The following is a 72,089-nucleotide window of genomic DNA, read 5'->3' as shown; positions in this document are numbered from 1 at the left end:
TAATCTTTTCCTTTTTCAACTCTATGGAACTACTGTTTATTTATTTGATAAATATGTCATGACTATAAAATGAATAAGAGAGTCTATCCTCAAGAGCTAACAGTCTAGAAGAAAAATAAGACATGAGGAGAAATTACTGTAATTCAAAAAAAAGTGTGCCCTGAAAAGGTTTTGTAGGCACTCTGCATGCATGAATTTAATGTTCATTATTTCAACAATTCAAAAGTTATTGCAATGGCCCATGGCATGGTAGACTCCAAGGTGATTGACTGCGCTGTGGGGGAAGACTGGTGTGTGGGAATGAATCGCATCGCTGGTAAATGAACCAGACTGACTTCCCTCCACCTCAGCACGCCTTTGTTGCTTTCAATTCATGCCATCTATGTAGCAACTATCAATAAGCATCTAAAGTGCTGAAAAGTATTTTAATTTTAAATGACTTTTAAGTGGAAAGCGATATGATGATATTCTTGAAAATGTCATGGTCTCTTTCAAATGTTAAGGATTTATTTTAGTGATAAAGGGTATGAGAAATTTAAGAAAGGAAGATGTTCATTTGGTAAAGAAGGTAGGTGTTTTAAGAGGTGCATTCTGGAGTAAGTGGCATTGAAGTTGGCTTGGAAGGATTTGAACGTAGGACATGGTAAGGGAAGGAGTTTTCCTATTGTGAGGAAGGGCAGAAAATGTAAGGAGATTCAATCAACAATGAAATAACCACTATACACCTATCAAAATGGCTAGCCCCCCCTCCCCCATAGCAACACCAAATGCTGACAAGGATGTGGAACAATAGAAACTCACTTATTACTTGTGGGAATGCAAAATGCCACTGCCACTGGGAAGGACAGTTTGTCATTTTCTGCCATAGCTAAATATAGTCACAGTTCCAGGTATTAGATGTCCAAAGCAGCTTTATTCATAGTCGCCAAAAAATGTAAGCCAAGCCATCAATGATGTCCTTTAATAAGTGAATGTGTAAACAAATTGTGGTACATTCATACAGTGGAATATTATTTAATAATAAAAAGATGAGCTATTAAACCCCCAAAAGATAAGGCATAACCTTAAATCGACTTAAATTGTTGAGTACAATAAGCCATATGAAAGGCTATATACTGTATAATTTTAATTAAATGACATTCTGGAAAAGGCAGAACTATAGACATAGTGAATGGTCAGTGGTCTCCCGGGTTTTAAGAGAGAGAGGACAGAGTCAAATAGGTGAAACACGGGATATTTCAGGGCAATGATATGGTACCATAATTGTAGAAACATGTTATTAGCATTTGTCAAAACCTATAGAAATTTACAACATAAAAGAGTGAACCATAATCTATGTAAATTAAAAACAAAATCATTTAGGAGGTTGAATGATCCCAGAAAGGAATAAAGACGTTTACAGGAGAACCTAACTATATCATAGATGCACAAGACGACCTCACTGAAGAGGGTATACATAACTTAGAAATTAGCAGGATTTTGTTTTATATATATTAATAATATTATTAATTATATATTAATATAATAATATTATAATAATATATTAATATATATATTACTGATTGATTATTGGAGAGAGAGGAGAGAGAAAGAAGGAGAGTGAGAAAGAGGTGGGAGACAGGGGACGCATCTACTCATAATAGTTGCTCCCTGTATGTGCCTTTGCCGGGCAAGCCCAGGGATTCAAGCCAGCAGCCTTAGTGTTTCAAGTCGATGCTTTATCCACTGTGCAAAAAAAAAAAAGAAAGAAAGAAAGAAAAAAGTAAGATCTGTCAGTTTAAAGACATAAGGAACCATCACAATGATATGGTGCAAGTGAAAATTTATTTCTGGTCTTCTTCCCAAAAAACTTCAGTCTAACTATGAGAAAAATACCAGGCAAATTCCAAAAGAGGGATCTTATACAAAATCTGGCCAGTTCTCAGAACTGTCAAGGTCATCACAAACAAGGAAAGTCTGAGAAATTGTCACAGCCAAGAGGGACCTAAGGAACATGACACCTAATTGTAATGTGATATCCTGGATGGGTTCCCAGATTGAGAAGGGACATTAGGTAAAGACCAAAGAAATGGGAATAGCATATGGACATTAATTAATAATGATGTAGCAATATTGGTTCATTAGTTGAAACAAATGTACCATATTAATGTCGGATGTTAATGGGAAACTGTGAGAACTCCCTGTACTATCTTCTCAATTTTTCTGTAAATATAAAATTGTTCTTAAAAATTGCCTTATTTTTTTTTTAAATGGTAGGGGATAGAGTGTCTGGGGAATGGGAAATACTTAAGTTGTGCTGGAAGAGGGACAATGTGTATAGTACAATTGTGGGAAAAGAGACAAGGGTCGTTTCACGGATGGCATTAAGTGACAGTCAGTAGAGGTTGGCAACACCAAAACCATTCACAATCCATTGTGTCCTTTGCCCACTTTTACCATGGAGACTGGAAAAATGGGAACCGCTCCTGCATTAAGAAATGAATACAAGACACCGTTATAATGAAAAGTTTCCCAGGCAAAGCTCTCTGTGAAAGCTCCTATTTCCCTAAAACATAGGTTAAATGTCACTATTACTGCCACTTCTACCTTGCCTGCCTTAAATATATGCATACTGTCTAGCTGTACAGTCTTATAACCACCTTATAACTGTGAGGCCATCAAGCAACATGGTAAGGATAGTGAGGATACAGAGAGGAAGAGGTTCCATCTTTGATACATCTTTGAGCACCTGCTCAGTCAAGCCTGCTTCTGTCCAGGCTTCTTATTGTATAACTTGAGTGTCTTTATTACTAAGACCACTGCTGATTAAGTATGTTGTTAGTTGAATCTGGAAGTATCCCTAGTAGAATGACTTTGAAGGCCAGAATATAGAGAGAGGACCTCATTTGGTAGGCAGCGAGGCATTTGATTCATTCATTCACCCATGGATTCATCCTCTTCCTCCACTGAGGCATTTAGGTTTTCTGGTTCAGCCATTGTATTAGCAGTCGGCCGTGTGGTAGGCATAGTCCCAGGTTGTATGGATATACTAGGGAACTGTGCAAATTTCCTATTGTCATCAAGCTTCCCTGGTTTGGGGAGACAGATAAACTCATCAGTTGAGTAGTTCCAAAGGCTAAGAAGAGAAATAAAGCAGGAGAGAAGACAGAGACAGGCATGTTTTAGATAGCTTGGTCAGGGACGTCCTCAATGATAAGTTCACATTTGACTAGCAAACTGAATAAAATGAAGGCAGACACCATGTGTGCTTAGAGAAAAAAAAAACATTCCAGGCAGAGGAAACAGTGAGGGCAAAGGCCTTAAAGTGCTTGAATCCTGATTGTCCGAGGAACAGCAAAGGGGCACAGGGGTCAGATCAGAGTGAGGTGAGAGGACAGGTTGCAGAACTTCATGCCAGACAGAAAACGGGCCAGCTCATTGAGGGCTTCATGTAGGGCCACGGTGAGGACTTGCACTTGTACTCTGAGCGAGACACAAAGTCATTGGAGATTTTTAAGAAGAAATTAATAGGATGTAATTTTTTGTTTTAACAGAAAGGCAAAGAAAGGGGTGTCAGGACTTGCTGTTGCCATCATCCAGGTAAAAACAGGGAATGGTAATTGCAACAAGAAGCAGTCAGATTCTAGAAAAAAATGCCAGTGTGTGTATTTTCATCTTGTAAGCTAAATTGCAAGGTCAGAATGAACAAGAAACCTATATTAGACTCCTCTCACATCTTCCCCAGTCCTGACACATTATGTCTGATCATTAAATACGGGTTGAATAAAGCAGTAATATCTTGAAAAGAGCAGTTTCTTGAGGGGATAAAGAGGGGAGGAAGAGACAATGGAGGTTGGCTCGAAGGACAGCAAAGCTAGTAAACATAAGCTTTGCTGAGCCTTATTCTGCCTTTGAGGCCATCTGGTCAACCATTCAGATCTAGCCCCTCTGCTCTGAGCCTAGCGCAGCCAGAACTGACTCTCTGCATGTCCCTTAAAATGGCCTATGAGAAGTGGCTGCCATCTCTAAGGCAAAGTGGCAGCAGCATGGAAAAATCTTGGAGGAGTGTCAGCAGCTACAATCGCAGCACTTAGTGATTCACAATTGCTTGAAAATGCAGTTTGAGAAAACGTATGATCAATTTCCTGTAAGTGTGATTCGCAAGGGTTATTTGGGGCAATCAACAAGTTATTCTGCAAGGCTTGTTCTCAGGCACAACTCCAATTTTGTTTAATGAGAGTTTTTCTGAAGACCCTTGGAACATGATCTTTTATTATGTAGATAATCAGCAGAACCTGCTCATCCCTTAATGCAAGCAACTGAGACAGAGAGGGCTTTAACAGCAGAGATAAAATCATAGTTTTATTGTGTTGCCCATTAACTGGGTAGAAACTGCATCCTGAGGTCATAAATACTTATTAGCCAGTTTAATGGCAACCGGAGTCGAATCATTCTATTTACAACTGATGAATACGGATGAAGCCTTCTTTAGCTTTTCAGCACTCAGACTATGTATTTACTATAGTGTTTTAATATCCTGGGCAGGAGAATTTCCAAAAATTGAAAAGACCCATTATTTGCCCTACCTTGAAGAAACATACTAAATGAATGTTAGTGAAGAAATTATGCAAGCATTTAGAGACTCTTCTGCCTTACATTAATATCCATCACCTGTGTCTTCCTAAAGTGCTTCTGTCTCATTGGAGATGGGATTAAAACTAGAAGCAATCTGTTGAATATGCCATCATGTGACCCTGAGTGAGTCATTTAACATTTCCAAGGCTTAGTTTTCTCACCTGTTACATGGGACTGGAATAGTTCACCACCTAGCCCCGTGATGGCGAACCTTTTTATAAAAACCGCCCACTTTTGCTGTGCTGGTCAACCTGGTCCCTCTTGCCCCCTAGTGGGTGTAACAGCTTTCATGGTGGGCCAATTGCGGTGCCCTTTGGTTGCTTCGCTACCACCCACCATGAAAGCTGGAACGCCCACTAGTGGGCGGGAAGGATCAGGTTGACCAGCACTGGGTGGTTTTTATACAAAGGTTCGCCATCAGGAACCTAGCCCTTTTTCCTATGCTAGGGCACCAAGACTTGATATTCTGAATGACAATAACAAATTAACAGCCTTGGTATGTTCTATCCTGTGCTATGTTTTAAAACAAACACTTCATGCATTGTTCTTTTTTCCTAAATGGTCCCTGGAATTGAGAAACATAAAATACTTGTTAAATCCAGCAATAACACTTTTCCTTCAGTTGTAGACACAAGATAATCCACAATATATTGTTTTTGGTTGATTTCACACCCAAACCTCAAGTATTTTGAGCTTGTTTTCCAGTTTGTTTAAATAAGGGCTTCTGCTTTAATTAAAACTTATTTGGACTAGGTCATAATATTTGCTCAGGCAGGCTTTCTGATCAGTATAGAAAACAAAATGTGATCCATAAATATTATGGAAAGAGATAGGCATTCAGAAATCTTAGGTTCAGAAAGAAATTAGGCCTGAAAACATTAGCATTAGGAGTTGAAAGTTAAGCATTGTATTAATAGTGAACTTGCCCATTCTTTTCCCTCATCAGTAGTTGAACATGTGAACTTGTGTTTGTGGGCTGTGTGCTTGGCTACATACGAGATGTATGACTGTGGGATTAAGTTTTGCATTGATAGTACAGCTAACAGGCATTTGTTAAACTTCATGTATCACTGTGTGTCCAGGTCCCAGTAAGTTACACATGGCACAAAACACAATAGGAAGAGGATGGCCACGTGATCACTGACCTCTGAGTTCAATGGAGGTTTAGTGGAGACTACAAGACAAGATGATTACTTAGGGAAGAATGGAAGTACATATAGCTCGTACTTGTTTGTTGAGTTCTGACAGTAAATGCTCGTGGAGTTACGTGAACAGGTGGAAGAGTTAGAAGGCTTCCTTGGTCTCAGGGGACCTTAATGGAGGCATGAGACTGGGAATAGTGTTGAAGAAAGAAAAGGAAGGACATCATCCTCAAATGCAAACTTTATCTTTAAAGAAATGTCTTCTTACAGAACAGTTACAATGGCAATCATTTCTCCAATTTACTTGCTGTTCCACTGTCTAAAATAACAAAGCACAGGATTAGGCTGAGGGTGACGGTTCTCACGGCCTGCTCAGTCCATGCCACCACAGTGGTAAGGTGTCCGTCCCTTCTTCCAGGGGCCCAGCTCACTCACACTGCCCACAGGGACAGCACTAGAAGCACTGAGCATTGACCTTCCCCCGGTCCTCTTTCTAGATTGCCCCTCTGTCTCTTCCTACCTCACCTTCTCCCACCTTATATTCCAACATGTCAGGTAGTGGACACAACGAAGGACTTACCTGTGTGTCACCCAAACCAAACGGACACACAAACACAATAATCCCTGTGCTCTCTCTTCCTAATCAAGGTGGTGACCTTGCCACCTACGTAGACCATGGGGCCTGGGAGAGTGGAAGGAGGAATAAGATGAGAAGAACAGTATTCTTCTTTAATGTAGAAAGATTTCTGACTTATTACTAACATTTATTGACTGGTTAACTGAAGTGGAATCCTAACCATCGTTCCTTGGTTATGGACCCTTTGCCATCTATCTCTCTCCAGCCTTCAAATGAGCTACCCCTTTAGGGGCTGCTGAGAGTATGGTATGTGAGACACTCACACTGTTAGGTAATGTTTAGGGGCAGACATGTGAAATCACATGTGTGAGTCAGACTAATTTCCCAGTGGTTAAGGACGTTTTAGTTGTATAGGTAAGGAGAGCTTAGCATCATAGTGTAAAACTGCTGTTAGCTTGGAGACGGAGACATTCAGATATGTTATGTTGCAATCTCTCTGAGCTTCTCTGTGATAAACAAGGACCTGTCTGTACGCATGTCACAGCGCGGGTGTCTGTGATGACAGTGCAGGAAAAGCATTGTGCGGAGTGCCTGGCACAAAGCACTTCACTGAGCGTTAGCTGCTGCGTTCGCGATGGTGGTGGGTGTCAGCCTCGTGCAGGAAAATGCCTACAACGTGGGATTTGGGATCGCATAATCCTCGCTTTGGCTTGCAGCCTTGTCAGTTACTGCAAGGAATTGGGTTAGCGACTCGCCACGTGAACGTAATTATTTTTAAACTAAAAAATGGATTTCAGAAGAATATTCCCTTTTGTGTTGCCTCATTGGTCTGCTTAGAACCTGAAATGAAATGGTGAGCATGAGTGTGCTTGGTAAACTGGAAAGAACTCTGAACTTCACTTGCTTTGTCCTCAAGCGTACATCCCCTAAGCCTGGGCCCAAACAGCCGTGGCTGCTACTCCACGAGCATTTCCTACGCCTCCTTCCTGGAAGGCTGCCACTGTCCAGGGCCCCCCAGAACTTTGCCATGAAAAGTGGGTTAAAAGTGACCAGTGATTTGCCTGGTAGACCACATGCAGTATTGTATTTGAAGGCGTGGAAATATAATCAGATTTTCGGACTCGCAAGACTGAGCAGCTCCAAATGTGATTTTTCTGAGCATCTCTCTGGAGCAGCTGATAGGCCAGTGGCGAGATAATGTCAGCCTGGCAGCAAGAGCAGGTGGAGGTGGTCAGGTGGGGCAGTGGGGAGAGCAATCAGTGGGAAACCCAGGGAGCGAGGCTTCGCGTGGCCTGCTGACTGCTTTTCCAGTTTTCTGGGCTGTGTGATGCTCATCCCTGCAAAGGGACTCATTCTGGAAGAAGGGTCAGCAGCTGACCCTGTTAGTAAGATAGAATGAAATTTAAATCTTTTACTACGGTGACGATGGGGGAGCTAAAGTGTAATATACATTTCAGCAGGCAATCTAATTCATTGCAAAACCTGGTGCTTCTTGCCACCTTTCTGAGTGGAGAGCCAGCCCATTATCTGCTCCCAGAAGAAGAAAAGGGGTTGACAAATGTAAATTGCTTTGTTGGTGTCTGATTTGCACGATCCACTGCTCCAGAGAGATAGCGGTTTCCTTTTCATACTAGTTTATGTGTGGAAATAAATGTCCTAAGCTTGGCCTGAACCCCACGGTACGTTCAAATCAGCGGCCGGCATAGGTTCAAATTTATGTCACAAGAAAGAGTACCTCTTAAGCCCAAAGTTTTCTGTTTCTGAACTTTCTGGTTTTTAAGACTAGGAGTTGCTGTCAAGGGCAGTGCTGCATTGTGGGTTGAAATAATGAGATCGCTCATTTTATGACTAACCCACTTATAACCCAGGAGGGGCTGTGTCATTCTGAGTTTTGGTACATTCCTTCTTAGTCAGTCATGTCACGTAGAGGCCAAGAGTCCTACTGAGGTACTCAGGGGCCACTGTACAGCAGGAAGAGAAGAAAGAGAAAGGTCAGGTAGGATGGGCAGTCTCTCCAGCTAGCCCCACCCCCACTGTAATCATAGCAGCTCAACCTTTATTGTTTGCTGTATTGCGGCTCCTCACAGATGTCCTGTTAAAAAAGGATTCTACTCAAGGGGCATGGATGGAGAAAAAAAAACTATTAAACTTATTAGGGTGACATTGATTAATACATTTATATAGGTTTCAAGTGTAAAATTCATCTATATGTTACATTGTGTGTTTCTCACCCAAAGTCAAGTCTTCTTCTATCACCATATTTTTTACCTCCTTTACCCGTTAATACCCTCCTTCCCTCTGGTGAGCATCATACTGGTGTCTGTATTTATGACTTTTTATTTGTTTGCTTTTCTTTTTTGTTCAGGTGTTGCTTTCAGTTTTATACCCTGCATATGAGTGAAATCATATGGTTCTGATCTTTCCTGCCCTATTTCGCTTAGTAGGATGTCCTCAAGCTCCATCCACGCTGTCCCAAGTGGCAGTTATTTCATCTTTTCTTTTGACTGAGGAGTGTTCCATTATAGAAATGGACCACCTCTTTTATATCTTAGGGAAAAAATTATGTCAATGCTAATGGTCTTTGATTCTTTGATAGTTCTTTCTCCATATTATCTACTGTGTTTTCTGTGTCTTGTCTTGATCTAGCTCATGGCATAGTTAGGGAACACTGCAGAAGGAGTCAAGAGACCCAACCATGGGCTCTATTCTTGTCCCCATTATCACATGACCTTGAAGAATTCCCTTTCTCCACTTGAGCCCCCCCCCCCCCAGTGGTCTCTAGGCATCATTATTCTGTGGCTATTTCAGGTGTACGACTAGGGCATAGATAAGAGTGGCTCTGGTTTATGTACAGTTCTTAGTACCTACTGTGAAACCATTCATCTCTGAAAAGTTATAAATTGCTGGTGTTTCCCATCACTCTGGGTGTGAGCTTGGGTAATAGTATCAATGATTTTTTAAACACTTTTAGTTTATTCTTCAGCAGCATTTTTTTAATGGAATATTGCGTGCAAGTCTTGACTGCTAGCACAAGCAGGTGAAACCACTGTGTTCGGGAGGAGGGTCAGAGGAACCACGGTCCCGACTGCTCTTTCTTCCCTTCTGGTTCCCAGAGTGGCCCAGGAGGTGTCCTTGTAGGGAACCTGGAGCATGTCTGAGAAGTGACTGGTCGGCGGTTTCCAGGCTCATTTCTGGTTATAGTGCTTTGTGAATCTATCAGGCAGTTCCCTGAAATTAGTAGAGCATAACGCCCTCCCTAAGAATGTCTCCATTAATTAAGCTCCTATGAAAGGTCTGTCCTATGTTACTTTTTTCCAGATGATACTTTAATAAGAGGGAAAGAATGAGGGAAGGTATTGGGAAAAAAAATAAATGAGTAAATCAAAGAGTGAGGCATCCTAGAAGAGAGATGAGGATAAATTAGAAAAGGTAAAAAGGAATTTTTGAAGTTGTACCTTCACTGTGAGGTCAGAGCAGCTGGTGGCCAAGTTACAAGACACACGAACACATCGGCCTGGGTTTTTCCATATACAGCCCAAGCGTAGGGAAGGGTGGCAGGAGAGGCGGTCCTGGCTGTGTGTTCTGAAAGTTCCATGCAGGAAGAGTGGGGGCTGGGATGAAAGGTGAGGAATAGAGGAAAGAGTGACTCCTAGATCCTTGTCTTAGTCTCAATAAAGGAATAACAGAAAGGATGCTCAAGGGGACTCTCTCTGATCCTCTTTGGAGATGAGCCCCAGGACTTCAAATCCTCTTCCAAAAGTCATTTAGGAGATAATGAATTAATAAAAGTTATGTGTGGGGGGGGGACTACTTCTTGAAGATGGGTGTTGGGGAGAGAGACAAAGAGTGGTTAAAGGGATGGGTGAATTCGAGTAGGAAAGTACTCACAAGTATCACTTTGCCTAAAAGCAGAAGGACGGACTCAGTGACATCAGAGTTTCCTTCAGGATTTACTATTCCAAAGAATGGTTGTGAATGTGAGAGCTGAGCATAAAGATATACGTCAAATCCAGGTATTCATTTGCAGATGGAAAGATAAGCTAAAACAAACAAAACTCCCATATACCCTGGGTTCCAGATTTCTCCTACCATTGTCTATCTCTTTCAATGGATATCAGCAAACACCGAACTTCCAGGCAGCCAGTGGAGCTACAGGCTCTTATTATAGGGGGAAAAAAAAAAAAAAAAAAAAACACAGAAAGAAAAAGAAAAAGAAAACAATACTTTAGTTCTCAAAACTGTAAACCAAGCATAATCATTAATTAGACTTGGGTCTACTCTGGGGAAATAGGCTCTTCTGTAAGTTGCGGGCTTCCAGTGTCAGGGAGTGTGCCTTAGATTTATCACTGGAGTTGCCTAATTGCAGCTCTGGAAAGCTGTTTTGAAGTATGAAGCACAGCCCTAACCTCATCATTACATAGGACAAAAGAAGAGGTTCTATGGTTTTGGGACAAATCTGGATTTCGATTCCTTTACTTCTCTAGCCTGGAAAACTCACAATGGGGCAACACTCAAGGTACAGAGTAAAGAGTAATGAAAGCAGAATTAGAGGTCACTATGGAGCATGCTTTATGTAGAATTAGAGGTCAGCATGAAGCACGCCTTATGTGTGGTATAATTTCATTTAGCCGGGGTCATGGAGAGTTGAGTTGCGCCATACATGGATATTCAGCGTTGTTTTTCTCCAACCCAGGCGCAACAAATCACTCTACTAGTCTCATTCCCCCATACAGTATTACCTTGCAGCCCAAGAGAGAAGCATTAATTTCTGATTCATGCTTCATGTTTTCCTGACTCTGCTGTCTCATCCTAAACCCCAACCAATGTTTCACTATTTGCAGAGCACTCATGACCTCGCTCGGGGGGTGCAAATGTATCCTAGTCATGAAGCCTTTCATAATTTTCCCAATCAGGATTCATATTTCCACTTCTGTCCTACTCTTTTACTTTTATAGAGTTGACATTCTATAAAATTTACCCTTTTAAAATGTACCATTTAGTGGTTTTTAGACTATCCACAAAGTTGTGCATCTAACACGACTAATTCCAGAATATTTTTATCACCCCCCAAAAGAACATTTATACCTGTTAGCAGCCACCCACTATTTCACCTATTCCCCAGCAGCTGAAAGTCACTAATCTACTTTCTGTTCCTATGGATTTGCTTATTTGGTAGATTTAATAAAAATGAAATCCTAAAAGGAAACTAGACTTTGGATGGTGAACACACAATACAATATACAGATGATATATTATGTAATAGAATTATACACTTAAAACCTATGTAATTTTATTAACCAGTGTCACCCCAATAAATAAAAACAAATAAAAGGAAGCCTTTTATCTCTGGCTTCCTTCACTTAGCATAATGTTTTTAAGAGTCACCCATGTTGTAGGATGAACCAGGACCTCATCCTTTCTATGGCTAATATTCCATGATATCAATATACCATATTTTAGGGATCCATTTATTAGTTGATAATAAATTTGCGTTGGACCTCTGAGTCATTCCCACTTTTTGGCCACCGGGACCAACATTGCTGTGAACATACATATTCTGATGTTTGGGTGGACACTTGTTTTCATTTGTCACGGAAACACCTACAGAGGCCCTTCCCAACTGTTCTTCAAAGTAGGTGGATCATTTTATTGTCTCAACAGCAATGGATGAGCACCCCAATTTCTCCGAACACAGTCTGGAGTATTACCATCTTTTTAAATTTTTATTTTTTAATGGAACTTGATTGCAGTGACACTGGTTAACATCATTGTATGGGTTCCAGGTGCCCAACTCATGCAGCACATCTCTGCATGACATACGAGGTGTTCACGCTTGCCCCAAGTCAAGTCTTGTCCATCACCATTTGTCATACATTCTCCTAGGCGCAAAGTGATGTCCCATCGCGGTTTTGATTTGCATTTCCCTAAAGACCGAGGATGATGAGCATCTTTTCATGGTTTATTGGCCATCTGTATATCTTCAGAGAAACATCTTTCTTTAATCGAGGCATTTACAGCTCTAAATTTCCCTGTAAGCGCGACGCTACTTGCATCCATAAGTTGTGTATGTTATTTTTTTTTTTTTTACATTTATCTTGAAGTGTTTTCTAATTTCCCTGGTGATTTCTCCCTTGCTCATGGTTATTTAGGAGTACATTATTTCATTTATGCATATTGGTAGGTTTCCCCGATTCCCTCCTCTTATTGATGACTAATTTCATTGTGTTATGCTTAGAAAACACACTTTCCCTGTGGTTTCAATCATTTCAAACTTACTGAAACATGGTTTGTGGCCTAACATAGGGTTTATTCTGGAGAATGTTACAGTTGTATTTGAGGAGCATAAACTTATTCTAACTGTTGTTGGCTGGAATGTTCTAAAGATGTCTTGTATGTCTAGTTGGTTTATATTGTTCAAGTTTTCTATTGTTGACCTTCTGTCTAGTTTTATCTTGCTTAAGTAGGGACATTAATGTCTATAACTATTGATTTTTGTAGTCCTCTATCAATCAATACATTTTTCTTCATGTTGGGTCCCTGTTGTTCAGGTGCTGTATATTGATAAATTTTCTGATACCTTTATAAAACATTGTTCTTTATCTCTAGTTACACTTTCTATCTTGAAGTCAATCTTGTCTGATATTGGAATAATCACTCTAGCTCTCTAGTTACTGTTCTCATAGTGGGGTTGTTGTTTTTTTACGTCCTTTCACTTGTAGTCTATATGTTTTTCAAGGTAAAGTATATGTATGATAAACAGCATTTACTTGGATCATGGTTCCATTCAGTCCATTTTGCTAACCTCTGCCTCTTGAAAATGTAAGAAATTCAAATTGAATAGGATGACAGATAAGGTAGAATTTACAGATACCATTTTTCTCTTTTATGTTTATGTAGATCACCTCTCTCGTGTGTCCCTCCTCCTCCATTACTACCTTTCACTGTTAGGTACTTCTGTGAACCATCTTCATACCCTTATTGTTTCTTTTACTATGTTTCTGAGTTATTTTCTTTGTGGTTGCCTTAGAGATTATAATGAGCACATCACTCTAAAATAATCTAGTTCATATTCATCAAATTTAATTTCAATAGTATACAAAATTTTTTCTCGTATGCAGCTTCGCTCCGTTCTTTGTACTCCTGTTGCCGTACAGAGTATTGCTGTACACATTACAGGCCCATCAACCTGGATTCATAATTACCGCTTTTTGGTGTTTTAAGTCAGATAAGGGATTCCTTCGTGTGTAAAGTACAGCCAAGATAGTACCTGCCTCTGAAAGTCACTTCGAGGGTTGGACTGAATGAGAAAAGCATAGGCAGTTAGTTCTTAGCACAGTGCCAGCCCCCAGACATGCTTTAATAATGGTTAGTTACTATTAGATACATTGGCACTAAAACTCCTACATGTTCTGCAGGTGCTCCTGCTAAGCCACTGTTAAGTCATCAGATCAGCTGAGGTTGCCCTTTCTAAGCAACTCCCATTTAACCAATTGTTGCTAACTACACAGAAGAAATGTATGAGAAGAATGCGCTCAACACTAAGCACAGGAATTGGGCCAGGTCCAGGGATCTCAGCTGGAACCTCCCAAGTGCTGTCCTGGGAATGATTCAGTCCCAATAGCTTCCACACGGCTTAGGGTTCAAATATCCAAGCCAAAGTCTAACCTGGCTCAGCCTGGGTCATTTGCCCCCTTTGTGCAGTGGTAAGGGACCCTGTGAATAATACCACCAACAGGACTGCTAGAAGGAAGTTAATTCCCTGAAGAAACCAGAGACTACCACCTAAAAGAAGGTGGAGACATCCACCTCCACCCAGTTGTACTTGAACCCAAAGGCAGGAATATGCATTTATTCTTATTTTTTAGTGAAAGTTATTGCTTCTTTGAGTGTTTCTAATGACAGCTTTATTGAGATATAATGCACATACCAATAAAATTCACCTTTTTAAAATATTTATTTAGAAAATTAAATTTAACAGGATGACACTGATCCATAAGAATACATAGGTTTCAGGTAAACATTTCTATATAGCATTTTAAAGTAAAAAAGAACTCAGAAAAAAAAGTTGCAATCAAATATATATGTATACTCCCCTTTTATTTATCTGTGCAGTTACCAGTGACTTTACTTATGTGAATTAGAGTTACATTTTAGTGTGCCTTCAATTCAGCCTGAAAGATCCCTGTAGTGTTTCTTGCAGGGCAGGTCAAGTTGGTGACGAATTCTCTCCGTTTGGGGCATGTCTGTAGTTCTCCTTATTCTTGAAGGATGGTTTCACTGGATGTGGAATCCGTTTCCTTTGAGCACTTCAGAAATGTCATCCCACTGCCTTCTCTATGGTTCCTAGTGACAAATCAGCTGTAATTGTTATTGAAGATCCTTTGTACACGGCCAGTTTTTTCTCTTCTGCTGCTTGGAAGAGTCTCTCTTTGATTTTTGATAATTTGCTTATTATGTGTCTGAGCTTGCATCTCTTGGGTTTATCCCTCTTAGAATTTATTAAACTTGTTAGATTCACTTTTAGGCATCATTTCTTCAAATATATCCAACGTCTGGGCTTCCTCAAGGAAGGCCTTTGTTGAATACTGTCATCAACACAGTACACAGGCTACATAGTCTTTTGTGTCCCTGTATGTCTCCTGCTTTTATGTTTTCTTCTTAAGTTGGACATTTAAAATAAATGTAGCAACTCTGGAAATCAGATCCTCCCCCATACCTAGGGCTTGTTACTTCTTTGTTTAGTGGCTTTTCTGAGTTAGTCTTTGTTGTGTGGGCACTGCAGCCTCTGATCACCTAATTAGTTGTCAGCTAATGATTGGCTAGAGAGCCCCTTACATTCTTGGAGCTCGGTGCACATGTCAGAGCACGCCTTTAACGCTCTGCCTAGGCGTAAATAACCCTGACTCAGCCCTCGGCTTCTCCTGCTTCTGCTGAAGCTCCATGTTGGCCAGAGGCGAGAGCGCAGGGCTCTCCCTGGTGTTTCTTGAGTATTCACATAGCCCTGAGCGTATGCACAGCTCTATGCGCAGGTGCATGACTTTCTGGATTCGGCAGAATGTGTGAGCACTTTTCAGAGCCCCCTTTGGACATCTCATTCCCTAGATTTCCTTTTCAGTGTTTAGGTGAGCCTGTTTCTTTGCCCCCAATTCTTCTCCACTGCCTCAAATGTTGAGCTCCATTTATATCAAATAAAGATAGCTTTGTTAGTGGGCTTTTCCAGGAAATCACCAAACAGGTCAAATAATGATAAATTCTCTAATCATGGGGTTTCGAAAGAGCTCCAATCTCATCCTCTTCCCTCTCATGGTTGCCAGGCTACCGACTTCCACCGCATTGGTGGGCTGTGGGTTCTCAAGGCTCCTGTGGCGGTGGGGAGGGTATGCAAACAGGGCAAGAGCACATGCCACAACCCTCCGTGTTCTTACCTAGATTCCGCTGTTGTTCTGAAGTAAACATCCCTAGGGTTTCTATACGACTTGAATTTCCGGAGTTCTGGAAAAGTGGGTTCTGACTATTGATGCTAGTGTTCTGTTGCTGCTGTATAGGAGAGGATGTGCAGACATCCTTCCTCTGCCACTTCTGCTGAGGCCCTCCGTCTCACTTTCAATGCACTTCCTCTGTGGCACCGGGGAAGTTAGGTGATACTACAGAATGGAGTCTCCTTTACTAAGAGCAGGGACGGGAGGCCACGTGGGAGCAACGGAAGGATGAAGTCAGCCTACAAAATGAAATGAGCTGGAGAGAGAGGAGGTGGTGGGTTGGTGAATGACATGTCGGAAAGTGAGATTCTGGAGTTGTGGTGTAGGCTCCTTATAAGGAATGAATAGGAGGAAAAGATTGGGGGAAGAAAACTTAGGAAATAGAAAGCCCAGGGTGGTGAAAATTCCCCTCTTGCAAATTTTTACTCTACTCAAAATGAATCCAGGAGAGAGGTTAAATAGGAAAAGACAGGGAAGCCAAATCTTTAAGAAATGTGGACTAACCTGGTCTTTGAACACAATGATATGAGACTCGAGGAGTTTTAAGGAGAAAAACAGAGATCTGGAAGTAGCAATACCAAACCAGGAGGGTACTTTCCTGACCCCAGGCCTCTGGTGGGAGAGACGGGGGAGAGAAGGCCAGCCATGAGAAGTCTCCAGAGGGACCCGTCATGGGATTAAATCCAGGTTTTAATTAAAGAAGGTGATGAGCACAGTCTTTCTTTCTCTTTATTTTTTCAGAGTTGACATACAGTTTTAGTTTCTGGTGTACAACATAGTGATTAAATGTGTATAGAACTTATGAAGTCTTGACAGGCCTGCTGCTTTATATCTGCAGCCATGGGACTTGCATTCAGGTAGACTTCAGGGGGCTCTCAGTGATGGCTGTTCTGTAATTTAGTAGCATGTTTGATGTGTCTCTGGGAAGTGGTGAGCACGGTGCTTACTTACTCTGCCATCTTCACTTTGAAGATGTGGGGAACCTGTGGAAGAAGCCCAAAGATTGTAGTTAGATGGTGGCAGGATATGAGGAGCCGGGGTAACCAACAGTGATAAACACAGTCATGTGGATATTAGGGGCCGAAGGAAAATGGTTCCCAAGAACTCCTGGGATTCCCTTTGCCCCTGTATTTCTATTCCTGTGTCTGCATTTAGCAAAAGACCCAAAGACAATGTCTTCACTGCCCACCACCCTGCTATGACCTCTCCTTTGTCTGAACTGTCCTTACAATGAGCACTTCTCTTTGTGTATTCTTTGATTCTGAGACCAGGGTTCTTCAACTAAACACCAAAGTTCTGGGGTGCAGAGGGCAGCCTTAGCTATGCAATTTCAGGGACAATGTCCTATGGGTACCCTAGGTGTTAATGAAGCCTCAAAAATGAATATTACTCTCTGATCACACCTTGTAAGGGCCCTGGTAATCATTCACCACCCAAGGTGGTTATAGCGTAGATGCTATCCATTAGGGGTGATTCTCAGCATCCTAGTTGTAATCCTTTTCTTTCCTGTCCTGTTTAGAAAGCATATCATAGTGAGAGGCATGATTTCAGTGACAACCTTGCATCCACACGAATGTTGAAATCACTTGCTTAAATCACTTTCAAATTTCAATACTTTGCTGTGAGGAAAAATTATTCAAGAGCCCATCTCACAATTGTTTGAAACATCAGTATCATAACCACACATCACGAGCTCCTGCAGTGGGAAGGTTGATGGGATAGATCAGAGTGCCTACGGATGATGGTTTGCATTTGCTACCTGTCCTGATTGTTATCAGTAACCTGAAGTTTTGGAGCAGTGAATTGAATACATTTCTTTATACTGGGAAGATTTTTCTTCTATTATAGTCGCTAGGCAAATTCATCAGGTTTGTAATCTGGCTTCACCTCTTAACAGTTTTATGATAGTTTGGCAAATTAACTTCACTGTCCTCAATTTCCACCTCTTTAAAATGAGCCTAATAATTTATATACATCATGGGCTCAGTGCAAGGATTGAGTTAATACATGTCAAGTGCTTAGAACAGTGCCTAGTAGTGGGTAAGTGTGCAATAAATCTCATTGCTGGTATAAATATTATACTCATAGGTGTTTTTATGATTACAGCTTTCTCCACATAATGTCACTAAGATGTTATTTCATATGTATAGCATACATTTTTAAAGTTGCTTTACACTGTTTGGGAATGGAAGGGTTTTCACAGAATCATCCATAGTCTTTGATCTCAGCATTGAGATATATGACATATAACACTGTGTGAGTTTAATATTTGCAATGGGATGACTTGATCATGTATGTATTGTGAAATGTCTACCACAATAAGGTTAGTGAACACATCCTATACTTCAAAATAATTACCATTTGTTGTTCGGGTGAGAAAATGAATGCTCTGCTCTCATAGCAACTTTCAGTGTACAGTGCGGTATTGGTAACTGAAGACACTGTGGTGTCCATTAGCGTCCCAGAACTTATTTATCTTACAACCAAAAGCTCTCACTCTTTGTCCAACATCTTTGATCTCTTCATGAACAGAAGTGTGATTGTTATGATTAATATCACTTATCTGGTGTTAGTCTAAACCCTGTGACAGGCACTGGTCTAAGCACTTTGTGCATATTAACTTGTTGAAATACCCTCTCAGATAGTAATTTTATTGCTTTCAATGTACAGCTGAGAAGAAGAAAACGAGGCACAACATATTTTAGACACTTAATCAAAGGGCCAGTAAGTGCCAGCGGTAGATGCCATACCCAACTCTTCCGGCTTCAGCATTGCATGACCTCTGTACTCCAGAGCATCTCACAAGTAAACAGCAACATTGTAACTAAGGGGGTCACACCTACAGTACCTAACACTGACCCAGGCAGCGCACAACCCTCTTCGAAGATGAATCTGCCACAGTGATGTCATCTCTGGGGAACAGCTACTAAGACTCCGTTATTCGTTGATTTATCCATTCATTCAACAAATAGTCACTTAGTACTGTTTCTGGCACTGGTCTGGGCTCTGGGATAGAACAGTGAAGGAAACAAAGCCTCTGCTTTCAAGGAATTTGCATCTTATCCTAGTTGAAGGGAGCAGACAGAGCACCAAAGGCATAAATAAATGATGTGTTATATACTAAAGGACAATCAGTGGTATGGAGAAAATAATGCAGGGAAAGGGAACACATTTTGTATGTATATGCCGGGTGGGGGTCAATTTTAAATATGATACTTAAAGAAGGCATCACTCTCGGGAAGGAGCCGTGTGAACAAATGCCTAAAGAAGGGAATGGGAGCCAACCGGGGGAATGGGGCCTCCGGAGGAAGAGGCTCGCATGCAGAGAGAATGGCAAGGAGGCCATTACATCTCAATCAGGGTGATTCTGAGACGAGGCCAGACCATGCCATGTAGGGTCCTGTAGACCTGTGAAGGATTTCGTGTTTTCTGAGTTACACAGGGAGCCAGTGAAGGGTTATAAGCAGAGGAGAGACAGGATCTGACTGGCAAATTTTCCAGTGTCCTATGATGGATATATTGTGACTGGGATACAGGGAGGCATCTGGGAGGCAACTGCAGTATTTTAGGTAAAATTTGACGCTGACGTGGCTAACAGCAGGATTGGCATCAATGATGAGTATTGGTAAGAGTGTAGGTATATACTGAAGATGGAGCCAATAGGACTCCACAAAGAGTCGATGTGGAGTCTGGGAGAAGCAAAGGCATAAAGATAACGTCATGGTTTTGTCTTGAGTGATGGGAAGAGAATGGAGTTGCCGTCAACTGGGATGTGGATAATTACAGATGGATCAAATCTGGCAACGAATAGGGGAGAAGGGGAGATGTTACAGGATAAGTTTGAGACAAGCTGCATTTGGGGTGGCTCTTGGGCACTCAAAGGAAGATACATGTTGGGAGGTTGCATGCTGTAGAAAACAAATCCTACCATCATCTACAGAAGGGAGTGAGTATAGACAGAGAAGACAAACTAGGAATAAGTTCTCCATTACTCCATAAAAGTTTCAGGGAGATGAAGAGAAAGCAGTGGTCATGTGGAGGAATGGGCAGTGACTAAGGAAGAACATGAGGAGAGTATGTATTTTTGGCAGCCAAACATAGAAAAGTGGCGCAGGAAAGAAGGAGTAATTGGTGATGGATGCTGCAGTGGACAGGTGTCCACTGGAGGAGCAGTGTCCGGAGTGGTGGGATAACAGCCTTGTGAGAATGAGGTCAGGACAGAATGAGAGAAGAGGAACTGAAGACAAGAGGCATAAACAAGTTTCTTGAGTAGTTTCGCCATACAGAAGAGCAAAACCTGCGAGGGAAATGACAGCAGCAGAGGTTTGTTAAGAGGAGGGAAACGGAAATGCCTGATTCAGGAGAGAGTGGAGGACTGGGAAGAGTGTGCGCCAGGGGCATGCGTAAAGGTGTAGGTTTCTGGTGGAAGTACAGAAGTCTCGTTTCAGGGACAGAGATCAGGCTCTGGAGCGGACTTTCCGGGGTGTGATCTTAGCCCAGAGGTGCCCTCGCTGGATATCTTGAAATAATTTAACCTCTCTGAACCCCTGTGGTACTTAAAAAATACTCAGCACAGGGCTCCATTCGCTGTTGTTATGAGACAAAATGAAGCTTAGCAAAAGGGAAACTTTCAGCTGACTCCCCAGCTTCATTGACTACACTACGTTTTCTCTGAAACTTGAGCTAACACGCGCCTCCCTCTGCTGGATTCCTCCAACGGCACACTCAGATCCGTGCACTTCGCGCACACTCCGCCTCGGACGTGACATGGGCTGCTTAGGAAAGTAATTATCCCAGCAAACCAAGCTGCATGGAAAGATAAACTGCTTATTAAAATTGCATATTTTCTGTAACCCGACGGCACACATGTCCCATCTGGCTGGTTGCTTGTCTCATCAATCTCCCCAGGACATCGCCCGTCACTGCTCTCCTATCAGCACCTTCTCGGCGTGGTGGTGGGAGGCAGACCCCGAGACCATCTCTGCACCACTGTCGTCCGTCTCTAAGGGATGAGCTACAGGGGACACCGCCACACAGAGGCACAGGGGTCGTGTCAATTTAATAGACTGGAAAAATTCTTTCCCTCTGGGGAGAAAGGAGGGGGTTTCATTAAGGGCTCTAACACTTAGGAGCAGTTGGCCATTGTGGCCGTCTCACTGGCAACCTTTTCTGGACCAATATTGATGAAAGAGGGAGTAGCCTCGGGAACTAAGTCAGCCTTTTGTGTGGGAGTGGTCATTCTAGCTTCGCAGAAACTGTCACGTTGCTGCCGTTCTCCCGGCCCTGGCTGCAGGGGACAGAAACGTGTGCTGGTTGGGTCATCTGTCTGGTTGTCAGACAAAATAGGAGAAAGAGGACTGAAGTGAGGTAGCAGAGGTTGAAGTCAGAAAGGAGGAAGGAGGGAAGAAATCATGAAGTCAGCCACAGATCCTTATTAAGACCGAATGCATTCCTCAGTCCCAGATGGAGCAGATGTCCCCCTTCCTGACGGCTGGGAGTGGACAGGACACACGACCGTATGTTCCCTTCAGGTCTAGGATTCTCTGCACCACAGCTCTGCCAGTCGAGGCATTCCCTCCCTCCGAGACCATGCCTCCCCCACCTCCCGTGTAAGCCCGAGCATCACCTGAAAGATGGGTCTCACGACCTCACACCTTCATCCTATTGACTTGAGTTTGTTCTGTTTCCTCCTGGTTTCTTATTTCAGCACAGATGATGACAGGCACATAGAGGTACTCGATGAGCTCTGGTTGCATGCTAATACTCTGACACACACTCAGTAATTTTGTGACAAGATCAATACCTGCAAAAGCCCCCAACTCCAGTCAGTGTTCCCATGTGCACTCCCTGCTCCCTAGGCTAGAACTGTCCATGGTGCTACTCTCCATGAGGACGGTGTCTGTACCCTGTCCGCAGAACACAGCCTCGAACATCAAGTGAGTACTGACTGAGCAGGTGAGACAAAAGTGTACACACATGAAGGGACCCAGCCCAGTCTCACTGGATGGAAGCATGTCCTCAGACTGTGCAATGTGCTTGCACTGCAACGTCTTTGTGTCTGCAAAGCACCCCCTCACAGGCACCAGCTTTGACCCACACACACAACACGTCCACATCTTCATCACTGAGCTTCAGAAAACAAACCTGCAGACTTGCATGTCATGGAGGAGGGGGCACCCAGGGTCATCCCAGATTTGAAAGTTGAGAGGAAGAACAACGGTATGGGGCCCAGGGATACAGCACTAGAAGTTCTGTCCCTTGGGCTGCCAGGTAAGCTATGGGATAGGAAATTTATAGGAACACAAATCGTATTCTTATTACATCATCAAGGAAGTATTCAAAGAAGGTCTAGGGAATGGTCAAGAATGTCAGAGAAAGGATTTCTGAGTTGGGGGAAATGATCAGTTAAGATCTTTAAAATGCCTTTCATTTGGAAAAGGCAGTGTTCAGAAAATAGATAAAGAGAGCCACGATAGTAAATTAAGATGGAAAAGGCAGTGTTCAGAAAATAGATAAAGAGAGCCATGATAGTAAATCAAGAATATTATAATAATAGTTATTGCCTGACCAGGTGGTGGTGCAATGCCTAGAGCATCAATCTGTGCAGGGTCACCAGCTTGACTGTGGGAACATAGACATGGGCCCATGGTAGCTGGCTTGAGCCCAAAGGTCACTGACTTGAGCAAGGGGTCAGTGGCTCAGCTGGGACCTCCCAGTCAAGGCATGTATGAAAAGCAATCAATGAACAAGTAATAAGTGCTGCAACTATGAGTTAATGCTTCTCATCTCTCTTCCTTCCAGTCTGTCCTCTTTCTCTTTCTCAAAACAAAACGAACTATAATAATAATTATTTACTAAGTACATAATATTTTCCAGGCATTATGCTGGCCCTTTACAGTAATTAACATTAGCCTTGTGACAGCCTTATTAAGGCAGGCACTGTTCTCATACCCATTGCAAAGATGAGGGAAGTAAACTCTGCAAGGTCACTTCGTAGGGAACTATCAGACTGGCAATCCCAACCCAGGCAGTCTGCCTCCAGAGCCTGCACTGTCAGCCACAATTCCCACTGCTTCTTCCGATGGAAGAAAACTACCTCCTGTGAGCAGTAAAGCTCTTTTAAATCGGAAAACTCAAAAGGCTTGTCTACAGGTGGATGTTCTGGCTGGGACCTGGAGAAGCCAGCTAGCTGTGGGGTGGGGGTCAAAGCCTTCTAGAAACAGGAAATGTCTTGTGACCCTGAAAGAGTAGGTGCTTTCAAAGACCTGAAAGGAGAAATTGTCATGGGAGTAAACTGAGGCCGTGAGAAAGGGATTCAACATAAGACCTGAGGTCTGGGCTGGAGTCAAATGATGCAGGTCATGCTTAAACACTCTGAATTATTTAACTTCACAGAGTGGGAAGGTCTGTAGAGTGGGAAGGATGGATATACCATTCAGCTAGTTTACAGATGAGGAATAAAGCCCGGAGAAGGTAATACATTTCCCAGGGTCCTTAGGAGGCTGTTGTGATAGTCCAAACAGGATCAAGAAACTCATCATTATTCTTGTAAGTGGCTGTGACTGAGAGTTTGTTTGATCCTGTGCTGTGGCATAGCCAAGCCAAAGCTGAGTAGTACTGTAATGAGTAAGAGTTGGTTTCCAAAGGGTCATAGATATCCAAAAAAAAGAGAGAGATAGAGAGAGAAGTAGTAGAGGCTTAGAAGGAATGGTGTTCTCAAAGACCCTGAGAGTAAACAACACAAGAAGTCGTAGACTCCAAGGGGCTAAAGTTTCCTAGTCCAAGGAGAGTGGCACAGGAGGACACTGAAGAATTGGTCTGAGGATGTAGGAGCCTGTAGGGAGTGTCAGAGTTTTCCATCTAATCCTAAGGCCATTAGAAAGTCGAGGGCCAACAGGATGATGTGTGTGAAAGGGACAGTTTTACTTTGCAAGTCATAAAGCGTGAACCGTTACATTCTTTGCACAACTTCCATAATATTTTCCATAAAAACTAAGAGAGACCCTTTTACCCTGGAACACTGAATGCTGCCAGTCAGCAGAACTCCTCACTCATAAATTGACAGCATAAGTAAATAGGTACCGTCTCACGTACATTCTCTTATGTGAGCACGCCATTGTAACCACAGTCAACAGAATTAACAATACTTAACTAATGTTTGAGAGAGAGAGAAAAAGACCAAGACTTACAGAAAAGAGAGCCCCAAATATAACAGAAAACCCTATTCATTTGAATTAAAAAAAAAAGTCATTTGGCCCAAGCCTATTAGCACTAATTTTAGAATCCTCATTCTTGGAGAGAAGACATATGTCACAAGCTATTGATTTCCCATTTGCAGACACGGGCCTAGAAATGGTGTTTCTGACCTCTGGCTCAGTCCAACATGGCCGTCTCTGTGGACCAGAGGGAAAGCCCAAGGACTCAGCCTAGTTTTCAGAGGCCACAAGAGAATCAATGTAGGCCAAGATCGGCCAGGAATTGCTGCCTCTCCCGCTAATCCATTTTTTACTACATCAGCCTAAAGTGTAGCATGGTGTCTGCATGTTTCACGTCTGTCAGCATCCCAGAGGGCTTCCGCTGGCATGGTTACTGCCCAGACATCCATCGGAGCCCTGTAACAAGTAGCTCAAGCCAGACATAATTTAGGACCCTGGACAGAGTCTGGAAGCGCTGTTTGAAGCCAGTATTGTACCCACAGGCCTGGTGGGAATATAGCTGATGACAGTTTAATACAGCTGCAGTATTATAGCAATTTATTTTCAGACATCTGCACAAATGCTCTCTCTTTCCACTTTTCTAAATGCCACAGTGAGAGATGTTTATAGGAGCTCCGAGAAAGGCCCATGGTACAGGAGGAAGAAGAGAAATCAACCATGGCTATATTACCTCCAAGTTTCCATAGATCTCAGCTGAACATAATAATCAACACATGCATGTACATTTCCAAGTCTACATTGACTTAGAGCCTCTGTCTTCCAATAGGCTGGAGGATATATTCCAGACAACTTACTTGGAAATCAGAACCCTCCACCACCCATCCTCACAGTCTCTCTGTTCATGTACGTCTTGAAAACCACAGACCTATATTTCCAACTCCTCAGGCGCCAACCCCTGGCACTTCTGTGGGAAGGTTCCTGTGTGAATATCTCCTCTATGGGGGGCCACTGTTTGGTTTGGAATGCAGTCATTCTACCCTAACTCCCCACCAAGGTCAGAGCTGGTAGAGAACAAACACAAGAGGAAGAGGAGACCAAAAAATATTAGCATATTCCTGGTCAAAAATGGGGTTTCTCACCCCCTCAGACACCTGAAATTCCATTGAACTGCACAAGCCTGGGCCAGGGAGCACAGCCTGGCACAGGAGGGTATCACACTGAGAACCGACAGGTGCGCCAAGATAGGAGGTGAGCCAAGCATTTCCCAAGTTCTATGTCTAATCGCAACAAGAGATCAGATGATAGCTTTTTGAAAGGGAGAAATCCCCAGGGGGATGGAGGGAAGCAGAGGAACTTTCTCCCAAACACATCCCTACGTTCCTGTTTTGAAAGCCAGCAGGACTGCAGGGATATGGAAAAAACAGTCCCCTCTTCCAGCCCCAAATGGAACTCCCAAACATGCCCCTCACCCTGGTCCCAATTCATGGACTTCTTCTCTGAAAACCATCACCCAGAATGCAGGGCTAGACCCTGGAATATCCCCTTCAACTCTCTCCTCTCCTTCCACCCGGCACAGGCAATGAATTACTGGGCTGTAGAGGTTATTATTTTTATGCCTTTCTTCTCTGCTGACTCCATTGTTACAGAATCACTTGCAGCCCTCATCCTGTCCAATCAGCCCACCTGCCCGGTGCCCCTGGCCAAGCAATCAGAGCATGGGCAGTGAGCCAGGTGGCACAGGGTCAGAGTCTGGCTCCGTCGCTTTGCAGCCGGCCGGTCTGTCCTTCGGAAAGTCATGTGACGTCTCTGAGTCTCAGTCTCCGTGACTGTAAATGGAGGGAATGATGGCACTGACCCCTAGGTTGCAGTGAGGATTAAAGGAGATAATGCGAACGAAGCCCTTACAATATAGTGCCAGGTACCTCGTGACATCTCCAAAACAGCGGTCACCATGATCGGTATTCGTAATAACTAGTTGTTGAAGTTGAAAAGCAAGTTTGGAGGAAGCCGAGTTTTCATACAATTAGCTGTGTGCATGCGTGTACATATTTTGATATGTTTTGATTGTAGGTCAAAGTATGGACTGATAAATACCTTGGTCTTAACACGACGGTAGTTACCTCAGAGGTACAGCTGGGGGGCGGGTGCCTCTCATCCACTTCCCCCAACACATCCACGTCCTGTGTGGTGGTTGCCAATTGGGCATACCCTGTTTGCCAGTTTAAAGGAAAGGGAGTGTGCCACCATCACCTTCTAGCATTCATTTAGATTATGCTTGTGTTGTGACGTCCCAAATGTGGACATTTGGAAGTAGTAATCCCCTACTCGAAAATTTGCCTTCAGAATGAAATCCAAAGGCATTAGTAGGCTTAGACAAAACCCTTGCTAATCCAGCATCTCAATTTACTCTGCTAATCTCCTCCACTGCTACTGTCCCTCCCGGCGAATCTTCGCCCGTACTCTGTCCTCCCTGCAACACAGGACATCTCTCCCCTTGAGTGTTCCACCATTCTTTTTTATTTTTGCAAGAGAGAGACAGGAAAGTAGAGAGATGAAAAGCATCAACTTGTAGTTGTGTCACTTTTGGTTGTTCACTGATTGCTTCTCATATGTGCCTTGACTGGGGGGCTCCAGCTGAGCCAGTGACCCCTTGCTCAAGCCAGGAACCATAGGATCGTGTCTATGATCCCACATTCAAGCAGGCGACCTTGGGGTTTTGAACCAGAGTCCTCAGCATTCCAGGTTGGTGCTCTATCCACTGTGCCACCACTTGGTCAGGTGAGCATTCCGTCATTCTCTATGCCACAGTGAAGCGCCATCTCCTCTGCCATGAATGCCCTTCTCTAATTCTAGGCTGTGTGGTGCCCTTTTTCGTACACTGCATGAGCATGTGATACTCTGCCAGTCTTTCTGGGCTGGATCCTGTGGTCACCAGTCCCAGTTGCCTTACCTATTCTTAGTCATGGCCATAAGAACACTCTGTGGTTTGGGTGGTGCTTTGTGTCTGCCCCCGTGGTACTCACAAGACCTTTCTCACTTAGCGGGGGTCCTGCAGATTCACTCTGGGATGGATGGCACTGCTGGTCACGTCAGACTGGTCACCTCCGTCTATCTGAGATAGTACATGACTTCAAGGAAACTTTCATCCAATGATTTTACTAGATGTGAATATAATTTTGCTTATGCAGGATCACCAAACTACATGTTATCAATGGAAGGTAAAGTTGTGAAAAGATTGTTTTTTGTTTTACTCTGGGCAGTCAATCAGGAAGGAGAAAGTGAGTATATGTGTGTGGCAGGGGTGTTGTGATGAAAGAAGGTGGTATATTGTTGTCTTATTTCCAACATCTATTGTCAAATTTTAATCTTCTTTTACAAATGATGGTTTTTGAAAACCTACAGCTGAATTTGGTCAGCTGTCCAATAGCAGAGGAGAAAATGGTTTAAAGGAAGCTAGAGTAATACATTTGTAATAGTATTCTCCATCATAATACAGAGTAGTATGAAATTGGTCAGAGGGCCTTCATATGGTAATGAATTTGAATAGCTTTATGCAAAGATATGCAATGCTTTGTGACTGTTTAAAGCACAAATGTCATTTTAAGTTTTATAACATACTAGGATGGAGAGAAAATTAGTGTCTTTTATGTTTGATTCCTGAATCTTTCAAGTAAAAGAGTCTCAGCATATGGGCAAAAAAAAAAAAAAAGTGACAAAAACACCCTGAAATGAAATATTAATGAACTCCAGTATACTGGTCTTTCTTGTTATGATTAGTGCTGCTTGGACTCTGGTAAGAATTTTTTGTTAAACCAACCTACCTACCTCCAGGTAAAGAAGCTGTTCTGTTATATATATATATATATATATATATATATATATATATATATATATATATATATTATTGTGTAGGAACTTGGATGCTGTATTTCTGATAGTTAGGTTCCCCGGTCACTCCAAAGTACTGTGTGTGGGGTAAGGTAAGGGATGAGCTGTGCTGTTTAAGGCAAATGGACTAGCACCGTGTACCGAGAGCTAATGTTTCTGCCACTAGGCAGCAGAAGTACCTGTGTATGAATCAGGTAACTGCATTGCATCCATTGGTTGAGGATTCTATAGACCATTCTGTTGGCTTATCCATCTATACTATTCTTTGTAATTTCTAGTGCTGGAGAATTCATCTTGATGTCTGGAAGCAAAACCTGTGAGACTGTGGGTATTTAGAATCAGAGTGTCAATTTCCACAGAAAAATGCCTGCAATAATTTTTAGTGGGATAAAATATAGAGAGATATATCTGTGAAATACTGGGTATTGAATTCATGGGTCTGAAGTACTCTCCCTGATGCCAGCGTTCTTGTATTTCTCTCAGAAGTGTTGTATAGTTTTGTGAAAAGGGGTTTTGTCATCTGTTGGTAGATGCCTCCCTAGATATGTAATGTTGTGAGGATTCTAATGTGACTTGTTTCAAGTATGTATTTGCTAACTGTTGCTTATGTATGAAAATGCAGTTGATTTTCATATCCACCAACATTACATTGGGGCCACTGAATTCTGACGTTGTATCTGAAGTGGAGTTTTCATGGTCAGGTAGATGTACGTATATGAAGATGCTTACAGATAATGGGCAGACAGTGCATGGTAACTCAAAGTGGTGTTAGTGTTACTTCTATTCCATTTCTGTACCCGAAACATTACATGTGAAAATACAATTAAAGTTATTCCATTTTACAGTTGCATCTAAGAGAATCAAATCCTTAGGAATACAAAATGTTGCCAACCACAGTTACAGTTGACCCAAGTAACTGGAGAGACATGCCACATTCATGGGTTGCCAGATTGAATATGGTGCAGATAGCAATCCTACCCAAATGCAGCCAAAGGTTCCATGGAATTCCAATCACACTTCCAGGTGGCTTTTTGTCTTAGAGGGGAAAGGGGAATTGATAAGTTGGCCCTAATAGACATATGGGAATATAAAGGAAGGACTCAAAATAGCTAAAACAATTCCGAGGAGAGAACAACACATTGAAGGGCCAACACTACCTGATTTCTAAATTTCCTATAAAGGTACTAAAAATCACAACAGTGTTGACATAGGGATGAACATGCAAACCCAAAGGACAGACCAAAAGTTAAGAAATCACCCTTGCATTATGCTCAGGCCAAGGCAATTCAAAGTGGAAGGGAAGGCTTTCCACCAGATGACGCTGGGGCCATTGCATATTCATATGCAAACATGGATCCTTACTTTACATTACACATGAAACTGAACATGCATCATAGGGAAAACTGTGACAGCTACAAATAGAAAGCATCTGAAACAAAGCAGAGCACACACTCTTTAGGACCTTAGATGAGACAAAGATTTCTTAGACATGACACTGAAAGCTTAGCCAAAAAAGATAAACTGGATTTTCTCCAAATGACAATCTTTGTTCTTCAAAATATGCCATTAAATAAAGAGAACAGCCACCAAGTAGGAGAACAGCCACAGCCTATTTGCAAATTAGATATCTAATAAATGACTTCTGTCCTGACTATATAAAGAATCCTTATAACCCAAGAAGAACCTGATTGCATTTTCACATGAGCAAAAGCTTAGTCTAAATTTCATTACAGACAATACACAGATGGCTCGTAAGCACAGAAAACGATGTTCAGTATGATCAGTCATTAAGACAAGGAAGATGACACTACAATGCAACACTATACCTGTATGAGTATGGCTCTACTCAAAGAGCTTACCAAGACCAAATGGTGGCAAGGATGTGGAGAAACTAAAACCCCATACATTGCTGGTGGGACTGTAAAACAGGACAGGCATTGTTATAAATAGTTTCTTAAAACATTAAAGATATACTACCATATGACCCAGCAATTCAACTTCTAAGTAGCTGACTCAAATAAATGAGGACATGTATTTCCATTGCCAAGACTTGTACACAAGTGTTCTTGGAGTACCATTTCTTTTTTTTTTTTTTTTTTTTTTTTTTGTATTTTTCTCAAGTTGGAAACAGGGAGGCAGTCAGACAGACTCCCACAAGCACCCGACCGGGATCCACCCAGCATGCCCACCAGGGGGCGATGCTCTGCCCATCTGGGGCGTCCCTCTGTTGCTACCAGAGCCATTCTAGCACCTGAGGCAGAGGCCATGGAGCCATCCTCAGTGCCTGGGCCAACTTTGCTCCAGTGGAGCCTCGGCTGCGGGAGGGGAAGAGAGCGACAGAGAGAAAGGAGAGGGGGAGGGGTGGAGAAGCAGATGGGCTCTTCTCCTGTGTGCCCTGGCCAGGAATCAAACCCAGGACTCCTGCACGCCAGGCTGACGCTCTACCACTGAGCCAACTGGCCAGGGCTTTGCAGCACCATTTCTGATAGCCCAGATGTGCATCCTGATAAAGGGACATCTGAAATCCACACCGTGAAATATTACTAATCTAGAATAAGCACAACAAACTACTGACTCATTCTACATATGGATAAACCTCAACACTATGATGGTGAGCAAGAGCAGCTAGACACAGAGACCAGATATTGTCTATCTGTATATGATAAAATTTTCAGAGGAGGTCAATTCATAGACACAGATTAGGGGTTGTCTAGGGTCGGGAGTGGAAATAGGAGCAGTAATTCATTGGAAGCAAGCAGAGAGAATTTCTCAGTTCTGACACTAAATTATTAAGATAGTGGTTGCCCAACCCACATCATATCCACCCATTTATAATCTGCAAAATTAATTGAAGGTGAGAGAATCAGAGTAATGGTTTCCTGGAGAAGGTGGTAATGACAGTGACTCAAGGACACTTCCTGGGGATGCTGGAGATGTTCCACTTCTTCACCTGCATAGTAATCACATGGCTATATTCACTCGGTGAACATTATTCAAACATTTGACTTACAGTGTGTGGGCTACCCTATAGGTGTACTTTCATACATAGCCCACAAAATAAAAAACAAACAGAATACTGACCCATTTTAGAAGACAGAATCCTGTTGTGGTCAATTCCTTAAATCTCCTCGAACTATCTGTTCTGCTTTTATTTGGGGGAATCTTCATTGAAAAGACTGATAACCTTTTTAGTCTGAACACACAGTATCTCTGGCCAGCTCATTCTCCACACCTTCATGTGCCAGGGAGGAGAGCCAGCCCTCTCCAAACTCATTTGGCTTTTAAATCAAAGCTGGGCTCCTTGTACATGACAAAGACTTCCATGTTTCTCTCTGTTAAGAACCCAAGTGCAGAATTCTCCCCCTCTTGGAATACCATGAAATTGATGCTGGCATGCATTCCACATGGCATCTGAACCATCCCAGCTGCATACAGCACCTTACACTATTCCTGTTCTCCGTGGCGCTGTGGAGGGAACACAGGCAAGGGGTAGCAGCAGCCATGGCGGGTAAGGAAAACCACACCAGACTGATTTGCAAGGGTGGGTCCCTGTTAGGAGCTCTCTGTGTGCCTGGACATGTCACACAATTCTCACGATTTTCCCCCAGAACCAGAAGTCGCTGATCTAACTTGACCAACGTCATCAGAGCACTGAGAAGGTCAAATGAGATGACAGTGTAAGAGGCTATCCCACTCATCCAGTGTCACCCAAGGCCACGTCTTGGCCTTAATAACAGCAGTGAGTAAGCAAGTTAGAAAATGTAACTTTCTTTCCATGGTGCAGTTTTTACAATAGCAGTTATAATGAGTTCCCTGCAAAGTGCCTTATCTGCTAATATCGGGTTCCCCACGTGGTATAGAAATGGGTTCTCTAACGATCTGCATACCAAGCCAAATCTGATATGATCCCAGGGGCAGTGAAATTCTTCAGAAGGAGATTAGAGAGAAATGCAGAAGCCTCACCATTATTTCTACCCGATACACCTAAGATGGACAACACACTCGTGGCCATTGGCGCCACTCCACAAGCTGTGAGGGTGGTCAGGGCAGAGGATGTGAGAGCACAACTTCTTACAGAACTGGATTGGATGCTCTAAGGGCCAAGGAATTAGTGGTTTGAGGTCAAGTACCCTCTTCTGAAAAATTCCAACATGCCCCCCTAAGGACTAGGCTTCTCACTGAGAACAACTCAGACTCTAAGCCAGCCCTCGTGCCCAGCACTTGACTGCACTTATGCCTAGTAAGTCATCTACACAGAAACTCATCAGAGTTTATGATAAGGGACCTTAGATCATGTCACTCTAGTGCTTATAAACCCTGTCATGGAGTACCCTTGCATATAGACACAGTCCTTCAATACCTCTCCCTGTCTCCAAGGCCTCGTGTGGTCTATCCCTGTCTGTCTTTCTGACCAGGCATGCACCACGCTTCCTGGGGCTCAGCCACACTAGCCCAAAGGTGCTTCCTTTGCTGTTTCTTTCTAGGAATACTCTCACTCCTGATGACCAGGAAACAGGATCCTTTTGCTCCTGGCTCGATGGCATCTCTACAGACAGGCCTTTCTTGACCATCCCAGTTGCAATAGCCTCAAAAGGGTTAAATCCCTGGGCCGTGCACACAAAGGGGCAGAGCAACAACTGGAACCTAGACCTTCCAAAGTGGGGCTCAAAAGATGTCGTCCTTGGAAGGGTCAGGGTAAAGTTTGCTCTTTATCCTGAGACAAGGATTTCCACTGAAAACTGTGATTCCAATGGAGGCAAGAATTCTTCACGCTGGGTTGGGTTTCTTTCTCTCCTTAGTCTAGAAAGAACTACAATGAATATAATTAAGGCCACATTTAAAGTGACGGAGAGGGAGGACGTTATGAGAGATGGAAGTGAAGGACATTTGAGATCTCAAATGTAGGAGGACTTCTTTATTTCTCTTCATTACCGCCATTGTTGGTCTAATGCCAGCTCTTCCCATCAAATGGGCCCCATGAGACACTGAAAGCCGAATAAACATACCGCCTAAGACGAAGTGATGGAGGCAGGAGGGGAATTTTCCACTTAGAAATAGCTATTCCTTGTGTTGAAATTTCCCAGGGGCACAGGGTTACCCAGCTGAGATAATTGCTAATTACGGCTGGGCAGTCCAGGCAAGCAGCCAGACCAGTACCCCAATGTTTTCTAAGGGTCAGCCATTGATTAGATTCCTGGCTCTTGATTAAATGTCACTGAATTATTGACTCATTAATCTTCAGGCCTTTCTGGGAGAGACCCTAGCGTGGCATTGGAAGTTGTTGCCCAGAAATTCTTCCCCAGTCCCTCTCTTTTACATTGAATCCTTTGGGGAAACATTTTATGACTCACTCTATTTTCCTTTCTACCCAGCTACCTTCTTCAGCTTCTTCCACTTGCTAATGACTAATGAGTGTATTCCCTTCTCCGCTAAAGGCATAGCATGGTCAGTTTAATGGTTTTCTCTGCACAGGAATATTCACATAAGGGCACTTGGGACCGAGAAAGCCTAATGCCCCTTGTAAGCACCTCCTTACAAACTAATTGGGGAGGCTGTAAAATCAAACCTCACGGGTTCACAATGCCACTGAACTACTGACCACCTATGTCACACCTTGGTAAAGGGACTTAGTCTCGGTGACTTTCTGATCGCTTACCTACAACAGCTAGAAAATAATACTGAGCCCAGTAAACAATGAGCAGGAATATGAGACTCCAGACCTCAGCCTCTTCCTCATCTGGCTTCTCCCTTCGAGGAGGAGTAGCCCTGTGCTCCCCAGGGACAGAGTTCAGAGGACACCCAGGCAGATCCTGCTGGCCCGGAAAACACTACATCTCACACTAAATCCCACTGGAAACTCTGGCTTTTATTTCATGATGGAAGATGACTGACTACTCATTATTGAGCTTTTTTTATACATTCCAGGCATGGTTCTGTGTGTTTTACATATGGACGTTTAGTTAGTCCTCCTAAAACCAAATGGAGTCAGTACTGAGGGACAGACAGCGGGCACTCGGGCCACCACCATGGCAACAACTAGTCCAAACCCTATGTCTTAAAGAAGGGGAAACTGAGGCCCTGAGATGGTGAATAACTGGTCTAAAGACACACAGTTAAGAATGGCAGAGCCAGATCTAGAACCCAAGTTCCTATTGTCAGCTATAGAAGTGGGTGACATTCAGTCCATGATTCAAGCCGGGCTCAAAATTTAATTTTCTTCAGACTAAGGAACAAGTAAACAGGACATCAGAATCCTATTTAGTTATAAAAAACACAACATAGCTTTGAAAATATTTAGTAGTGATATCTTGAAACACAAAATAGGAAGAGGGAGGTCTTTCTACTTCTGGTTAAATTTGCCATTTTTTGTCCCTCTACTTTTCTCCCTCGCTTACCCATGGGATGGGAACCTTCCCACCTAGTCTCAATTCTCCTCTAGCCGATCCCTGTACATGGGCTCTGAAGGCCATTTCAAGGGCATTACTCGTGCCCTCTTATGCATTCTCTCTTTCTCCTGGGTCTTTCCCCTCAGGTCATCTGTGACACTTTTGATCATCTTAAAAAGTCAGATCACACCAAGACAACTCACTTTGTCCTCCCTTCCTCTCCAGCTGCCTCCCATGTCTCTGCTTCTCTTCATGATGTAATTCCTGGAAGGATTGAACACTTCTTCACTCCAGAGCCTCTTCCCCAATTTTCTCTGGAACCCACTCCTTTTAAACCATCACTCGCCCTTCTCTCAGAACTTTTCTTCCCAGGATCGCCACTGCTCTCCCACACTGCTGAGCCCAGCTGCCCTGCCCCTCCCACTTCCTCCCACCATGGCACTGAGTGTGGCATACTCTCCTCACTTGGTTTCCGGGATACCACATGGTCCTGGTTCTGCTTCCACTCTCTTCCGCCTTCATCGCCTGGCTGCTTTCTCCGATTCTTCCCTCCTCTTACTGTGGGACTAGGCCATGCCTCCATCCTCGTTCTCTACCTCACTCCCGCTGATCTCATCTGTTTTTAGTTTGTAAATACCACCTCGATGTGGATGACCACACCAAGTGTCTGTGCCCCTGTCCAGAACCCTCTCCCCAATGTAAGCTGGTTGAAATAATGGGAGCTCCTCCAATTGGTGGCCTGCCGTCTTCCGGCACCACTTCCTCTCTTTCTGTTCAGAATGCTTCCCACGCACCCCACGCTGTGCACCCCACTTCTCCTGTGCACCCCACGCTGATGGCCTCCAGGGCAAGGCAGATTTCTTATGCAACTCACCCTGTTATGTAAGGAACACCCGTGTGGCTATTGTTCATGGTTTTCTTGCTTGTGTAAAGACCATTCATGAAGCAACAGGTTAGAGAAAGCCTAGCCTAGTGAAGGGGAGGAGAGAACCCGTGATTTCAGGTAGGATAAAGGGGTAGGACCAGGGCACCACGAACATCCGAACAGCTGCTTGCTCGGTCTCACGCCGTAGATGACCAATCTTGAGTATCTGCAGAAGATGTCCTATGAACACTGGAACGTTGCTCTCATCCTTGAATTATATTACCAGATTGCTATTATTTTAATAGCTCATTCATATCAACAATCATCACTGCCTCTCTTCTTTAGAAGAAGAGAATAATAAAATCCATCTAAAGACAGAGGCTACTCTCATTTCATAATCCAGTTTGCTCAGCTATAAAATGGGCAAATTAACTCCTTATCTTCCAAGAGTAAGGTAAACACTGTATTACAAAATACAGTATTGCTTATTAAAGTGAAGAGTTGTGAATGTATAAAAACATAATTTATAATTATGCAGAAAACCTCATTTGCCACAAGGGGCCATGGAATAATCCAGCCTGAAGCAGATGGTATTTGTAGAAGTCTCACTACAGGTAGACAAGTAGGCTGCGTAATTTAAAAGCAAAGCTACCCACAGGCTCTTAAATCTCAATTTATGTCAAGAGTATTCATTTCTGGAAGATCATCTCTTTCCGGAACACAGCATGGCTGTAGATAAACCAGAATCTTCTCTAATTAAAGAGATAGTTCTATTTCCTGTTGCTCCTCCCACTACAGTTTTAAGACACAGACACTGAGAAACACTGGTACCTCCAAAGGCTGAAGATAAAATTCCCATGGCTCTGACATGTTTCCTTTCTCTTGGAAGTTTATGTGCCTTGAAAATTGAGATCAAAGAATGAATTTCAAGGCAATGGCTATCATTGCTTTACCTAGGCAGGATAATAAAGGCTTGAAATATTAGACTGAGGTTATTCACAGAAGTTGGTAACCACTTTCCTTCTGTAATGAAACCAGAGGCAATAAAGCTAATGGTTAGAAACAAATAACTTCTGGTGTGTGCAAATTATGGAAAAATAAAAATGATTTACTTGAGGGGTTATGGATTTGACTTCTCTGGGAGTCACTATCTACCATTACTGATATATAATTTGGACCATTTCTTAGGTACTTACTTATGGGCCTGGCATTGCACTAGAATGAATACAACTCTTTAAATCTTCTCAACAATCCTTTTTGGTCATTTGGTAGATCTTAGCTTTTTGCCCATTTTATTAATGGCTCAGGGAGTTGAAGGACCTGGTCCAATACAATACAATCCACACTCTTTTCTGTACACAACATTCTTTGAGATGATCAAGTATTTTTCTGGCTGGAGAAAAACACCACCCAGATGAACATTACCTCCAGACCGGCTAACAGAAAGACGCGTATATCTTAACGACATAATTTCGCCAAGGCTATACCTAGGGCAGTGGCCGGCAAACTCATTAGTCAACAGAGCCAAATATCAACAGTACGATTAAAATTTCTTTTGAGAGTCAAATTTTTTAAACTTAATCTATATAGGTAGGTACATTCCTTATCAAGGTAGCGCCCGCACCTGGTGTTTTGTGGAAGAGCCACACTCAAGGGGCCAAAGAGCCGCACGTGGCTCACGAGCCAGAGTTTACCAACCAGGGACCCAGGGCATAGGAAGATGGGGCCTAGTGGGAGCTCCCGTGAAGAGGGAGAGACAACTGGACATGCACCTGAGATCATGAGATGTGGAACTCAGGTTAGAAGCGTGTGTATTTAATCTGGGTGCCACCCTGGAGGGAGGACACTAGACTGCCAAGTCAGTGCTAGTCAGAGGGCAACTGCCACAGGGAAAACGATCTTAAAACTAGGTGGAATAGCTGGACAAGCTCAGGTGATTTACCTGGGAAGATAAGAGATCCTTTTTGCATCAATGGAGGGGACTGCCTCGTTAAGGAAAGAATCATCGTGTAACTTGTGACAAGAAGAATTGAACGTCTGGGAGTTGCAAGGAGTCAGACGTGTCTTTCTGATACCGGATTTACATAGGACAGTCCCACATAGAACTCCAGATGAAAATGAACAGCTTTGAAAAGCATCAAGTTCCCCGATTGTCGGAGGTACTCAAGCAACGACAGACAGAAGGTGAGTGGAGGGGACACCCGGCACTGGGGTGGAGTGCACAGGCTTGACTCTGAAAGCTCTCCTAACTGAGGGTACGTGGATCTTTGATACAGCTCCTTTCCATTCTGGGATTGGAGAAAAGAATGTCTCCACATCACACAGCCCTTAAAAATTATCTAGGCTTCTAATATTAAAATTGCAAGGATAGAAAATTACTCATTAGTGAGACAGTCCTCGGGTACATGTGTTGCCTTTATCTTCAGGTTAACCACTTCAATGTTTCTCTTGCTCACCATTCCTCTCAGAATGCCAAGGACACAGAGAGTACCAGGGTCTAAGTTATTTCTCAGAATTACACTTCAATACATTTTTCCTTTTCAAATTATGTATACCAGGAAAAGGTCACAACCAATGTCTACAAGATTTTTCATGATTGGGTTTGCAAGAAATTAAGTAGTTTTAACACTCGAGGGAGGCTAACCAATGTTCTTTCCCCAACAAGAACTTTTCTAGCCTTTGAGTGTTATGTGTTTCCCATTACATAGCTCATGAAACTGGGGCTTGGACAAGTTAGAGGTCTTGCCTAATGTCTCACATCCGGTACAGTGACACAGTTAGGTCCCCATCTCAGATGTGAATGATAGGGACTTTTCTAACTAGAGGTAGACGTCCAGGGTCAACCTCAACCAAGTTGGGAACCCACCTGGCCTGCTAGGTGACAACTACCGTGTCACAGCAGAAGGCACGGAGGTCCATTTGAGTTACCTAAGCAAAGGCTCAGGAACCAAAAGGAATGAAAGACAACAGCACAGCCGCGAAAACCCTGCCCTGACGCCTGGCAGAATACTGTCTCAGAAGAAATGGCCAGAGGGCCTTGCTGCCTTAGAGATTAGCTTGAAGAAGAGCACCGGTGTGATGGACATCCCCTTGGGGGGAGGGTGTGGACGCACACACACAGGGCTGATCCAGGAGTGGGTTTCTGGATGGAGGCTGGGGGTCAGAGGAGGTCCTAGGGCACGGTGCGTCCTTCTGTTCCATTTCAGCCAGGACACATTTGGCAAGGACGACTTGTCCAAAGCACTCCAGTAAACTGTCACCCACTCCTGGGTCATATCCTCGTGCTTACTTATTTGTTACCGTATTGATTGAATATACGTATTCCTTGCCTACCCAAGATCACACACCGGCATACCATTATCTGGGTGCTTCCTCCCTCTCATTACACTGTCTTATTTCCTTCCTTATTATTATGCTGTGAGAAATTGACTGCCCGTCGATCAATACTCCTCCCACACCTTGTCTTCTCTGCTGTTCCCCTCATCGCGCTGGCTTACATTGTCTCTAACTGTTCTCAAGAGCATTACAGCTCCGTCACACTCCTTCTTTCCTTTGGAATTTTGCAAGCTTTGTATTGACAAACTGCTCTCTCATTGCAAACCAGAGGAAACATTTTTGCTTTTCAGTCAGTCTGAACCAGCTAAATAGTACATTACAAAGAAACTGTGGTTTGCCTGAAAGAGAACTGGAGCAATGAAATAATTAACTGTATATATATATATATATATATATATATATATATATATATATATATATGTAGGTTTCCAGCCTTTGAAATCCCAGGGTTCAGATAGAAATATCAAGCGATAACTGGTCCTGCCTCTCTCAAACCTATAAATTGTATATTCATAATACCTGTAGTCACATTCCTATTATCAGGTCAGAGAGCAAGGAGTCTCTGGGATCTAACTGTGGACTGTGGTGGATAGGAGAGTACTTCTGTCCCTAATTACCTCAGCTTGAGGGGAAGCCACAGAAGGCAAGAAAGATGGCCCCCTCCTATTGCCACACCTGCATGTGCTGAGGGGTGTTCAGAATCTAAAAGAAAGATCAATAGTCCACAGACTTGTGGGAGCTTGCTTTTTTGTGATTTAAATAGATTTTTCTCTGATGTTTGAATCTGGTTACAATGTTTAGTTGAGCTTGCTCCTAAATCCAGGGAAATAAATTGTCTGAGTCAGACAGACCTGGCCTTGAATTGTCCCCCTGCCACCTGGGCTATATTATGAACATCACTGAAGGCTTGCTGGCGTCAGTGCCTTACAAAGATGCATGATCCCATTTTAGCCTCAGAACAATAAGTCAGCTACTACTCCTACCCAGTTTATGCCTGAGGAGACGGAGCCAGAGTTGAGAGGACTTACACCAAGTCCCATAGCTTGAAAGTAGTGGTCTTATCATTTGATCCAAAGTCTACCCATTCACAGAGTTTGTTCTCTATACTTACTGTTTCCAGTTCCTTTCAAATAACAGCAAGACAAAGGGTTGACATAGCATCCTCAGCAAATGTGAGGCCTGAAACTTCTAGTATATCTTATTATTTATCTAGACTCACTCACTGATAGGCAAACACATTAACAGCTATTCTAGAATGTCACAGCAAAATGGAAAGAAGCTACTGTGACTCCAAACAAGCTCTCCCAGACTTGAAATCTCTGTGCATCCTTGCATGACTGGGGCAAGAACAGGACCCTGGTTCCCTAGACAAGAAGGGGGGATGAGAGGGGAAGACATGCAGAGATGAGAAAGATGGAGGGGCAGAGCTCAGGGAAAGAGCCCGGGAGCTGTAGAGAAGAAGGCTGGGTTAGAGCCCTCACTCTTCCCTGGCCTCTAAGTGGCTGAGCTGAGTGCTGTCATTTGCATAAAAGAAGTAACCATTATTGTCTAACTGGGACCTGTCCTGGAGATCACAAGCACAGAAAAAAAAAAAAAAGCTATTTTGCACACTGGAAAGTACTAACTAAAAAGTTACAAAAGGAAGGCCCAGGGCTAATCTGGTCCACAGATGTTTCAAGTTTGGCCTGAAGGAGTGACTCTTCAGAAAAACAAAAATAGAGTCGATAATGATGACGATGATGGAGAATGGTGTCAGTTTCAGCAGGGCATGTGCTCCTCTGCTCTCCATGGGTTCCAACAGTCCCAGACTCTCTATTTCTCCAGCCTTTGCAGGCACTTGTGTTTGTCCCTCTACAACACACCTGTCATCCTTTATGATCAAGACAGTATGCAGTGAACTTCCCTCGTCATCAGTTTGACTCAGCCTTCTTTGAAATACTCATGGAGCAGAAGGCCTCCTACCCGAGGGGCTGAGGAGGTGGAGACTTGGGAAAGCGGATGTCCGGCCACATCTGCTCCTCTGAACAGGAAGAACGACAGAGCAAAGAGTGTGGTTTCCTGAGACCTTGCCTGAGATTCCAGAGCAGCGGCCACCCTTCTAGCTCTTTAAATGCTGCTGCTGAGAGTGGAGAAGGTGGGAACGAGATCCTGCCGCTGACAAATCCCCTTTGCACAGGTATTCTCAGTGCCCCGGAATTCCTAAGTAACGGATGCCACACCGGCTAGGAAACCCCAGTGCACACTGGAGGAGGAAAACCATGAGACAAGAAAATGCATTTCGGCATCTAAGAGGACTGATCGTTTAAGCAGCAGTGAGGATGGAAAAGCCAATCTCCAAGATACCTCAAACAAGTGCCGCTGGAGTGCCCTGGGCAGGCTGATGGAGTGAACAGATTCGGGGATTGCAACGCACAGAGCAACCGGCCGTTCATCCCGAAGACACACCTGCTCCGGGCGTTATTTACCCAGCAGCTATCTTTGACTGCTAAACGAATCGGAGGCGGCATCTCCTGTTTGTTCCCCGATCCTTTGACGTCTGGCATCAGCCAGGCGGTTAATAACTGTCAACCAAGATACTGTGTGGGAGGGACTAGACGCAATGAAAGATTGAATTAGGCAGCGTGGCCAGACCACCTACTGCACAGGAAAGCATTCCTCCTCGCTAGACAAGAGCACTACCGTCGTCAGGATAAAAAAGAATTTCAAATGAGACTCAGGATCTTCCTCCCCAGAATGCAAGGTGTGAGTTTTCATCCTCAAACTGAGAAATGTGTGGCTTGGCCTACTTTAAAATGCCCTCCTGGCCCATCCCTCGTCGGTGGTGGCCTCTGAGACTCGTGTTGGCCCAGAAGTCTGTGCGATAGCCCCGGCACACTCTTAACAGTCTTCGTATCCCAAACCCTTGAGTCAAGACATCCTGGCAGAAGGACAGGATAGAAATAACACTGAACTTCCAGTCAGAACTTGATGACAGTTCCTTTCCTTTCTGCCATGTGACAGGCTCTTCACTGGCCCTTAGCTGGTTTCTGTGACCTGCGTTACTCTGTCTCTAGGACAGAACTATCAACAAGGTCAGCTCAGCTCAGCAGCTAGGGCCAACCGCTGGGCATCCAATGTGGCATCTAAAGGCACCTACCTGCCTCCTTTATAACCTCTAACTCATTCTTGCATATTTCTCGGTCCTCCACTCACCTTACACACCTGCTAGAAACACCTTGAGCCCTGCTGCTTCATCTGACTTGTGCTCATGTGCGATACCATGGATTATTGTTACACATCCCTTTCCCGTCCTGTGTTTGGAACTGCAGAATTATTACTTTCTGTGAGTGTTTTCTTGGTGTGTGTGTGTGTGTGTGTGTTTAGAGCCAATGTTTAGAATGGTTACAATGTAACAGTCTAGCTCTGCCACAGCAAGCCAACCTGTAGGCTGTATACCCAAATATTCTGTGCAGGCTGTTAGGACAACCAAGTGTTTTAAATTCTCCCCTTTCCACTGTGAAATTGCTTCTTAAACAAGAACACTAACAGCATATATCCCGAGAAACTCTGTTGTTCAGAGCGTCTAAATAGATATATTTAATTAATACAAATTAGATAAACATTGCTGACAGAACTAGGTTGCCTACCCAAACCCAACTGAAGGCCGAGGAAGTTTTCCTCCTTTCAAATCCCCACCGCTCACCACTTGACACTCCCCTACCCTTTCCATTCCTGTCCCTCAGCTTCAGTAATTGGCAGCTCCAATTTCCTGTTTAGTGAAGGGTCTGAAACCTCAGTATCCAAATGTGTGGCACGTCGGAAATGCTCAGTTTGGCCGCTTCAAAGCACCATCTGGATTGATTCAGCTGTGATGCATCTGGATAGATTGGTTAGGGGCCAGGTTTAAAAAAAAATACACTGGATGGGGTTGCCTTTCAAGAGTTTGGTGGATTTTGCTTTACAGACTTGGCCACAGACTCAGAGATTAGGAAGCAGTCTCAATAGTGAAACCCCTTTCAAAAAATCACCTATTCTAGTCATGAGTCACTAGTTCGGGAAACTCTTCTTCATAACTACCCAAACATTGTCTTGCTACCATTAACGCAAAAGCCACATTGCATTAACTTCAGCATAGAGAAGGAAGTCTTCCAGGCAGTCCTACAAAGTTGTGAGATTATCCCAATAAACTCACGATCACAGAGATGTTGACAGGAGTTAGAATTGACTGGGAAGTTCAGGGAAGCCATGGCTGGCTAAAAGAACCTCCTTCCAATCAAGGATTATTGACATTGATAATCTCTCTCCAAAATGTCTGATTTCACTCTCTGGACATAGTAGTAACCTTTACTCCTCTTTCTGTTCTTCAATAGTCTCATGTTTATCTATGGTTAGCAGTTGAGTTACATTTAACTGGACCATCTCAAGTGTTGGCCACTGACTTCCTACAATAGAGTGGCTTAAGAAGGCAACCATTATTTCACAGAGCATCTGGTGCTATATTATTTATATTCTGTCTCACGCCCCACGTGACTTTTCAAAACACATCCTCCTCAATTATTCATTCAGCCTTTTTTAAAAAAAAACTTATTGACTTTAGAAAGAGAAACAGAAATAACAATCTGTTTCTTTATGTGCCCTGCCCAGGGATTGAACTGGCAATCTCTACACATCTGGATGATGTTCTAACCAACTGAGCTATCCAGCCAGAGCCAGCCCCTTTTTTGTGTGTGTGACAGAGAAAGAGAGAGTGAAAGAGGTACAGACAGACAGGGAGAGAGAACCATCAATTACCATCAATTCTTTGTTGCGGCACCATAGTTGTTCATTGATTGCTTTCTAATATGTGCCTTGGCCGGGAAAGGGGGGCTACAGCAGAGCAAGTGACCCCTTGCTCAAGTTGGTGAGCCTTGGGCTCAAGCCTACACTCAAGCCAGCGACCTTGGGGTTTCAAACCTGGGCCTCCATGTCCCAGTCCGATGCTCTATCCACTTCACCACCTTCTGGTCAGCCTATCCTCTTCTTAAATAAGTGTTCCTGTAATTGCTTGACAAGGTTTGCCCTTAGTACAGCTCTGGGGATGGACAAGAACTCATCCTAGCAGATGAGAAATTCAAAATAACATACCCTCTTAAAGATGACCCATCCATAGTGTTTCCAATCATTCCTGTCCTTCCGTCTCATTAAGGTCTATCTCATCGCAGAGCATGTCACCACTTCTATCCATGTTTCAAGCCAAAAACCTAGGAGTCATTCTTGATGACCTTGTGCCTCTCCTAGAAAATCAGTATGTCCTGATCCCTGGACCTACAAATTTTCTCTCTCATATAGCAACTCCTCAGCAACTCCACTTGAATCAGCCTTTCAAAGTTGCTATCATCTCTCATCTCTGACGGCGTCTTCCCTGGCCTCCCAGTTTTACTCTAGCCTCCTTGCCATCCATTATTTTTTAGGCAAATGAAAACATCATCTTATACTCAGGGATCGCCACCATGCTTAAACACCTCAGTATCCATCTTTGTGGATCTTTTTTTTTTCTATGAGTGTGTACACACACATGTGGTTTCTTAAGCAAAGTGGGACCAAAGCTGTCCATACTGTTTTGTACCTTTTTTTCTAGTTGATACTATCAGCTCTGCATTTCAGTAATTCCTGAAATGTCTCCAGTGATTCTGAAATGTCCCGTAGCTGCTTCCCCCCATTCCGGCACCACACTTTCATCATGCTCTTACCTAACACAGTCTCTCTCTTACGTTTTTGACTTAGCGAAAAGCTCGAGACAATTTTCTCAATGTCCTCTCCTCACAGAGAAGTCTGACATGTGTTTCTATAAATGTAAATCAGATTAGTTGGCCCTCTTTCTTAAACATATTAAGGGCCTCTCGCTGTATGTAGAATAAAATCCGAACTTCCAATCTGGCCTCTGGCCATCAACTTGACCTTCTAACTACTCTTCTCTCGGAGTCCCCATAATATGGGCCTAACCCCCGGTCCTCAGGCTCCAAGCTTTCTCACCTCAGTGCCTTTGTGCTCACCCTCGTCTCTCTGCTGTTCTCACAGACTCAGGCCCCAGGCCACACAGTACTGCTTCTGAGAAGTTTCACCCATTTTCCAATATCAAGTAGTCGGCGTTCCCTATCTTTGGTGACTCGGAAGGAACCACGGCCCCGTTTCCATGTGGTTGTGCAGCCGCCCCCTCCCTGACTCTGGGTTTGTCCATGTGACCTGATTTGGTCACTGGGATATCAGAACGCATGACAACCAACTATGCTTTGGGCGCACTTACACAGTGGGGCTTGTGCACTTCGTGTCCAGCTGTCATTCTATAGAGAAGCTAGGGGAGGAATACGGGGTGATGACAAAGTGAAGAGGCCTTGAAGGGCACAAAGTTATCTCGGATGTTCCAGCCCGAGCTGACATCCCAGCTGAACGCAGCTGCAAGAGTAATTTCAGCGACAGCACATGGAGGAGGATCACTCAGCTGATCCAGTCAACTCAAGATTCGGGAGAATTAATAAATCATTTTTGTTTAAAGGCAGTACTTTCAGAGTAGTTTTCACACTGCAATTGATAACCAAAACAGTTTTCTTTTCATGTACTTCACAGCATTTATCCCCATCTGAAAAACCCAGACATTCCTCTCCACCTATGACCCAGGTCCTGCCAACGTAAGCCCTGTGACAACAGAAATTTTGCCAGGTTGTTTACCACTGTAAGTACCCTCAGTGCCTCTGATAGTGCCCGGGCCCTAATGAATGAATGAGGATGTGAACAATTTATATGGTGAATGAATGAATAAAAAGCCCCAAGAGTCTTAAGAAAAGTTTAGGAAAACTACATAAAAGACAAAGACAGGAGCAGATGCAAAGATCATCTAAGCCGATCTTTCTTGTTGTTGGTAAGGAAATAGCAAGGCAGAGAGGAAGAAGACACACGTTGTTTAGAGGAAAGCCTATGCAAAAGAGAGGAACCTACAAATGTGCGAGTCTGGAAGGCAGGCCATTGGTAGAGTGCGAGTCCCAGATTCAAGAACACAAAAGGCTCCGATCGTACTCAGAGATATCTGCAAATCACAGTCCAGGTGCAAAGCATCTCCGGCTGGACTAGTGCTCTCTGGTGCTCCAGAAGGTGGTCTTGGGCACGTGCCTGCTCTTTCTGGGTGATGTCTGAGCTGTCACATTGCACATCTGGATGCTAATTGCCTGGCGGTGACACAGACCTCCAGAGAAGCCCAGTCCCCCTGTCCTACTGTAGTCCTTTCCCATGACAGCACCCTGCCCCTGAGCTGTGAGCACATTCTCTTTTTCTAAAAAAAACCATCAGGTCACCCACTTCTGCTCTCTGACACTGACTCAGGTACCTCCCTGGACAAGCTCGAGCTCACCAGCCTCCACGGCAGGCCCTCTGTTAAGTGGTTTCTAGGCATGACTTCATTTCTAGTTCAGAGCATCTCTTCGAGGTAAATAGTATTCTCGTTCCCATCATACTGGTGAGTACCTGTGCCTTGCGGAATTTAGGGAACGTGTCCAAGGTTAACAGCAAAAGTTGGTGAAGAAGTCCTGCTTCAAAATCTCCATCTGCGGTCTGCAAATCATATGCTCTACTGCCTTCTCTCTGTGAGGCCTCGGCCCTCCTGGGCTGGCATGCGCCTACCCCAGCCCAATACCCAACCCTTTATAGCAAATTCCACTGGGAGGTGCCTTATTCCTTTAAGTTCAGATTCATTGTCAGGGCCCTGGCCAGTTGGTTCAGTGGTAGAGCGTCAGCCTGGCGTGCAGGAGTCCCGGGTTCAATTCCCAGCCAGGGCACACAGGAGAAGCGTCCATCTGCTTCTCCACCCCTTCCCCTCTCCTTCCTCTTTGTCTCTCTCTTCCCCTCCCACAGCCGAGGCTCCATTGGAGCAAAGGTGGCCCAGGTGCTGGGGATGGCTTCATAGCCTCTGCCTCAGGCACTAGAATGGCTCTGGTTGCAACAGAGCGACGCCCCAGATGGGCAGAGCATCGCCCCCTGGTGGGCATGCCAGGTGGATCCCGGTCGGGTGCATGCGGGAGTCTGACTGCCTCCCCGTTTCCAACTTCAGAAAAATACAAATAATAATAATAATAATAATTCATTGTCAGGCTTCAGCTGAGAATTAGTGAATGTTTACTTGCTATATCAGACCTCCCAGGCGACTAGATTTTTGATCCTTACCTCCCCACAAAGTAGCTAATCCTGCATTGTTCAAATCTACTGGCAGACTACTCGAGAATATATTTTAGGACAGAGGAGCTGTTAAGGGTTTGGCTATATGAACAATAACTTGCCCCCTATCTGTATTTTGGCATACTCTGTCCTGTGCAAATATTTATTTAATTATGTTTAGGAATAAGAAAAAGTCGTTTTATTTACAACCTCAAGCTTAGGGAATCCCAAAGACCATTTGCTCCGGCATTTTTAGTGAGATATCTCCCTCTTCCCATACTTTCACGCAAATACAGTTTATAAAAGATCAGAATAATGTTTCTGTGATCTAAGGAGGGTGTGGGGGTGGGTGGTGGCTGCAGTGGTGAGGATGGAGAGAATAGTGACACCTGCCTCCTGGGCTTTCTGCTTTTGCCAGACAAACTGAGGCTGGAGAAAGTCGCCTACTCAAGGTCACACAGTTTTCCAGCTGACCAGACCGTTACCAGTGAGCGGGGGCACTTAGCGCTTTGACGCTAACGTGCACAACTTCATTCAGGGTGTGCACCACTGCTTTACCCGGGGGTAGAGTGCCTTTTCGTCCTCTGCCCCAGCCGACTCAGAGAATCGCTCTCCCGTTTCCCAGGCCCACCTCCCTGCATTCCCTGTGCTGCACACTGGTTGCTGCCTCCAGACAGGGTTGCCTAGCAACCAAGCTCCGCAGGCTTCCTACCAGACAAAGGCTTTTCCTTCCAGTCCAACTGCTGCACTAAGGCTTATTGTTGACAAGGGAACGAGTCCTTGCTGAGCATAGTCTATAATCTGGAGGCAGCTTTGGGGACTTGGTCCCAGGAGCTATGGACATCTCTCCTCAACAAGGAGGAAGAAAAGAAGTTGGAGGACCAACTCTTCGTATTTCACGGACTATTTCCTGCACTGATAGACTTTGCCTGCATTTCCACTTGGCCACTCACCAGATGTTACTTTGCAGAAGGCATTCCATGACAGGGGCATCTGGATTCAGAGAATAATTCACTTTGCCCTCTTCTTGTCCAATACAACCCCCAAAGAAATCGTGTAATATTGCAAGATGCACAAGCACACAGTTTGAAATTACTTCACACTTACCAAACGGCTCAGATTTAAGCTCCATTCCACTAGAAACCATTGTATCCATCTCACTGGATCCTAACCTTGTGCCATCATCAAAGTAGGCAGAGCAGGGAATGACATTCCCATGTAAAAGAAGATGAGAGGACTCACCAGAGGTAGACCAGGAAAAGGAGATGAAGCTTATTCTTTAAGACAAGCCTTTCGGAGTCTTCTGGCTCCTTCCAGGCACTTGTTCCACGGTGGGGCTGTTGCACATTCACGTGAAAAACCATCTGATTTTGGGTGGCTTGCCTGCAGAGAAAGGAGGACAGACGGTCATTTTCTAAATCAGTAAATAAGCTTGGAGAAATGTAGCAATTTTTTCTGGGTTACACAGCAGAGCTGGGACCCTCTTCTCTTTCTGAATCAAAGCGGTCAACCATTAAACACTACATTATTGATGTCTCTGTGGCTTCATGAGGAGGCAGCAGGGAGGTGCATTTAGAGAGATACGCAAGCAAAGAATTTTAAAGAGCGATGATTGGCAAAATGCAATTAATACAGTGGTCTGTAAAGTCATGGTGCACTTTTGACCAGTCACAGGAAAGCAACCAAAGATAGAAATGTGAAATCTACACCAAATAAAAGGAAAACTCTCCCAGTTTCATACCTATTCAGTGCAGTTCGATGTGGCTCACACACAGATTTTTTAGGGCTCCTTAGGTAGCTATCCCGTATAGCCTCTACAGACTCGTCACTGACTGGTGGCCTACCAGAACGGGGTTTCTCCACCAAACTGCCAGTTTCCTTCAACTGCTTATCCCACCGAGTAATGTTATTCCTATGTGGTGGTGCTTCATTATAAACGTGCTGATATTCACGTTGCACTTTGGTCACGGATTCGAATTTAGTGAGCCACAGAACACGCTGAACTTTCCTCTGTACCGCCCGTCCACATCTCGACTGGCATGGCCGTGGGCTGCTCCGCTGTATACAAGGCGTTACGTCATCATCTGTGCATGCGCACATGCTGCCACCTCATCCTACAGAAACTGGGAGGGTTTACCTTTTATTTGGTGCAGATTTCACATTTCTGTCGTCTTTTGTTGCTTTCCTGTGACTGGTCAGAAGTGCACCATGACTTTACGGACACACTGTACATCCCACCATTGAATATAGGAGGCTTTCATAATCGCCTGTGTGCTTCCTAGGAAAACACAAGATAAACTTAAGGAGGACAGGCATTGTATCTCTTTCCCTGGCTATTGTGTCTCCTGTGTGCCTGCATAGAGCCTGGCCTATAGTAATCATATCATAAATATTTATAAACTAAGGAATAAAAATGAAGATCAGGAACCAGTGTGTTACCCAATACAGCAAAAAGGGCTTGTGTTCCAGTTCCTGCCTTGTATCATTTAGGTCGACCAAATGCTACTGCCTTAGGTTCAAAACCCAGAAGACCTTTCTGGCATTTTAGTGCTGTATTGCTAAAACTTTGGAATATTTTTCCAGAGGGAAAGTAAAAGCTCTTCCCCATGAAACAAGACTAGCCACCCAACTGTAACACCAGAGCTTGGGTAACTCAGACTGGGAACAGGAGGAAGATTGAACCCGACCACAAATGCCTTTTTAACCCCTCGGTACTTTAATTCCTCTTCTTTTAATCAATATGATCCCACATTTGAGTACGATGATCATCAAAGACATTTTGCTTGCCTAGTTCATAACCTATTATTGTTAGGATAAGTTCATTATAGCAAACAGCATAATAATAAGATGCATAAAATTTGCAGTCAGACTGACTCAGGTGAATAGCCTCTCCTCCTAGTGACTGCAGGACCATGAGCCTCTCCACGCCAGCTTCCTCATAAGCCAAATGGGAAGCAGCATAGCATGCGTGTCAGAGTCTGGTTGTACCCATTTGATGAAACAATTCTTGGAAAGCTCTTAGCTCAGATCTGGCATATAGTAAAAGCTCTTCCCTGTGAAGAGCTTAATAAATGTTAGTCAATAATTTAAATAATAATAAATAGTAATTTTAAAAATTACATATTTGGCTTTATATCTTTTTTTTTTGAGGGGTCCATGTTTTGTTTTATTTTGTTTTGTTTTTGTATTTTTCCAAAGCTGGAAATGGGGAGAGACAGTCAGACAGACTCCTGCATGCTCCCGACCGAGATCCACCCGGCATGCCCACCAGGGGGTGACGCTCTGCCCACCAGGGGGCAATGCTCTGCCCCTCCAGGGTGTCACTCTGTTGCGACCAGAGCCACTCTAGCACCTGGGGCAGAGGCCAAGGAGCCATCCCCAGCGCCCGGGCCATCTTTGCTCCAATGGAGCCTCGCTGCGGGAGGGGAAGAGAGAGACAGAGGGGGAGGGGTGGAGAAGCAGATGGGCACTTCTCCTGTGTGCCCTGGCCGGGAATCAAACCCGGGACCCCTTGCACGCTAGGCCGACGCTCTACCACCGAGCCAACCGGCCAGGGCCGAGGGGTCCATGTTTTTTGGCCAAGGTCCTAAGGTATCCCAAACTTCTCAATTGACTCATAGAAGGAGTGCCTTGTGCATTTCTAAGACACATGTTCAAATAGCATTTAACATGATTTATTTAGTACATTTCTAGATCTCGAGAGGAAACTCTAGTCCTTTTCCGTGAAGGAGTTGACTATCAGTACCCCACTATCTCCCTTTTCTTCCCACCCCCACCACCTGGAAGGGGGATTTATTTAGTAATTATTTAGTATGCACTATCCCTGCCCCTCTCTAGGTTGGTTTGGAGCCATGTTTTCCATCACACACTCGCTTTTTCTGACACCATCTGTTCTCCCAAGCCCATGGTACACAGTTGGCTTTGCTGTCACAACTCTATTTGAAAATGTAAAGAAATGTGATGAATGATTCTGAGGACCACTGTTGAGCTACCAAACACCCATCACTGGGTGGTGGGGAAGGACTGGATAACGGTACGGTCTCACAACACTGGAATTCTGTGCTCAGCGCTGTCTGCTACGTCAGAGTCAAAACGACAGAGACACAGGCCGAATCCAAAGGTTTTTTATCCATTATGGACCTGCTGCTACAGAACCTACCTTAGCTCTCATTTACTGAGTGCTTAGTTTCCAGTAGGCACTGGTTAATTACCTTCTACACGTGACAGTCCTCACAACACCCTAAAAAGGAAGATTCTGTTACCATCTACATGGACAGCCAAGAAACTGGAGGCTTGTGAAGATGAGTTAGTCTTCTCACAGTCATAGCACTAGCAAACAATAGAGTTGGGATGTGAACCCAAGTTATCTGCCTCCAGACTCTCCCCAGTCCCACCATAAAGAAGGTTTCGTCTCCTAGAGCTAAACTTCCATGTTGCTATTGTAGGAACTCTAAACTGGAATAAAGATCATTAAGGGCAGAGGCCATGAAATTCATTTACACCTACACACACACACACACACACACACAACTCAAACCACCTTTAATCATGCCTTGTTGGAACTCAGTAAATATTACTGGTGGGTAGTTTGTCTAATAGAACAGTGACCAGGGTAATCAAATGATTTGTCATCCAAATCAGGACCTGTTTGAGAAGGAAAGGGACTCTACTAAAAACTTTTCTAGGAAAGCAACTATAAATTGAGATCATCCTGGACAAATTAGATCACGTGGCATCCTAGTTATAACCCTATGTTCTACTGTAGCTGTTGAAAGTTATGAGCTTCCTCTGTGACCAGCACTAGAGACAGCCTTTGAAACAGTTAAACTGGAACACTAAAAATTGGAGCCATCTGTCCTGACCACTAAACCAGACACACAGACTATCAGAAAGACAACTTGGATGTCACCTTGGTTTTGTTTTCCCTTTTATAGATGTGTGTCTGATTTTATTTCCCCCTCTCCTCAGCAGATGCTACCTGATTTGTGCTCTGGCTAATGTCACTCTCGTCAAAAGCGTTGCCAAATGCAACGAGGTGCGACTGACACCAGGAGAGATGATGGGCACGGAGAATGGCAGCTGGAGGCACTCCATCCCAGAATGTTAATGACTCGGGGAGCGTCCTGATGGGGAACATCTGTACGTGCCAGAAGCCAAGCAGAACGCACCCATGCCAACCTCTGCGATCTGAGCCCGTGATGTGGGCTCTGCCCTCACGACAGGCTGGCAGGGTCCTGACTGGAGGATGAGGCCTGGGGACTGGCACAGCAGCTGCAGCAAACCTGCAGAAAAGTGGTTGGGGAGCCCGAGTTCTCGCTCACTCTGTGCCACGCCCTAGCTGTGCGACTGAGGCGGATTATCCATCCTCTCCGAGAATGTTTATTAACAGGAAACGCACACTAGAGCTACCTTAATCAGAAACATAAGATAAGCGGTATGTTTCAAGGGTCCACGGGCATTTTGTGGAAGCCAGGGGCAGGAACACAATAGGGTCTCCTAAGGAGTGCAGAAGGGAGCTAAAAACACACTGCAGGCCAGGAAGGAAGCACATGTTTTCTTTTGTGAGGGCTGCTGTCTGTCCATCTGCTTCTCTTCCCCCCTCCGTCTGCCTGGTGGAAGAAAAGATAAACCAAGTTTTCATGGTATTGGTCCAACCATCAGGAAAGACTGATTCCCAATGCTCATCCTCATTTCCATGTTTAATTCCCAGCCAAAAGTCTGATTGGCAGCAAGTGTGAGCTGTCTTCCCACGGCCTAAAAAGCATGAATAGAGGGTGTGCCCAAGGACGGGATTGGTTCCCATGGCAGGGGGAGTGTTTGTGAGCTGAGGTAATATTTTCCCAAGGTGTCCATTGACTTGCGTAACTTCATGCAAGCCCTCACAGTCAAACCTGACTTCTCTTCCCTCGCGTGGCTTTCAGTCTTAAATGATACCATGTACAAGGAAAAAGAACTTATGGAATGCAGAGTTTTACATCTGTCAGGCACTAGCTTTATACATAAGTCACCCCATAAATCAGACATAAAGCAATCATATTTAAGCCTATAACCTTTAAAGTCCCAAGTTATAGTTCTCCTTCCATGGACACCTGGTAGGTCAGTGTCAATGCCAGAAATGAAAAACCAAAAGCATCCTAATGTGAATGCTGTGGGCTTCGAGTTCACTGACAAGCTGGGACCCTTCCCCTCTCTAGGTTTGTAATTAATTCTCTTATTTGCATTATGTAAATAGTACCTTGTATATAATTACATATTCATACTTGTTCTCACTAATAAACTCAGTTGTTATTTCTCTACCAGAACTCTGAGATGCTTAATTATTAGAACTGCAAACAGAACGTAATGGCTACAGAAAGCATGCATCTTTCATGATACTGACAGGTTTTGTTCACGGCCTGCCATCATTATTAATATTACCATTCATTTTGCCAGGCACCTTGTCAACACGGGTACAAATATAAAGTAAGGAAGCCTCCTTTATCGAGAACTTAATTCTCCAAGGAATGCCTCTACAAAAGGAAGGGATACACATCTCACTCCAGCCCTGAGATCATGTCTGTCGATCACCGGATCTCTCTTGAGGCCTATGGAATAAGGACTCAACCGTGTTGGGGCTTAGGAAAGGCCTCGGGCGTGAAGTAACATTCTGGAAGTATTGTGCTGCTAGACTCTTCTACCTACATCTGGTCTGAACACTCTCTTCTCCCCTACCCTCCATAGTAATGACTTTGTCAAAAGAGCACCATGGTCCGGCTCTGACTCTAGAACAACGGGCCTCACGTTCCTCGCCATTACAGAGGCATAATTATACCAGCTGCCCCCCGCCCCCCGGCTGGAACCGGCAGAGAGGAGTACCCTCTCAGGGAGCTGGAGAGAGGAGCTGAAATTCAAGATTTCAGGCATGTTTTACCCAGGAAATCCCGAAACGATGCGTGCCCTGCATAAACCTGAGCTATCTTGCATAGAACCATCGATCCAACTCACAAAGCCCTCTGCAGATGAATACAGGGAGGCTCTCAGCTCTAAGAGACAGAGGGGCTAGGACAGACTGTTGAGTGCTGGTACCATCTGAGAAGGTAAAATTTGTGGAGAGGAGGAAGGAAAAGCGAGAAGCACTAGGGAGAGAGGCAACAGGAGAAGAAAATGCCTGATAACATTGAACAGGCTGAGCTTAAAGAAAATACTGACTTGAGGAGTGGCTGTTCTTTATATTCTCAAAGGTGCACACGTGCAACTGTGCAGATAGACATATATACGTACATATTTCCCCCTCCCACAGGCACTGGTGTGTACACACAGTCTCCTTCTCTTCCTCTCTAGGTACAACTCATGTGGCCAGGCCCAGCATAAATATGCTGCCACAAGTCACACACACGCCCATTTCCTCTCATCCATGACAGTAGCAGCAGCGTCCCAGCAAAGCTGTCAAGTAAGTGTAGCCACGAGCACACACATGCTTTAAAGACACAAAGATACAGGCTGCCCGACCCAGAGTCGATCAGAAAAACAAAGACCTAGCTAAATGTCAGTGGAAAGGTCAGTGTGATCGACTCCTGCTTCCTAAAGCAACCAGTGATTCTTCCGTGCTTCTAAAAATAGAATGGATGATGGGAGAAATGCAGGTTAATGGCTGAGGACTACCATTAGCCGATTGGTGCCCATTGTGGAAAGGGTATTTTGTACCAAATGGTCCTATTTGAATGCTAGCTGAAACAGTAAGTTACAGAAACATACATCCCTATGCTGCTAGAGTCATCCCCCCAAATGCACATAGGAATCAACTGTGACACAGACAGACAGACAAGCACACAGTTGAGCATCTATGACTGTCAAACATGTCACCTACTGCGCATGTCCAGCTTTGAGTGATTAAATAGGTTTTTGACTATATATTAGAAGGTGGTCCTGCATAAAGAAAGGGACCATTGCATTCACCTGAGAGCCACCATTTATTAAGAACCAACTATGTGTAGACATTGTTCCAACATCTTCATATTATCTCATTTAATCCTGACAACAACTGCAGAGTAGGTCCTATTATTACATCCATTCTTACAGATGAGGAAAGAGCTGCAGAGAAATTCTGCTGAGGACCTGTTATGTGTCGTATCTTCAATATTAAGCTAAGAAAGAAGCAGAGCTTGAATTTGAACCCAGGTGATCTAGCTCTAGAAGATTAAGCTGAAATGAAACTATTTAATTCCCGTGGCAGCTATCAGCTGGTAGTAACTGTCTGTGATGCTCTCTGGACACGTATTTCCGACTGTATCTGCGGTTGACACAAAGGAGTGTCATAGTTCATAGGTGAAGAGTGCCGCCAGTGGGAAGGTTCGTGCAGACATCACAGTGAGGACTTGCAACACTGACCGGGGTTCCAGAAGGTAAGCAACCACCAACCACATGTGTGACCTTGCCCCAAAACAAAAAGAAGTGAGAAATCAAATGAAATATCACTACTTGACAACATTTGTTTTTTTTTACGGAGACAGAGAGAGAGTCAGAGAGAGGAATAGATAGGGATAGACAGGAACGGAGAGAGTTGAGAAGCATCAATCATCAGTTTTTCTTTGTGACACCTTAGTTATTCATTGATTGCTTTCTCATACGTGCCTTGACCGTGGGCCTTCAGCAGACTGAGTAACCCCTTGCTTGAGCCAGCGACCTTGGGTCCAAGCTGGTGAGCTTTGCTCAAACCAGATGAGCCCGCGCTCAAGCTGGCGACCTCGGGGTCTCGAACCTGGGTCCTCCACATCCCAGTCTGATGCTCTATTTACTGCGCCACTGCCTGGTCAAGCTTGACAACTTTTTTATGGGTTTGAACACATCAGTGAGGCCCTCCTAGCCCAGTACTCAATGGTGGGAACTGCTTAATAGCCTAAGATTTTAGATTAGCATCCTCCAACTTACAATATTATCTGACAAGTACGACCTTTGTGTTTTCCTCTGCCCATCCTCATGCCTATTACAGAAAATAAGAGAATTCAATGACTGGTAGAGCTCTCTGTGTGTTTACAATACAGTGGAGACAAAATGCAAGTACCAAAGTCACATGACTGACTGTTCAAGAAAGTGACTCTTCACACTCAAAAAAATTCAGTGGAGAGGACAAGAAAGGGCAGTTGAAGTTTTAACACGTAATGCTCAAAAGGTTTCACAGTCCTACCAGTCAAAGTGTAATACTGTGCCCATCTCCCTAAAAAAACCAGGATGCTTCATACTGACCATCAGTAAGGGTATGGGCAGTACTCTGTGTTGGTTTCATCTTTACAACAACTTCCACAGGCTCCCTTGAAGAAACGTAACCCAAGGTCACCCAGCCATTCCAAGCAGGTCCAAAATTATGATCCCAAGCTGCTAAAACCAGCTAATTTTTCTCATGGTCCCGTTTGCTTTGGGGTGATGCGATGTACCAAGCATGTGCCAATCTGTCCTATAACTAATGGTCTGTGAGTTGATGACTGCCAAGAAAGAGGGCTGTGGCCTCTAATCTGGGTCAGCGTGGCACTCAGCCTGGCTTCATCTGAATCACACTCTCAAGTGACAGAATTAACCAGCCACAGAGATTGAGTTCACTGAACAGGAAAAATGAGGTAGCCTGGGGGAAAAAATAAAAAGCTACTGAAAACTACGTCTAAGTCTGTGTTACACAGAACAACAGCTATTCCTTTATTCCCTGCCTTGCTTCAGAAAGAAATTCAAGACCTGGAAAACAGTTACCATGTTTTACCTAATACTAAAAAGGTCTATCATACTGAAGAGGGATGAGACCTTTTCATCTGGTTTCAGAGAAGAGTACAGGACTGCTAGGTAGAAGTTCCAAAACCTGTCCAAAGATTTTAAAATGACATCTATGAAGTAGTGAATGCCACTAATAGCTGAACTATTTAAGATGAAGCCCATGTACAAACCTCTCTATAAATATTTACCACCAGGTGGCCAGAGGGACTTTTAAAAATCATGCATTTAACCAACAGCATATACGTCCCAAGATATCATTTCATCTCTACTAGGCACCAGTTTGAAAGACATAGTATGCTTTATTTCCTAAGCAAAAGAAGTTACGAGGTAGAAAGAAGAGTAAGGGTTTTTCTATTTTAAAAAAAGCCACAGAATTTTTTAAATCAAAATTGAGAGTGGAAGCATGTCACTTTACTGCTTGCACCACAATGGCTGAGAAGAGATATCACCTACTTCAATCATCATAGGATTTACTCTATTTCTCCCCACAGAAGAGCAAAATAATGCCCCATCCATACAGACTTCTGAGCTTCCAAGCTGCAGATTGTACTGTCAGCCATTCAGAAAACTTTGACAATGACAGATCATTTTTCACGGGTAGGGACTATTAGCCAGGCTTCTTTGAACTGAAAGGGGCTTCAGGAGCAATCCCAGAATCCCATTCTTTACTCTCAGTATGAATTCTAAATCATTATCCTTGCAAAATCAGTCCACCTGATCAAGCTATTTGTAATGCAGTTAGTGACCTCATCTCACTCACCCGAGTTGAATACCTTATTATACGTGGAAAGAAAAGACTGAAGCTATTTTTTCCCTCTGTTCTGCGATTTCCAGATTTTAACAAATAAAACAAACTTTTTTGTATTTCGGAAGGTTTTATATCAGATTTCTTCTGACTTGCTTTGCTGATACAGCAGTAGACACAATAGCTGTGCAGGGCAATTTCCTAGCCAACTGGCTGCAACTGAGCAGTGTGGGATGAGAGATTATCTTCACAATTCCAGATGAGTAAGACCATGGCTTCCATTCAGGGAAAAGGACAATAATAACAACAATGGCTAAAAAAAGGGGGGGGGGAAGCGCTTTCTTTATAATACTTAATATATTTAGAATCAAAGATCATAAATAAGGAAGACTAATACTTTAAAAGCCCACACAGGTGAGGTGAAGAGGTTGGGTATGAGGCTGTAGAAAGCACAGTGCTGGCATCTGATTGGAAATTCAATGTCCCGCCTAAGCCTGTTGTATTTCAACGATGACAACCTTACTAAGGACAATGATAAAATAAGTGGCTTAACCAAACACTTGAATGTCTTCAGCCCCTTAGTCTTCTGTTTGAGCTGAAAGCATCTTTAAAGATCACCTGACCCAGCGGTTTTCAACTCTGACATCAAGTCCCTGGATAGCTTTTAAAAAATATGAACACCAGATCAATTAGGTGAGCAGCCGTCAAGGTGAGAATGGAGCACCAGTGTGACTTAAAAATTTCACCAAGTGTGTCTAATATATAGACAGGCATGAGAAATTAAATTTGAAAGAAGTCAAAGGGTCCGTTCAAGAGCATATCACAGCACTCGGCGGGCGGCAAGTACTGCCTTAATTATAAGCAGTGAGCACCTTTGGAGGTGCCAATGGAGAAGATACTGAGAAGAAGACACATAGAGAAACTCACAAAAGGGGAAGGTGCAAAAGCTGTCAAGATTCCTATTTGATTACAGCAAATATTTAGCTAGCTGGACATTTAGTTGCACTGATGATGCAATGTGTCTTCTTACTGCCTACAACATGCCAAAAAATACCTAAACATTTAACATACATTTCTCTTTAGATTCTGCAACAATCCATTAAAGAAATAAAGACACTAATACAGAGAGAGACACATTATATTGCCAGGTACACAAAGCAATAAATTTCCAAGGATGAATTAAAATCTGTCTCTTTATTTGAGGTAAAATATATATGAAGAGCCTTGGCTAGATAGCTCGGTTGGTCACCATCCCAAAGCACAAAGGTTGCCAGTTCGACCCCCCAGTAAGAGCACATACAAAAAATACAAAAATGTGTGTCTCTCTCTCCCTTCCCCTCTTTCTCTAAAACCAATAAATTAATTAAAAACATATATGGAGAGATTTCATATAGATTTCACCCTGTAATTACATGAGCTTGGCAAACAGATATGTCCACATAACCAACACTGCAATCATCATGTAGAAAATTCCCATTCCCTAGAAAATCCTCCCACATCCTCTTCCAGCCATTCCACCCCTCATAGGCAATTATGGTTCTGATTTCTGTCAGCATGAACTGGAACTTCATATACACAGAATCAAATGCTGTGTATGCCTTTGTTTCTTGCTGGTTTGTTCAACATTATTTTTTCTTTTAATTCCTCCATATTTTTCCAAGTATCAGTCAGCAAGCAGTCTGTAGCCTTTTTGTAGCTGAGGAGTATTCTTTCATGGGAACATGTCAGAATTCGTTCACTCATTGTCCTATTGACGATTATTAGTAAAGCTCTTTGGGCTGTTATAAATGTTCAAATCTTTTTGTTGAAAAGATATGTTTATTTCTCTTGGTTCAATACTTAGAGATGGAATTTCTGGGTCTGTAGAGATAGGTATATGTTTAACTTTAAGAGCAACTACTAACCTGTCTTCTGAAGGGGTGTTCCATTATGGAAATACTTCCCTGAACAATAGGAGGGTCTGGCTCCTCCACTTCCTCCCTCACCCCCATCTGTTGTTGCCACAATGAAATGGTTTTACATCGTGGTTTTCATTTGCATTTCTCTGATAACTACTGGTATCAAGTACTTTTCCATGTGCATCTTCACCATTCATATATCCTTTCTTGTGAAGAGTCTAAATCTTCTGCCTAATTTTTTTTTAAAGTTGCTGGCCTTTTATTTTTGGCTTGTTCAGTGTTTACTCTGGATCAATTTCACCGTAAAATATTCTCTGCCAATATTTTCTTTCAGATTATAGCTAACCTTTTTATTTTCTTTCAGTGAGCACAGGGTTGTTTGTATGCTTTGGTGATATCTCATTTATCTCTTTTCTGTAGTTAGTGCTTTTTCTTCCATGTCTAAAAACCTTTGCCTATGCAATGATGATAAATATATTATTTTTATGTCTACTTCAAAAGCTTTAAAGTGTTAGTTTTTATGTTTAGGTCTATAATTTATCTAAAGTAATTTTGTGAATGGTGTGATGTTGGGGTTGAGATTCATTTTTTCCATTTTATCTATGCAGTTCTTTCAGCACCATTTGTTAAAAAAGACTTTCCTTTTCTCATTGAAATTGCCTTTGAGATTTAATTGAAATTAACTATATGTATATTGATCTATTTCAGAACTCTACGTTGCCCCATTGACCAACTTGTTATATCTTTATGTTAATACAATACCATCATGATTACCATGGCTTGTAAATCCTTATTTCAAGTAGTAAAATTCATCTTGACTTTGTTCTTTTTCAAGATATCTTTGAATGTTGTGTATATGCTTTGCATTTTTATATAAATTTTAAAGTTAGATTGTCTGTTTCACAAAATAAAAATCATGAAATTTTGTTTGAGATTGTGTTTAATCAAAACAATATTGAATCTCCAAACTCATCAACATATTATCTTCACTGATTTAGGACTTCTTTAAATCTCCTAGGAATGCTTTAGAGTTGTTAGTAGTGAAGTCTCATAGATCTTTTTGTTAGATTAATCCCTATATTTATGAATTACGCTCTTGCAAATGTTATATTTAAATTTAATTTTCAAAATGTTGGCTGTATATAGAAATACAACTTATTGTTTTATTAATATTATATCATCACTACCAACTGAGTACCTATAATATGCCAGAAAATGTACTAAACATTCTCTACTAAAATCTTTATAGCAATCTATTTAAGAGACAATGCAACTGAGGCAGAAATATTGAATAAATTAGTTACATAGTCCTTTGCCAAGGACATAAGGCAAAGAAAGTTCCAAAGTTGAATTAAAACCTAAGTTTCTTTTTAATGTTAATTTCTATTTCCAACCACTATGCTTTGCTAATGTCATAATATGGGGGCACTGAGTATACCCTGGAGGGTTTGCTTGCACCAGTCCTCGAATTTCCATAGTAAATTCTTGAGTGGAGAAATAACATTTTGAAGGAGATTGTCTAAGGAGCCTGTGCAGATGGAGGTGGGAAGAATGAAGTAGATGGGGTGATGACAGAGAGACTATATATTGTCAAACACCCCACACACTGCCACCTCTAATTTGATTCTATTTCTTTACCAAGAGTCAAGTTTCACGCCATCACTTTGAAACATGGTCTGATAGCTCTTCAAACTATTAAACATAGAGTTACCACATGACCTAGCAATTCCACTAGTTAGGTACCCAAGAGAAATGAAGACATATGTCTGCACAGAAAACTTGTATGCAAATATATACAGCAGTATTAATCACTCAGCCAAAAGATAGAAACAACCCATTATCCATCCATGGATGAATGGAGCAGCCAAGTGTGATATACCCAAATAATGAAATATTTTTTACCTTAGAAAGGAATGAGGTACCGATGCATGTTAGAACCTGAATGAACCTTGCTAAATGAAAAGAGCCAGTCACAAAAGAGCATACATTGCATGATTCCATTCATACGAAATGTCAAGAATAGCTAAATCTGTGAAGACAGAAAGTAGAGCAGCGATCGCTTAGGGCTGGGAGTTCAGGGAGACAGGGGTTGGGGGTGCAATATCTAACTGGCATGCGATTTCTTTTGGAGGTGATAAAATTGTTCTAAAATTAGCTATAAGTGATAGCTGCATATATTGCTAAATACACTAATAGTCATTGAATTCTGTGCCTTATAGTTTAATTTTTAATTGAATTTATTGGGATGACAATGGTTAATAAGATTATATATGTTTCAAGACCATATGTTGGGACACAAAACTAGCCTCAACATATTTGAGAAGATCGAATTCTACAGTTCAAGGCGTGGATTGTACAGTATGTGAATTATATCTCAAAAAAGCTATTAAAATGAAAAGAATGCAGTTCCTGCTCTTTCTCAAAGGATATTGCCTGACACCTCATAGATGCCCAATCAACACTGCTTGGAAAGATTAAGAAAGAATAAATTCACTACTAATAGGCCCCACTGTGTCTAGGTAGTGGGCCACAATGAGGGAGAAATGCTTTAAACATATGAATACAGTAACTCCCTTTCCCTTATTGATTCGACCATGTAATGAATCACTGGGAACACCACTTACTGGTCTAGGCTTCGTTGAGCTATATCCTTTACATATTTGGGGGCTCTTTCAGGAACACCATTGCCATCCATTACTACTGTCATATTGAGCACTACCTGTGGCAGGTAACCTTCCTTTTCTTTGCTTGTTTCTAATAGCTTTTTTTTTTTTTTTTTTTTTTTTTTTGCATTTTTCTGAAGCTGGAAACGGGGAGAGACAGTCAGACAGACTCCCGCATGCGCTCGACCGGGATCCACCCGGCACGCCCACCAGGGGAAACGCTCTGCCCACCAGGGGGCGATGCTCTGCCCCTGGGGGGGGGGTCGCTCTGCCGCGACCAGAGCCACTCCAGCGACTGGGGCAGAGGCCAAGGAGCCATCCCCAGCGCCCGGGCCATCTTTGCTCCAATGGAGCCCTGGCTGCGGGAGGGGAAGAGAGAGACAGAGAGGAAGGAGGGGGTGGGGTGGAGAAGCAAATGGGCACTTCTCCTATGTGCCCTGGCTGGGAATCGAACCCGGGTCCCCCGCACGCCAGGCCGACGCTCCACCGCTGAGCCAACCGGCCAGCGCCGTTTCTAATAGAATTCTTGAAAGCAACTTTGAGAAGCAGAAAAGGATACGGCTGGAGACCACAACACAGCTATAAGATCACTAAACGCAATAAGTCATCTCATCCTCCTTGACATTTCTGCCTCCCTGATTTCCAAAGAACAAAAATAATAATCTACTGACTAAATCAGGAGGGGCATTGTGATCCATATCACAAATATGGGCCATGCCTCATTTTTTTTTCTTAGAGAAGCTAAAATGTCAATATCCCTGATGCTGTTTTGTTTCTGTTGCTTACTCTTATAAATCCTTTTAGTCCTAAAAAGTTAGAATGGACACAGACCTTAGACAATGTCTAGTCTCATGCTTTCCAAACATCAGTGTGACCCATCTGAGAGTTTTGTTTCAATGCATCTAATCAGAGGTCCCTTTTAATAAAAGGCAAGTACTTGAGTAAAGAACACATTCCTCCTGGCCATTGTCTCCTTTATTCCCTCCAGAAAGTCTTCATCAATGTTGCATTTCATTATTGGCTACAGAGTCTCAGGCTTCATCACATCCGCTCATAAATACTCTCTTGTGCATTCTGCTCCATTTGCTAATGTGAGGAGCAGGGTGGGGAGCAAGTCAGCGAACTCCATTTGGCCAGCTGGTCTGCGGAGGTCTGAGCATCAGTGCCAGGACACAGGTCCTAGGGAAGCAGGCCAAAAGCCTGCCACAGCCCATTTGTTTTCTTTCAAAGGCCTCCGCAGGAGTGTAGACAGGTGTCTGGCTGGCTACATGTGAGGATATCGACTCCACGCTTACCCACGGATGGCTTTACCAAGTTCTGCAGCATAAGTCTGATTTCTTCCCGAGCCCTGACTTATAACAAGGAGGTCAAAAAAGTGATATCTAAGTAGATATCATCATTATGATTTACGTCAGCTAATCTTTGAATACCCACACGCCAGACAACAGGCTAAATAAACACTTAAAACACCTCACCAAATCCTCACACCAACCCTGTCAAGTAGGCGTATCACACCTCCCGTTCTACAAATGAGGAGCCCAAGGTCTCACAGCTAGGAAGAAATGGGCGTGGGTACTAAAATCCAAGTAGGGTCTTACCCCATCCATGGCCTGTGTTCTTCCCCACTGTGCTATGAAAACTAATGGAGATGATAAGATCAGTATTAAAGATAACACCCACAACAACACTGCGGCAAGCGCTTCACAGGCACAATTTCATTGACCCCTCGCAGCTCTTCGTGGGATGTGGTGTCAGCATCTTACCTAAAGCTCAGAGGAAACTGAGCTCAGGGAGGTCAAGTAACTCGCTCAGGGCTATGCAGGTGGTGGCAGCACCAGGGATGGGGCCGGTTCTGTCTAGCCCTAGCACCAGATCTCACCACTGACTACCCCTGCCGTGCTCTTTTAGAGGGAAACTGAGGCTCAGAGAAGGATATCTCAGGCTCCTACTTCTAGAACAAGTCAGCTGAGCAGTGACATCTCTCAAGTCTGGTTACCAGCTCCCAAGAAAGGGCCCTCTTCTTAGTCCCACCTGTGAGAAAACACACCCAGCCTTCGTTTTAGGAGGTGGAGGAGTGTCCTGGGACACAAAGGGGGACAGAGTGGCCTTGGAGCCAGAAAATAAGAACTCAGCCACTTATGAGCTGCTTTACTTTGACCCAGACACTTAAACTGTCTCAGGCCCCGCCTCTTTCACTAGCGAGCTTATTGTATGACTGGGACATTTTGTCGTTAAGGACTCTTCCAAGATAGTGTGTAAGCAAGAGCTAAATCAGGCTATTAAAATATTAATTGCCACCATTTAAGACTGAATAGCTCTTTCTGGGTCAGAGTAATAAACAGTACCTTAATTGAGAAGGAGGCACCTACGGTTCACTCTAAAATATGTGAGCATAATAAGAACTATATATTTTTTACTATGTTCTTATTCTGCATCAGGTCCTGGGAAACAGAATTCATCTGAATGGTTTCAGTCCACTCACAGGAAAACTCATATATTTACAATTATTGTAGCTCCTGGTCTAGACGTATGGAAACTGAGGCCCAGAGAGGGACAAGGGTAAAAAGCTGGCAGGTGACAGAGTCGGGCTCTAAGCTTGGGGATTCAGCCTCACTCGCTGCGCTGTGCTGCCTCTCGGGGCGGGCTGAAAAGACAGTTACAGTTACTGGGATGGCTTCAAGGAAAGCAAGGGACTTCCAGGGATGAAGTTCAGTTCTGCACAGGGAATAGTAATGTACCTGTTCCACAATATGGCGTTTGGTAGTTCAGACACCCTAAAATGATAACCTGGCTGAGCCCTGTGGTCCCAGGCAAGGCAAACATCACCACCACTGCGCATGTCAAAGTGATGAAGGATACTCCCAAGATTCTCTGGTAAACTACCTTCTCCCATGCAGGGCTGCCTCCTTCCCTTACCTTGAAGCGTGGTTCAGGTTCACAGACATCCAAGTCTCAGGTAGTAACTGTTCTGTCTACCTTACATATACTTGTATTATAGACCACAGGGTTACAAATAAGGGTGCTGAGACACAGTCCAGTTCTTTCAGAGACAGGAAACTTCATGGAAATGGAAGGTATATGGAAACCTACCATAAAAGGCCTTGGGCAATACGTGAACACATAACCAAATGGGAATCAAAAAGCAGCATGGCCTTGCCCGCCCAGCGGAGCTGTAAAGCTGGAAGAAGCCTTGGAAGTGAGCTCCTCCAAGCCACCCACGTCCCAGACAGGAAGACCAGCTGGGGATCCGGGGGTAGAATGACTTGTACAAGATTCTGCAGATGGCTAATCTGAACCGAGGCTCGCACCCGGCTCCCAGACTGGCCATCGTCTGCACGCTCTCGCTACTCCGCCCTCTCCCACATGTGGCTGTCACTCACGCTTAGCTCTCACCCACTGCTCCTCACTTGAGCCACTTGCCAGTTTCTCCGAAGCCATGACCCCAGAAACCACCACTTTTTTACCCTTTGTCCCTCATAAAGGCGTTCTCTGTGCTGACCTTTTCACCCCGGCCCCACTCGGTTCCCTCCGAGGGGAGGCACGGGAAGGTTCTCATTAAGGGACAGGACATTACTGATTGTGACCTTGCAGGGGTGCACATGCCCATTCTACCGAGCTGGCCCTGGGCACACCAGGCCGCACAGGCCTACTTCTTTGACAGGAAGCCTCAGAGAATTAGAAGCAGGACAACTGTCAGAGTGTGGAGCAGGGACAGCCTGCTGCGAGCCGAACAGCTTCTCAGTATAAAAACCCATCTGATTTCACGTAATGGAAGCTGAGAGGCTCAGAGTGAAGGATGGTGGAAGTTCATTTACATTTTAAATGAACACAACATTCGCCTGGGGGCAATGCTGCCTCCCAATAACCTAATCGGAAAAACACAGCCTTACTTTTTCTATTTTTTTTAAATCCTTTTCCTTAAAGTCAATAAACAAATAAATGGCTGCTCTCCAAAGCGATTACTGTCTGTATGTCTTTTAAGCGTGAAATCAAGTCTGTGCCTTCAACAAAGGGCTGAGCTAAGCCACAGAAGCATTTCCATATGAGTTACTAGGCTGAGCAACCCGTGGGAATCTCTTTCCTCCCCACCAGACCTCCAGCTCCCCTTCCCTTCCGGGGGGAGAAACAGAGAGACGCCCTGCTTGGTGAGAGGGGCTCCAGGGTCCTTCCATGATTTCCAAGGTCATTCCACAGAGAAAAACGCGTTCCCTTCAAGCACCACGCCCCCCCCCCCGAAAACGAAGTGTGCTCCACCATCACGAGCATTTGTCACTCCACGAAATTACGTTTTTGAAACAGAATCATTTGAGGACACCAAGGGTGAATTTTATGATCTGTGAGTTGTATCTCAATAAAGCTGTTTAAAACAAGAAACAAAAGCAAACAAACAAACAACCCAGGACCCAGCACCTAGTAAATGCTGTGTCAGGAATAGCCATCACTATCATTTCTTTTAAGTGTTATTATTATTTTATTACAGATCATTTGGCTACTGTGTGATGAATGGATTGTTTGCGGGAAATTGGGGAAGAGGTGACCACGGGACCATAAAGCAAGTTTGAAACTCAAGATCGCTGGCTGGAGGAGGTGGCAGTGAAGACAGAAGAGGCAGGATTTGGGGTAAATTCTGAAGCAGAGCACCCATGGGAAGAAAGAAAGCACTGTGCTGGGATAGGACCTCTGAGTGACCGAATGCCTGCGATAGCCCTCAGTGACCAAATAGCCACCAATGCCCCCAGGAAACACCGCTGTTATTAAAGGGACCCCTTGAATGGAGACTATTTACTTTGCCTGTCTAGCCCTTGACCCAAGTGCTATTTCAATCTGATACCTCCATTGCTTGAAATAAAAGATAAAAGATAGCATTTCTTCAAGCTGATAGGTTTAAAGATTGTCACGTGGTGAGTCTTGAGGACTTTCACATTGACCAAGTGCAATTTGAAGGAGCAGAACCAATTTAGTTAGGCCATGATCTAAGGGAGGGGTGGTTGACTACTTGGCTTGGCAAATACTGATTGATTAGACAATGAAAGTCAAGTAAAGAATCGAAGTGAGTGAGCTCTTGGGTCACCCTGCAGTAAGCAAGGGAACACAAAGCCCTCAGCTGGTAGGGAAGAGACAGCTGTCCAAAGTCATGGAATTCCACATCCCTTCTTGTCCATTGTTAATGTCAGGCACTGTCACCAAACCAGGCAGTGGCACAGTGCATAGAGTATCAGCCTGGGATGCTAAGGACACAGGTTTGAAACTCAAGATCGCTGGCTTGAGCCTGGGCTCATCCACTTGGAGCACAAGCTCATCAGCTTGAGCATGGGGTCGGTCACTGGCTTGACCATGGGATCACAGACATGATCCAGTGGTCCCTGGCTTGAGCCCAAGGTCACTGGCTTAAGGGATCAGTGGCTCTGCTGGAGCCCCTGGGTCAAGGCACATATGAGAAACAATCAATGAATAATTAAGGTGCCACAACTCTGAGTTTATGCTTCTCATCCCTCTCCCTTTGTCCCTGTCTGTCTCTCTCTCTCTCTCTAAAAATATATCAGTCATGGTATTGAGGGCCATCAGTGATTTCCATGCAATGCTCTAATTTAGCTGAAGTGGGCTTGATGGGTAATAATTAAGACCAGGGGGTCTTGTCCTTCACTGTAATGATCCTCAGTGGAAAATGCCTGAACAGAACCATATAGTTTGCGTTGTCTTCTGAAAATAATGGGTTGAAAAATTCCCCTACCAAAGTAGACATTAAAGCCATCCTCTATAAGAGACTCAAGATAATGAGAAATAACATTTAATTAACACTAATAATATTCTAAGCTGTGCAAGTTACTTTATATGCATTGTTTCATCCTATCTGCACAACTCCATGAGGTAGGTACCATTATTGTCCACATTTGGTGAGACCCAACATTTTAGCTATTAAGTGGTGGATTTGGGATTCAGATCCACACTGTCTTATTCTAGAGCAGGCACAAGATACCTCTCCAAATATATTCAGTTTTTCTTTAGTCCAATATGAAGATATTCAAGATCCTGCATTTAGACAAATTCTGTTAGACCCACTCTGGGAGGTGGAGAAGAGAATGAAACAAAGAGAGAGATCAGGAGAGTAGGATTCCACACATCACTCCTGTCAATGAGCAGAGTGCCCAGGAGAGTATGAGATGGAGACAAAGTGACCACTTCCTCTGCAAGTCCCCTTCTCACCTGCACCTCCCGCCTGGGCCTCCTACAAGGATGTAGGTGATTTGCATTTAAAGGCACATTGCATTTCTTTTCATACAACACAACCCTGAGAATACTTTGTCTATATTCACCTAAAAAAAAAAGGAATCTGTTTTGTCACTGGAGGAAAAAAAAGGTCCTGTTGGAGGACCTTTTGAAGTATTCTGCCACCTACCTAGGACATTTTCAAGGCTAGTGTTAACAAAACTTGATTTTTGCTTCACATGCTGACTTGAGAGCCTGACTCTTCCAGGATGAAGCTTGACTGCCTCGTTAGGCTGCATCGATCTACCAGTTCCACTAAACTTACCTTTTCCATGAATACCTTGAAATGCTACAATCTTCAAACAGAATTTCCCTGTATTGCCTTTTGCTTCTTTCTGACTCACAACATATTGGTTAGGCTAAATCGAAACCACCCTTTCCCTCAGAATAACTGTAAAATAGTATCGGCTAAGAACTTCGAAGCAAACACATGCAGACCTCTTACACACCTTTGGAGAGCTGCAAAAGGAGTTCTCGCACAATGGCCCTCGGGAAAAGGCCACTCGTCTAAGAAGCAGTCCCTCCTATTGAAGCTATGAAGTTAATTAATTGCTTTAGCAGGGGTCCCCAAACTTTTTACACAGGGGGCCAGTTCACTGTCCCTCAGACTGTTGGAGGGCCACCACATACAGTGCTCCTCTCACTGACCACCAATGAAAAAGGTGCCCGTTCTGGAAGTGTGGCGGGGGGGGGGGGGGGCTGGATAAATGGCCTCAGGGGGCCGCATGTGGCCCGTGAGCCATAGTTTGGGGACACCTGCTTTAGAGGGAAGAGTTTGTGGTCCTCCATATCTGAGGACTTGATTTTTCAAGCCCCATCCTTCTATTGACTCATATTATTTCCTTGGGCAACTAAATCCCCATCTTTAAACTTGATGTCCTCGTCAATTTAAAGAAAGGTCCAAGGAAGTAATGTCTGTGGTTGTATTCATTTTTGGCAAAGTGACTTTCGACTCCAGTTTTCCCAAACTAAGTCTGGGAGTCAAAACAGTGTTGTCATTATCCAGACAGGTTGCTAACCCACCTTAAACTCTCCAATAGAGAATTTGGTGCCATCACAAATCTGTAACTATGGTCCTGGTGTGAAAAGACAGGTAGGACACCATGGAGGGTAACAAAGGGAAACAATTGCATTTTTTATTTGTCATATATTTCAAGTGTAAATAAACTTACCAAGACAACTTCAGAGGTTAACCTTAAGTATATAATCAAAATTAAATCTCCATAAGGTTGGATTTGGAGGTTGTCCAGGCCAATTAACAGTATCTTTCACAACCCCAAATACCAATACCCTTCAGAAATGTTACCTTTAAAGAGTGATCATTCTGAGCTGACAGGTCTTCTAACTTCCCCTGCTAGAAGCCAAATCCTATCGGCAGGGCAACCCCTTACGCCACTGTTTGTTATTTAGAGACAGAGAAGTAAAAATACAAAGTTAGAGCTTAGCCAAGACGCCCCATTTCACAATTTGCCAAGGTTGCCTTTCACACTGAGGCCTCCAGAGGTGCATTTCAGATGGCTCCGCCCGAAAGACTGCCCAGTCTGCCATATTTGTCTGCTGAAGCCTCACAGAAAGCTAAGCCACTTTATTCTGCTTGCTAAAAGGGACATCAGCCCTGGCAACTTAGGATGCACAGGAAATCAGGAAGGACCATAAAGTGAAGGACTGGCTAGACGGGAAGCAGGGGAAACCTTCTATACCACTTAGGCTTCAAAGGAAATAAAAGAAAAGACGTGCATGGAAAGAGCTTTTGTTAATACTCCGATGAAAAGAGGAAACGCGGTGAATGAAGTAAGACCTTGGGAACCGCAGACAGCACAGGAAAAGGTTGATAACATTTTCATAAGGATACACCTCCATGGGTCAATGGAATAGACCGTGCTCAACCTACCAGCTCCTTCCCACGGCTGCCCACCCATAACTGATCCTAACTATGGCTTTGCCCCCAAATCACCAACTCCAACCCTCTCATTTACATCTGGAGTGACGGAGGCATCGTATCACAAAACTGCCACTGCTTATGGGCACAAAACTAGCTTCAGTGGTAAAAACGAAAGGAATAGACTTTTTTGTTTTCTAATCTGTTCATGACCGTCACTTTGAGAATAAAGAAAAAATATATAATCAAACTCAAGTATTTAAAGAAATTACCATGAAACTTGGAGCCAAGTGATAAGGACTCAGGTCCAATCTTTCTACAAACTCACTCACATTTCTTCTCCGGAGTGCTGTATATCTCCATTAGTAAAATGAGAGGTCAAGACCGAATGATCTTTTACATCTCCACGAATTTTGATGGAGTCTTTGCAGCATTATTAAACAGCACTATCACATTGGCCTGAGCACAAAGGTTACCGGTTCAATCCCCGGTCAGGGCACATATAAGAGCAGATCATTTTTCCTGACTCTCTCTCTTCCCTTCCTGTCTCTCTCTAAAATCAATAAATAAAAAAATAAAAATAAAAAAAATACAGCACTATCATTGTAGCCTGAATCTAAATGGAGTCATACCAGTACTGGAATTAACCCTGTGGCAGCCTTCCGAGCCAGATCCACCCCCTGTAGAGTGAAATGAGATTGCGACCCACGACAGTAAAACCTGGCATTCATAACAACCACCAAAAAGATGAGGCCCTAATTTGGGTCCGAGAACAACAAAAAATGAGTTGGAAAACTGGTGAAATCTGCATAAAACTTGCCATCAGTTGATAGTAATTCTCCAACATTAATTTCCTGGTTTTGACAGTTGTTAGGGGAGATGACATTAAGAGCAGCTGGATGAAGGGTTCATGGAAACGTCACGCGAACATTGTGACTGTTGTGCAAATCTAACGTAATTTCCAAAAATAAACAACAACAAGAAACTCTATCTCATGGGTATCACCCCCAGTGCATGTGGAAAATGTTCATTCCTCCAGTTCCAGAGACATGGGAATGACAGTCCTGGTGCAGGGCCCGGGAACCTGCATTCCACTGGGCACACGCATGAAGCTTTCTCAGGGATCACACGGGGAGAAACCCTGATTAAAAGAAACACTGATGTGTAATAAAGTTGAGTGATAATTAGAGATGAGTACATGAACAGTAACAACCTGAGGCTGTGAAAGGCTCATGGGTGAGATATCGACTTGGGTCCTGCCTGCACCAGCAGCTGGAGAAAGTTAGGCGAGGTATTAACCCATTAACCCGCTGAATTCTTCATTTATAAAGGGAGAGGGTGGGTCGATGGATGGATTTCTAGCCATCATCCCTATATGGTGCATGTGCATGTGAGCATGTCCAGAGCAGTGAACAGCAGTCCCTAAAACCATACAGTGGCTGCCGCCAGTCTCTCCCTGAACTTCTGCAGCTTCCTTTTCCCTTGTGGCGTTGCTCAAGAGCCCCGGGGCTGGGCAGCATAGTTCACAAGCAGGCAGGTGGCTGGCCCTGCAGGGAGTTAACCACTGCCACACAGGAGATGCAGCCATGTTGAAAAAACACAGCCCCGGTAACAAGGTCAGCAGTGGGGACATTAGATTTTGAATTTGCTTTATTGAGTGGAGAAGCAGACTGTAGTTTTGACTTTTGCTCTGTGAAATAGAAATCCTAGCTTCCATCTGGGAAGACTCTGGGGAAAGGAAATGAGGTCTTTGGCTCTAGGCCTTTCATTAGAGAGCAGTTTCGTCGTACCAGATGAGGCCACAGACTCAGAGCTGCTATGTTTCGACAGAGACTCTGCCCAGAAGAAGAAGAAAGATGGACCTACATCAGCTCAGAGCAACTGAATTTAGAAGTGGCTGACCAGATTCACTGGATTGATTGCCCCTGGCTTTTTGTTGTTAAGCACAACATGCATTAGCATGAGTACAAACTTCCCAAATCAGAGGGGAATAGGGCTTATATCCAAATATTTATACGAATTCCTATAGGGTAGATAATATGCCAGCCTCACTCCATTCTAATTTTCTTGACCTGACTCAACAGTTTAGATAGATAAATGTTTTTAATGGTACCTATAAATCAACTCTCAATTCAGTTTGCCCATACAAAGAGTAGATAGATCAGAAGGACATAGGACGCTAATATTTTCTGAGTGCAAAAACACTACTTGGTATTCCAGAGCATGATTGTACAGCACATTTAACTTCTGTACATCTCTGGGCTTTCTCGTTTGTAAGGAGAGCTAATAACATGTC

The 72,089-nt window shown here is 43.6% G+C and overlaps 1 long non-coding RNA gene across 1 annotated transcript; it reads right to left on the bottom strand.

The window, feature by feature from the left end:
* Positions 1-16,527: 16,527 nt before the first annotated feature.
* On the bottom strand, positions 16,528-47,980 carry LOC136336401 (uncharacterized). The gene is made up of 2 exons (XR_010731443.1): positions 47,846-47,980; positions 16,528-16,795 (listed from the first exon to the last, which is right to left on the bottom strand). It is a non-coding gene; the product is annotated as an uncharacterized lncRNA (long non-coding RNA).
* Between the last annotated feature and the right edge of the window lie 24,109 nt (positions 47,981-72,089).

The sequence above is a fragment of the Saccopteryx bilineata genome, chromosome 4 (genome assembly GCF_036850765.1).
Source record: "Saccopteryx bilineata isolate mSacBil1 chromosome 4, mSacBil1_pri_phased_curated, whole genome shotgun sequence".
Classification (NCBI taxonomy): domain Eukaryota; kingdom Metazoa; phylum Chordata; class Mammalia; order Chiroptera; family Emballonuridae; genus Saccopteryx; species Saccopteryx bilineata.
The sequence above is the reverse complement of the archived record's forward strand: the minus strand, read 5'-3'. Positions and strand labels throughout refer to the sequence as shown.